Here is a 71,730-nt window from a genome sequence, read left to right as displayed (position 1 = left end):
TTTAAAGCAGAAAGTCACCAAAGTTGTAATCTGAGTTTCAACTCTTATAATGTTTTGTTGGAAGAACGTGGGTTGAAAATGTCGGAGAAAAGTGACTGCAGCTGTAAATTCATTTTCTAAAGGTGGAATTTGTCTTTGACGGTGTGCTCCACTACAGTTTCAGGTGATTACTTCAACGTGGAGACAGATTGTCGGCGTTTCGGCTGTTGGGTTAAAGCTCATCTGGAGCTTCACAAGCGGCACCCAGCGATCGATCAATAGAGGGATGGAGGGATAGATAGAGAGTCTGCATAGGTGATTTATTCCTGCGCTATGGGTCCCCTTTGTAAAATCATTATCCCTGAACCCTCGTCATCAACACAGATTACCCATAAGCCCCGTCCGCCCGTGTGTTTCCCATAGCAACCTGAGCTGTGTGACTGGATCGAGAGTTCAAACCCCAGTTTTCCATTTCATACCAATTTCTTCTTATAATTCATAATTCATGTTCATTTCCACATAGTTATTATACAGTCACATTAAGATGTGTGAGTTACAGGGAGAGAGAGAGAGTGTGTGTGTGTGTGTGTGTGTGTGTGTGAGAGAGTATGTGTGTGTGTGTGTGTGTGTGTGTGTGTGTGTGAGTGTGAGTGTGTGTGTGTGTGTGTGTGTGTGTGTGTGTGTGTGTGTGTGTGTGTGAGAGAGTATGTGTGTGTGTGTGTGTGTGTGTGTGTGTGTGTGTGTGTGTGTGTGTGTGTGTGTGAGAGTGTGTGTGTGTGTGTGTGTGTGTGTGTGTGAGAGAGAAACCAATGACACTACACACTAACACACTGACTAACTAGCACACACACACTATAGACCTCTACTACACACTAACACACTGACTAACTAGCACACACACACACTATAGACCTCCACTACACACTAACACACTGACTAACTAGCACACACACACACACACTATAGACCTCCACTACACACTAACACACTGACTAACTAGCACACACACACACTATAGACCTCCACTACACACTAACACACTGACTAACTAGTACACACACACTATAGACCTCCACTACACACTGACACACTGACTGACTAGCACACACACACACACTATAGACCTCCACTACACACTGACACACTGACTAACTAGCACACACACACACTATAGACCTCCACTACACACTGACACACTGACTGACTAGCACACACACACACACTATAGACCTCCACTACACACTGACACACTGACTAACTAGCACACACACACACTATAGACCTCCACTACACACTAACACACTGACTAACTAGCACACACACACACACTATAGACCTCCACTACACACTGACACACTGACTGACTAGCACACACACACACACTATAGACCTCCACTACACACTGACACACTGACTAACTAGCACACACACACACACTATAGACCTCCACTACACACTAACACACTGACTAACTAGCACACACACACACACTATAGACCTCCACTACACACTGACACACTGACCGACTAGCACACACACACACACACTATAGACCTCCACTACACACTGACACACTGACTAACTAGCACACACACACACTATAGACCTCCACTACACACTGACACACTGACTAACTAGCACACACACACACTATAGACCTCCACTACACACTGACACACTGACTAACTAACACACACACACTATAGACCTCCACTACACACTAACACACTGACTAACTAGCACACACACACACACTATAGACCTCCACTACACACTGACACACTGACCGACTAGCACACACACACACACACTATAGACCTCCACTACACACTGACACACTGACTAACTAGCACACACACACACTATAGACCTCCACTACACACTGACACACTGACTAACTAGCACACACACACACACTATAGACCTCCACTACACACTGACACACTGACTAACTAACACACACACACTATAGACCTCCACTACACACTAACACACTGACTAACTAACACACACACACTATAGACCTCCACTACACACTGACACACTGACTAACTAGCACACACACACACTATAGACCTCCACAACACACTGACACACTGACTAACTAGCACACACACACTATAGACCTCCACTACACACTGACACACTGACTAACTAGTTATTTAACCCCTTGGTGACCAGCTGGCTGATCTGGTTGGTACTGATGGACACTGAGACACTAGAAGTCTGTCTTCAGTGGGTTAAACTGTCACTCCAGCTCATTAACCACCATCTCTGGGTCCAAACATCGGCCCGTGTGTTCGGTCCAGAGGTGAAGCAGCCGTTTAACCTTTTTAATGCAGCTTTAATTCTCATTTGGCCGCCCGACGGGCTCCCAGGCTGCACCAGGCCGGATGAGATTTATACGACTGCAGGAGCTCTCTCTCGGCGCTCTCGAGTTTGACGACTTCAGTGGCTACGCTGAAAGTGACCGCCCTCGTAAAAGCGGATGTCTTGTTTTTCCCCATCAATCCCGGCTGATAACCGTGATTGATGGGGGAGGAGCTCGGGCGAATCAAGGCCGAAAAACATTTAGCCGAGCGCAGAGAGCAGGCGTGAGATTAATGGCGATAATAGTGAGCGAGGGAGGTTTACATCAGTAAATCATTAGCACATTAATCCTGAGGCGGCGTGTGAGTACGGTAAACACATTTTAGTGAGCAGCCAGCACTGCATTTACTAAAGTACTGAAGAACTGTGAAGTACTTGTACTTGAATATCAGAGAAATCCTGCACTTTTTATTCCACTAGTTTGCTCATTCGAACTTCACTAAGCTGTTACCAGTGTTGGGAAGGTCATAAGTAATCTATTCTAATGACTTCAATAAAGTAATATAACTTATTATATTTAAGTGCTGTATGATTTATATTGTTAAATGTTTTAAACTGGACAGTAAAGCTGAAAAAAACACAGGTGATTTAACACAACAGTGCTGCTAAACTTTTATTAAAGTTCTTCTCAACGTAACTTGAGTTAGTTTTGTCCGGCAAAATGATCTGAGAGTTAAAAACAATGAACCTTATGATGCATTGTTATGGATTAAACTACCCACCTGTATGATTTAGAGGATTAAAGCGTTCATTGGGCAGGACAAACATTGTAAATTGCTGTAAATCACTAGTTAAGTGTTTTGGAGCAAACGTCTGTACCGAGTTGTAAACTGCGGTTGTGGTGATTCTCATTTATGCGGCGCGGCTGCTTGACTGGCAGTCGGGTTAATCAGGTTGTCTGTAATCTCATTGAAGAGCTCCCCGGCAGATTCTTATTACCATAATGAGCTCTCTGGGTTTCTGTTTCAAGTCCTCGCTGCAGCAGCTGTCTGAGCGCCACATCAGAGGACGACGGAGGGCACTTCCTGTCGCTCAGGGGTCACCGGTTCGACCGAGACACGCCGGCGTCCACGTGTCTTTACGTTGCTCATTTTACTGACTCGCGTGTCTAATTGCATTTGTGCAAATAAACATGAAAACATTAAAAACTCAAGAGATGTTAACAGACAGATATTTGGGATAATCCACCATCAGATGATTGTTTTAGTATTCAGCTGCCTGTATTAAGATGTGTTTATGTTATGTTAACATGTTAGGCTAATGAGAGGTTTCATTTTTGACTTTTCAGGGTTAAAAAGCAATGAAAAATGCCTTTTTTTTACCCTTTTGCATCACATCGTGCACCATTTTAACAACGTATGCTAAATAAAATCCACCAGTTTGTGTTCAACAAAATATGACGTGTGCTCAGCTTGAACCATCAATCAATCAATCAATCTTTATTTATATAGCGCCAATTCACAACAGGTCTAGACCAAACTCTTTAACCCTTTAACCTTCTGCTCAACCATATGGTAGAGCACATTTTGACTCACTATATCTTATTGAAAACATGTTTTACTTACGACATCTCAACCGTTTGGTAGAGGCCAATATTTCAAAAAATGTGGGGTCTGTTCTTAAAAAAACATTGATTTTTGTGATTAGTGCCACAAGGAAATAAAATATATAAAGAATACATTTTTTCATTGCGTTTTCTTGGTGAGGACGTTAGAGAGAGACATCCAACGATTCAGGAATTCAAAATTAAGGATTCAAGAATCCCCACATGAGCAAGCATCAGATATTAAAAACAGTCAGTTATATCATGACCTCCACCCATCAAGCTTTTTAAACCTTTAACAGCACATGTCTAAGATTCATTAGCTAGCAAGCTAATGTTAGCAACAGCATAGCACGTCAGTGTGTCTTCAGTTGTTTGCAACCTCAAACCTTTGCTCTTTTTCCCCAAATTGTCGTGGCTATGGTCCTGCTGGCTCTGATTCATTCACTCACACACATTCACTCCAGATCATCACAGGAGCCGACTGCTTTGGGATGCAATGGGCTTCGTTTTCCTTCCCTCAAATTAAATTCCTCCCGTTTCTCATGTTTCACGCGGACATAAGTCATGATGCAAAAGTTGGATGAGCTCAAAATGCCGGTTTATCTGGCCTTTAAGTATCTGATGCAGACAGCGAGCAGTTATGACACCCAGAGGTGGAAGAAGTATTCAGATCCTTTACTTAAGAAACATGGAAGTTTCCTTTAAACTTCACCTCCTGAGGAAGATCACGTTTTACATTTGAAAGCTCCAGAGCGGAGCTTCTTCTTTCTTTATTTGGATCACCCGGCATAGGAGATAGTCTAAAAATAAGTGACGTTTTGAAGAGATTTGTGAGACTTTATTGAGCTTAAAGAAAGCTTCTCGTTCTATAACTTTATTCCTCAAAGTTGCTACAGCTCCTTTTACTTTGACAGCTAAAATCCCTCAATCATAAAGTTAAAGTGGTGGTTTGCTGCTCTTCTGGCAACAGTAAACCAAGCAGTAAACAACATATCTAAATTTGGGGAAAACGTGATTTTACGGGTGAAATATTAGGGTTCTTTAAGTGTCCTTTCTTTGCTTGGTGTCACTTATTTTATTCAGTTAGAAGTCGCAGCTCGTTGGAGTGAACTTCGCCGTTTCTTCGACACCAGTAATCCCCCCTGACGGCTCCAGTGAAGTCGACGTGCCAGCCACTCCCAGCGGAGTTTGAAGCATCTCTGTTATGACCTGACAGAAGCTTAGTGTTCACCATATGGTGCTGTGGTTGTCGGGAGCTGTTTTTGTGTGTGCGGGGGAGGTTTCGGTGGAAAGATTAGCTCTGTGTGGTCGCTGTCACGCTGGGCGCTCGCTGCAAGGCTGTCAAAACACTGAAGAAGACGTCTTTTCCTTTGGTCTCGTGCTCTGCGAGACGTAGCTGTGCAAGCGCTGAGACAAAATTAGAAATAGATGGTGATAGATACACCAGACTCTAGAAAAAATATTTCTAGAGTCATATTCATTAAGATGACTCAAACAGAGCAGAATTTAACCACTACTGGTGAAATATTTTGCCAATAATGGATGAAAAGTTTTCCTAAAATGTTCCTTTATTAGTCCCACAACAGGGTAAATTTACAAAACTCTGAATATGAATTCTTGTGCGACTAAACGTTACTTCTTGTTGCATTTTGAAAACCCACCTCCAGTTTCCACCACCTAAGAAGTGAGCTCACCAACTCTTTTAGCCAACACACTCTTCTCAAAGTTCAAACTGTCTGTGGTCAAGGTGCACTGTGGGTAATATGGACGCCAGGTTTCAACAACAAAGACGAATGCATGCAATAAAAAAAGATATATCCAATTCTGCTGCATTGATTTTCAGCTTTTTTTTTAAACTGTTTGTCATGACACACCGCTCAAAATTTAAATTTGAATAAAAATGAAGGCCAGAAGTCAGAATTTGAAAAATAAGGAAATAAGTGTTTGTTTATTTCATGTGCTTCAACAGCTGAATCACTCAGACGTAACGGGGCTGGATCGGCTCAGACACCTTCATCGCATCAGGAAGCCTGGTCTGGTACAAGGACAGATAAATCAGGCCTGAAGCCTGAAAGGCTGGAGCTTTTCTCCAAATGCAATGCTTCCTTCCTGGATGGCAGCATTTCCACCAGCGGTGTGATCTGTCTGCGATCTGAGTCACTAATTAACTGGCTAACTGACGGCTAAAAATGGCTCTGATGACCCAGCCAGCCTTTGACAGAGTGTGGCGTGCAGGAGGTGGACTAGTCTGATGTCAGGGCGACAACAATATGATATACGGCATGGCAGAAAAACCATGGCCACTATTGTCTCCCTCTGCTTTTAATGGATTGAAAACCAGGCAAGTCTGAGGGCACCAAAACCTCCTGGCTCACTGTGCTGTCAACAGGTTTATGCTAATAAAATTTAAATCACTACAGAGGCCTTTTATATTTGCATTTATATTTTGTTATATCCCTTGTTTTTGCACCAATTCTGTTACTGACACTTAATTTCTGCTGCTGTAATGTGTGACTCTCTCCTGTGTGGGATGAGTAAAGTCTCCCTTATCTTATCTTATCTTAAAAGGATAACTCCTGTTGGAACAAGCTATTCAAACCCACCAGACTCCATTAACAAAAGCCATAATTTTACCTTGCAGAACTTGGGAGTTCCTGATCTACTGCTGCTTTTAATTATTTAGTTTCCGTGGGTTATTGTGTGTCACGCAAATATTGTGTTGGATTCAAACTAACTCTTCAAAATATCAAGTCACACAAAAACACAAACAAACCAACTGATTGAGACGGCGGTAGACCAGTAACTCCTGTGTAAAATGACCGTTTTGGACAATGGAGTCTGGTGGCTTTGAGCCACGCGATATAATGGTTGTTTCTGGTGAAACAAAGAGGATCTTACAGGTCTATCTCTGTGTTTCTGACACTGTTTTAACAGACGTGCTTTGATAATTGCTCCAAAATTTTATATTAAAACCATTGTAGCTTGTCGACTGGCTAGTCAAAATAAATGTCCCTGTTGAAGTGCACTGATTTGGTGAGCGTATCCTTCATCAATGGGTACGTTTGTAAAAATAAGATTCAAAGCATTACAATGAGTCTAAGCAGCTTGACGGATGTTGCTGCTCGCAGTAATTCATCGCCGACCTTTATTCAGTCCACAGCTTGTGAACTTGTTTGTTGTCTCGTTGGTCGTCAGTCCAATTACTCCAAAGGGGAAGGAGGAAGTAAATATGTAGGCCATTAGGTAGAGGGGTGTGTGTGTGTGTGTGTGTGTGTGTGTGTGTTGGTGAGTGTGTAGGATAGAGCGCTCTGATCCAGGAGCCTCTAATCCGATCGGGGGGGTGAGAGTGGAGGCAGGAGAGGATTATGGGATTAGGCAGGGGAAGATGCGACATGAGATGGCCACTCTGCAGCTGTACAGCTCTGCATGCTGGCACTTTAGTGGGCTGCCATGGCAACGAGTTCAAATGTGCCGCAGTCGACTATGTTTCGATTAAATCTGTAACTTCCTTCAGTTAACGTATAATCTAATATCGTCTGCATAGTGGAGTACGCTCAGCCCGAGCCACTGACATATGCTGTGGCTGTATTTTCTTGCCTGTAAAATAAACTGAGGACTTTCCCATAAAAAAAATAATCATCAGTTAGTTAAGACGATGTTTAAAAAGTAATTCTGGATTTCTAAATATTGTAGCCAACAAGGCCAAACACGTAACAACGGCCCAAAACATTTCCTTTAGGAGTAACAATGCCAATTCAAAAACAATAAATAACAATAAATCTTTTTTACACGTCGCCCCTTTACTCCACTTTTCTTCCCGCTTCAAAAACAAACACTCTCTCGTTTGGTCAAAAGTCAAGCTGTTCCACTCAGTGCTGCCCCTAGAGGCCTGGAGCTCCTGTAGCATTTATTACTTTATTTTTATTTTTCTTGGTTTTTTGGATTTGTGTGTTTTTGACTTTACATAGTTTCTGCATCTGCAGCGTGTTTGCTGTTCATTTATTTGTCTTTGCTTTCTGCAGCATGTTTTTTTTTTTTCATATTTGTTGTGGATTTTTGTGTGTGTTTTCAAATTTACATAATTTCTGAAGCTGCAAAGATCTCTGAACACAGCTACATCAATAAAAAGACACATGAGCAGTCAGGCTGTAAATAAAGGTTCAGGTAAGCCAAATCATAGTATTATTACCAAAACATTAAACACATTAAACATCTCACTGTAGTAAGATGTATTTACCATAGTTGTGTGCAAAGTTTACCTGTGCAGTTCAGGGGTGTTTACCTCCAGTGGTGTAGCTGAATCAGAGTTGGTTGTAAATATGTTACTGGGTGAACAGAACTCACCAATTAACTAAATCCTTAAATGTCTTAATAAAGCTACAGGTAAAGTTATGTGAGTTTGCCATAACATTTTGTATCCTACAAATTATCAGAACTTTTTTGTAATCCTACCATGAACCTGTGTAAGGTGACTTTTAAGTCATTTTGGAGAAGAGCGTTGAATACGATGTTTGCAGGATCAGTTCTTTGCAAAAGCTACTTGTCTTGTCGAAGCACCTTTAAGCAGCCGTTTAGTTGCTTGTTAATAACTCAGCTGACTTCTGGCTTCCAGCTTTATCAGACACAAACAGATACATCAGACATCTTCAGTGATAAAACTATGTCTTTTAAGATGAGGACAAAACCTGAAACTGTGGAATTATCCACCCATTTCTGCCTCAGTTGGCAGGATTGAAGAATCAGATTTGAAAGGTGAATTAGAGACCATCATGTCATTTTGTATTGCGAGTGTGTTGGAGAGGACAGGAGGAGGCAGGAGGACAGAAAATCATCTCCCCTGAGCTCCAGGCGACCTTCACAAATCACCTGAGTGGCTGGATTGCAGCCGTAACTCAAAGGTAATACCCTGCACAATAACACTTAGAGCGGCCCTGACCCTCCAGGAAACACTTTCTGCCTTGGCTTTATCCAGGTTTATTAACGCTGCAGTGTGAGCAGCCACATGAGCCAGATGGGACACGCGTTTGATTGACAGATTGAGGATCTGTCCAGATTGTGCTGTGATCGTGAGCCAGGCACACGGACACAACAGCAGGAAGTAATCCAGTGGAGGGGGGACAGCAGCCAGGACGGGCACCATGATACCACCGGGCATAATGTCAACGGAGCTCCGGCCGCCACCGAGGCTGCAGCCAGGAACAGGAAGTCCAATAACATCGACGGAAAACACCAGCAGGGGTTAAACTTAAATTTAAAGCTTAATTTTGGTTGTTACGTTTGTAGTTTTGGAAAACATTCCCATCATGCAAACTTCCTAAAGACATTCATGGTCTCCGTAAGATGAATCCTAATCATTTCACTTTCCTGTAGCACCAGCTTGAGGCCTGTTTTATCATTTTTACACTCCCACAGTCTGTTTCTTTAATTCTTCACTGCAGAAATGTCCCTCCTGAGAGTGATTAGTCACCAAATTTGGTGATTTTAAATGTGAATGTTTGTGGTAAACTGAAGCTTTGTGTGTTCAGAAAATTCCTCTCTTTCTGAAGCTTGATGAACTTATTAAAACCCTGTTAGATCGACTGGAAAACGAATCATCACAAAGCTGAAAACAGGCTGTTTTTAGATCATCATAAACATATGATGATCAAATAGACCATGATGCATTGCTGTAAGATAAACAACCCAACAGCAGATAAAATGAGCTCAACATTAAACATCTACAGCAGAAAAATGCAACATCCACATTATAAAAATAACAGATATAACAAGAAAACACTGTCAGGGAGAATTTTACTGCTTCAATTCGATCAACCTTGAAGGACTTGAGGGACTAAAACCTGAATAAAACTGTTTATATGACTTCTTTCTGACCTTAATTTGGGTTTTAAAAGTTTTTTTTTTTTTTTTTAAAAACAGAATACTTCATATAATCCTAACCCTTTAATCTCACTTTACTTAGTTTTTCTCCTCATAATTTCCCTTTAAAAAAGTTCTATCAAACCAGAAACAGCCCATATGTCGCTCTCTCACCAGACTCCATTGAAAAAAACAGTAATTTTAGCTCACAGAATACAGTTGCCGTCTACTTGCTGCAATTTTGGTGTTTTAAAGACACAATAACAAACAATAGCAAACTAGCTCGATGTAACTGTTGTACCTACGAATCATTTTAATTCCAAAATATGTAAAAAAATAGATCCCCAGTTTACAAATACAGGAGTTGTCCTTTAATATAACAGAGTTGAAACTACATTAATGCATAAACCCTGTATTTTAGAGTCTTATGGCACTTTTTAAATGGAACCTAATGACTTCCTTTAATTGCCATTTTAATATCATATAACCAGTCAAGGGTATTTGATAGACTTTGGACACCATTAATATCCATCTAATAGAGCTGTAAATCAACAAGACAGCACAATTAAATCCCTTTATTGCTACTCCAGAATAAATCCCTTAAGAAATAGTGTTCAGATCTGTGGCTTTTTGATAAAAATCACATTTATGGCTCTTATTTGGGAGTGAATCAGTGAGTTTGATGATTGAAGTGTGTGATTATCAATCAGAGATGAGGTTGTTTTTAGCTTTATGACAAAATGCTGCCCTCTAATGGTGAATTCATGGGAGTTACAAGTAGAAACTGAAAGAGTGACAAGATTTCTGGGTTTTTTTTTACCTGCTTTCCTCTCATGGAGACTTGGGTAGAGGCCAACAACAGAGACTTGATTCCTGCCAAAATAATAATGAGCCGATCAGAGGTCAGAGGTCGGAGTAAGCTGACAGTAATGGAGAAGCTTCTTTGGCTTTAAAGAAAACAAACTGCACAATAAAAACAACCAGAAATCAAATAAAACGAAGCAGGAGACGCATCAGTACCCTCAGCACGAGTGCGTCTGTGTGTTCATTGGCTGCCAGGTGATGACTCAACGTGTTGGCTGAAACTTTTCCAGCCCGGCAGGAGGTGCTGACCCGTTGCCACGGCGACAGCCCGGCTCATGGGAGGCAGGGGGCCCACAGCCTGGCTCCGAGGACGTTTGGGGACGCCGTCTCCCGGGAGGCAAAACGCTAAAAGAGACACAACAGAGGAGAAGAAAGACGAGCCGAGTGTGAAGAATCTGTCAAGAAAAAACACTTGAGACAAATTAAATCACAACATTTCTGAAGTTTACAAGCTGCAAAAGAGAAGTTTCTTCTTTTATTTCAAAATTTAGACGTCAACAAGTGGCTCTCTTTCCAGAAAAGTGACCTCATGACATCAGTAAGAGACATTAAACATCCATCAAACTGAAAAACAAAAGTATTTACACATCTAAAGTCATGTAAAGAACAAACAACATAATGTTAAACACACAAAACGTACAACTTCATGACCACTGACAGAAAAAAGGGTGAAATGTTAGTGATACTATAGTACTTTTACTGACTAGTGTTAAATATTTATGAATTAATTAAGTTCTCGTACAGTAAAATGATTCATTTGTGTCAAATATGTCAAAATAAATGTTAACAAATCAGAATTATTGTGTATTTCATGATAAATAAAAGATCCATTCCTGTACAAAAACAAATATAACAAGTTGTTTCTGAAGTTTTAAGTCAAACTGTGTGTTGATGAATTGTATTAACAACCACAAATCTAATATAACAATCACAAGATGATCATTTTCACCAGCAAAGTCAAAAGTAGGACGAAATCTACTTACAAATCAAAATAATGAGACAATAAGTAAAAGTTTTGGGCTTCAACATCAAAATTATTCAACAAAACAAATAAATTAACAGCAAAAACACTTTTCTTCTACAAATCTATATGAATTTTCTTTGGTGAGGAAAAGAATAAAAAATGAAAAGCAAACAATAAAAATGATAAATAATGATGAATATTGTGCTGACTTAAACTTAACTAATCAATAATTCTACTTTATAATAGAGAGAAAACTGATTCAAGTCAAAATTAGGAGATAAAACTACAAAAAACAAACTAGTGCATCAAATTAAAGTACAAATATTTTGAATCGTCTCTTTCAAACAACAAAATGTCGACTTTTTATGTCAAAAATATTGATTAACAGCATTTTCTCACACGTGTGAGACATTAAATCACAATTATTTTATGTTTTAATGGCGTATTGACACATAAAAAGATCTCTCTCTCTCTCTCCTGCCACATATTGATCAGTAACCCAACAGTCAGATAAATGAAGACAGGAGACAAACGATGGGTTTGGCTGCTTCTCCGCACAGAGTTTCAGTGTTTGAAGGCGAACAATGAGGCCGTCTGTCGCCGGCCGCGTGAGGAGTGTATTTACCGTCGAACAAAGACACAGTTTATCGCCTAATAAACGGCTCTGTTCTGCAACTGGACACACAAAGAGTGGAGGCAGGTCGGAGGTCAGGCCGGGCGCTGGAGGAAGTCATCCGGGGAATTCGGCACATTGTGGAGATTATTGATGCAATATTCACCAGATATATACCTATATATATGAAAGCCTGCTTGTTCTTCACTAGATTATGAATAATATTTAGAAGATATCTTAAAAATACAGCACAATAATCTTATATTTATCATTTCTGCACCCACGTCACATTAATCTTGTAGCTTTATACAGATTATACTCTTCATTACACATATATCTCATCATAATTTTTGTTTTTAAATGCAACTTTAGGTGAGACATCACAGGTAAACACACCATTTTTCATGCACTAGTCAGTTTGAGAGCTATTTTTTCCAGAGAAAACATTAAAAAAAACTACAAATTCAGGTGTTTATTTTACTTCACTTTGTCTCTCTGCATCCAATTTCTCCTAAATTCGTATTTTTTAAAGGCTGTTTTCTGAAAATGAGTTTTTTTTTTCTCACTCTGAGACAGAAATCTTCACTTCAGCAGTCTCCCCCAGTTTTATTCCTCTCTTTAATCTGAGCGTTTGGTCGTATATCATTCAGGAACATTTTATTCTTTTTCTAAAAAGGCTGCTGACAGTGTTTTCTGCTTTATGGAGCAATAAAAAGATTGATATTAAAGTTTCCTCCCTGTTCATGTGTGTAGTTTCTCGCTGTCATCCAACAGTGGATCTGCTGTACGTTTCATATGTATAGAATTAGAAAATATACAGAAAATATGATGGAAATGTGCAATTTTAGTTTGTTTCATGCATTAATTTGAGGAATGTTCACCAGTTTTTCTGCAATGTTTTCAAAGTTTTCAGTGTCTCCAGTCAGAGTTTTTAAGCACAAATGTGTGGAATCCCTCATTTCTTAGCATGTGCAGACCACTAACATCCAAAACATGCAAACATTTTAACCAAATTTCCAGAAAATCATCAATAGAATATGCAAATTAATGCATTTTTCCATCCTGTTGTTATATAAATATCAGAATATGTGAATATGAGTCTGTTTAATGCATTTTTAGCATTTGGCTTTTACCAAAACACCAAAATCTCCATCTCAGTCAAACATAAAAACATTTGTCTGTGATATTTTGCAATTCTCCAAATTTTCAGCATCTCCACTGAGGTTTTTTATTAAAATGTGTGAAAATGTGAATAAAAACAGACTCAACTAATATCTTAGCACATGCAGAATGTAAAGTCTGTAATTTAAGCATTAGTTTACCAAAAAACAGCAAAGTTTCTATTCACATTTTAACCAAACATCAGCAAATTAATGCACATTTCCATATGTGAATGTTAAAATATGAGCTGGTTTTCATTAAACTGTTTGGTTGCAAATTGAAGATGGGCACAAAACAGGCAGATTAAAACAACTAAGTAAACATATTTCCTTTTTTACAGCAGCTATTAAAAAATAGATGTTCAAGGAGCGACAACTTTTCTTTCTTCTTTCTATCTATCAAAATATTTTCAAAGATTAAATTCAAAGATTTCAAAATGACAGTTACATCTAATTATAAAAAAATCCTATGCAGCTAAATCTACTTTACAGGAAATGTGCTAAAGAAATAGACTCCTGCATGTCCTGGAAATACAAACTGATGATATTTTTCCCCATAAAAGTTTGTTTACAGCATTTTGGAGTAAAAATCTGGCACTGGGACGTCTCAACTTCTGCCTATTTGGCTGCAGCAGATGTAGTGTTTTGTGAGCTCTCTCTTCAGGCTGCGGAGGGCACACGTCTGGCCAACTTCAGCGGTGAAAAGAGCGTCTTCATTAACATGCACGGCCATCCGCTTCCTCTGAAACGGGCCTTTGTCGCCCAGCAGATGCCCCGAACACGACCAAGAGGAGCAGATCCGGATCAAAAGGGGGAGCACAGATAGATACGATCCGTGATGAACAGACGGAGATACAGAGGGAGGCGTTCGGCAGCGTGTTTGTTCACCTAACTTCATCTTAATTAGTTCACAAGAGCTTGGCAATGTTGTGTAAATACATGTGAGCAGCTAAAGACGGCGTTTTTGATCCAAAATGTCAAGTTAGATTAAAAAAAAACTGAATCTACTAACTGATTATTGTGATTATAGGTTCTGTTGCATTGTGCTGTTGGGATTTGTGGTGTTAGTTGTTGTTATTATCTCAAATTTGCATTTTCTTTATGCTGAATTTTCAGAAAATTCAGTTAAATTTTGCACGACGTGGCAGAAACTTGGCTCGTGTTCCTGTGAGGAAACAGATGAACGTCAAACTATCCTCCTCGGTTGTGAGGGTCACTGTCAGGGGTCACGGAGAAAGAGATTTTCTATGAAGACGGCTGCAAGCTAACAGCTCGAACAAATGGCGCCAGTTCATAACAGTGTTACCTCAAGACGTTTTCCACAAAGAGCAGGTCCAGACCAAACTCTTTAATTCAGAGAGACCCAACGATTCAGGAATCTCCACATGAGCAGCATCAGATATTATATTAGGCAACAATGGCAGGAAAGACTCCCCTTTAACGGGAAGAAACCTCAAACGGCTTTGACAGAAGCTGCAGGATTTGGTTTTACACTAAATATTATAACAAACAACTGGGTGTCCCCTCTGATTTCAGAATCACTTTAATAATCCCCAGGGGGAAATTGCTTTTGTTACACACAGCTCCAAAAAGAATAAGAATAAACTTCAAACTCAAAAGTAAAAATGTATAAAAGTATGTTTTAAAAAGCTGAATCAGTATTTTGGATTTCTGCAGGTTCTTCTGGATGATCCACAAAGTTCACTTTGAAATATATAGTCAGAGTAAAGACTTTCTACTTCATGTGTAAGTAACAGTGTCGTCTGCATACATTTAATTTGCTTTTCAAATAAAGTTTTGCTGGATTATGCTCACAGATGTTTTTTTTAAGTGAGTGAAACATGATATTTATGTACCACAGTGTCCAGTCTGTTACTTGGGTTAAGGAGAGCTCGCAACAAAACTTTTAATTTGTTTTCTGTATTTAATTTCATGTGTTTCATTTGTTTTGTGCCAAAATAACCTGATAAATTCAGTATCAATATTTTTCCCCACCTGCCAGGTACGTTTTTCCTCACTGTGTATCTATCCCAGAACACTTCCTCATTATGTTGATAGAAAACATAATTGATTATATATATATATGTTAAATGTAACTGCTGTGCAAAGTGTAGGATTGTGACGCCAGAGTTCGTGTACAGGCTGCTGTCTGGTTAGGTTTAGGCAACAAAAGCACTTTGGTTAAGGATCCATTTCAGTTATTTTGTGCAAAAGAAATTTAAAACATATGAAATGAAACACAGAAAACAAAAGAAAGAACATTTTCTGTTACGTTAAACATAATTTCTAGCAGACAGAGCCGGCCGGTCACTGGCTAGTAAAAGTTTCAAAATGGCTTGTGAGTGTTAGCTGATCTAGAAGCCATAATTTAGGAGTATTTTATAAACATTATATGCATTAAAACAGTTTTAGTCTCATATTTGCTGTGACTGTTTGGAAAAATTCATGAAAAGAGGACATTTTAGATGATTAATGTCTAAAAGTTTAATCAGAGTTGTGGTAAATGTGCCGTTCCAACATTCATCACACTGACATTAAGAGTCAGACATGCCCATGGCTGCAGTGGAGTGAGGGGAGGTGGACGATGGGATTGGTCGGCGTTGTGAGTGACAGGCCGGCTGACCTCAGCGCTGCGCCCTCCTCCACCACCCACCACCCTGCTGCTGCATAAAGCCTGCGGTCCATCCTCAGCCTCCGCTCTCTGGACTCACAACAGCAGCTTCTGCCTGAACTCTGCTGCGGTAAGAGCACTTTCAAAAACTACCTCATCTGGACTTTTAGAGTCGAAATAACAAGCTAAACACAGAAAAAGTGGTTTAAAATGTGCAGTTCCAGCATCCAACTAATCCAAATGATCAATAAGGTGAACTAGTTTGTTCTTTTAGTTGAGTTTATAATCATATATTAAAGCTTTGAGAGGTAGAGTATTGAGTTTTAGGTAAATGTGAGTGATATAGATGGAAAAATAAAAAGATATTCTTTTAAATCTTTACTATTTTTTTGTAGAAATAAATGAAATTTAGATTAAACTGAGTGATAGAAGTATTTTCACAGCTATAAATAGTTTAATGTTTTGTCTAATCACCTTTAAATAAAGCACATTTATTATTTTTTATCTTTATGATCTGTAATAAAATGACTTAAGAATTTGAAACATCACATCCGGACTGATAATAAAAGTTTGTAAATCCTGAAATGTTTTTCTGATTTTCATTTCGTCTTTTTTATTTTTAAATAAACTTTTTTTAAAAAAGGGTGAAGAGACGGATGACAATGACCGACCTGGAGACCTCCATGGCTACCATCATCGCCGTGTTCCAGAAGTATTCAGAGCGAGAAGGAGACAAGCACAAACTGAAGAAGAGCGAGCTGAAGGACCTTCTTCACGACGAGCTGCCGGACCTGATGGTGGTGAGACCTGAAAACATGGTGGAAGTAACGCAGTTAGCACGACATCAGCTGATAACGGGGAGGAAAGAGTGAAAGACATTTAAAAAAACAGGACAAATGGAGGAAAATAACAAAAATAGAAACGTTCTTAAGTGCAAGTTTGAGGTAAATCTCACCTACTTTACTTTTATATTTCAAATATTATATATTAATGCTTTTAGAAACTAAAATAAACACATGTGACAAGTCGAGTGTGTTTATAAAACTATTTAATCACTAAAACTCTTAATTTATATTATTGTGCTACTTCGTTAATAGGTTGAAGCTAATTAATTTCACCCAGGTGTGTGTTGGAAAGACTGTATTTTGAGTTTCATATTTGTATTTGACTTAAACCAGGATCGTTTCCTAAACCTAACCAACCTGCAGCTGAGAACCGATCATTTAAACAAGACTAAAATATATTGTTGTTATTGTAGATACAGGATTTAAACCTGGGTTAAGTTCCTGTAACTGTTTAATTTATTGCTCCTAAGAAGCCGAACAGCAGCCGTTTGGCTAGAAATCAGCTTTGCGATGAATTTTTCAAGAAATATGGCGTTAAATATTGTATCAACTGTGTTTATAATATCTGTATTTATTATCCGGGGACAGTTTTCAACCAAAACCATCAACATATGTCAAATGTCAAGTGTCCAGTAGAGACAATTTAGGATGTCGGTCCGCGAACTTGCAACGAAGAGACAGAAGAAAAGAAAATTTTATAATATTTAAAATTTAAATTCAGAGGCAAATATTGTACTTTTTAAAGATCTACGACTATTTGACTCCTTTAAAGATGAAGATTTTCCACTCAAAACATGATAATCCTATAAAATATGATGCATTTTTGTAAAATTTAGACCCACGTCGACCAGATTAAGCATTAAAATGCAGCTTCCCATGATGAACTAATAGTAAAAAAAATCCAATAATGCCAGTACTTTTATTTGTTTGCTAAACTTTAAAGGATAAAATCTCAATACTTCTCCCACTGTTGCACAAAAGTCTGTAAATATTTAAACCCCATTAGTTCAAAGCTCTAATCTGGAGTCGCCCGCGTCCTGACGTGAACTCTCCGTCCTCCCCCTGCAGCATGTGAAAGACCAGGCCACGCTCGACAGCCTGATGGAGAGCCTGGACACCGACGGCGACGCCGAGTGCGACTTCCAGGAGTTCATGACATTCGTCTCCATGGTTACCGTCTGTTGCCACGAGTTCTTCGAGCACGAGGACGAGTAAAAAAAAAAAAAAAAAAAAAGGAGGAGGAGGAGGAGGAGGCCGCAGTAAAACTATAAAGAAGCAGAAGCCTGGCAACGCACAACCCGACGGGGTGGGAAAAAAAAAAAAACACAACTGCCAGCCAACAGCCAAAACATTCCCGGTGAGGTTTGGCTGGTGGCTGGCAAACAGTCCAGTGTGGTAGTTAGTTTAGCTGAAATAAACCAACCTGGTCTTTCCTATTTGATTCTAGGTGGCTTTTAAAGTCTTTATTGTGGTGTGGCTACTAAGTTTGATACAAAACTAGCCACCGACTCCAAAAAGTTGACCAGTAAACTTTAGTGGTTTCACATTTTACATGTCAAAAAGAAAGTTTAGAGGTTGTCCATATTTCTATATTTTTAGAAAATTTTAAAATTGTTTGCCAGATTTGGCTACCAAGTTCAGAAAATAGGCAATCTATGATTAAAAGGTTTTTCTTTTTAAAGTCTAAAGGGCAAGTAAAGTTGTAAAAATGGCTGGTAAGTAATCAACTGGAGGTACTTTTTAAAACTTGAACTTGTTTGATTGTGGCTATTATATGTCAGATTTGGCTAGTAATTTAGCCGCCAATCATTTATTTGAGATTTTACACACAGAAAAGATTAAGATGCTACTAAATTGAGGAAGTGGCTGATAGTTTAATCAACTCCAGTAGCCACCTACAGTAGAAGCGCCTGTGTTTGTCAAATCCTGACTTCTAAGCTCTAAAGTCTTTGGCTAGTAAAAGTTTCAAAATGGCTCGTAGAAGTTTAGCTGATTTAAAAGAGTTAATCATCTTTTCAGACTTGGTCGTCATTTAAAAAAAAAAAACTACAACAACAACAAAAAAATCATTTAATTGGCGAGTAAAAGTTTCAAAATGGCTTTTTTCTTAGTTTGGTGGAGCTGACTGGTAAATTCTGGATGTGGCTAGTAAGTTTGTTTATGGCTTTTGTTTTAGTTTGTTTCCTTTTTAAGAAGCTCTCTTTGTATTTTAGGTAGTCGGCAAACAAGTAATCCACAGTTATTGGAGCCGTAGCACATTACAAACGTCTAGCTGGCTGCTGAAATAATCATAAAATGTTAGCCGAGTTTACTTAAAACCAACAATCTGATTCAAGTTGCTAGAATATAAAAAACAAAATCTAGTTTTATTACGTGTGACTCTTCTCATCATGCAAAGAAAAAGGTACAAAAAAATGTTCATCAGAACAGTCGGGACGGAGGAGTTTGTCCGATGATGTGTGTTTTGAAATGTTGAGCTCTGGTTTGTTTGGATGTCGATGATCTGAATTAAATTATCAATGTGTGACTCTGAGTTTGGGGAATGTTATTGTCAGATATTTTAACAGCGACCATGAAACACCTTTTTGTTTAGTGTTGTTGTTGTCTGTGTGATTCTTTTTGGTCGTTTTAGTGACTCGAGAGACACCAGGTCTGGATTTCCTGCAGACTTTGCACCAGTGTTTTCAAACTGAGCGCTTAAACAGAGAGATTTGATAATAAAACGGCTCTCAGAGATTAAAATATAAAATATTACGCTCACCTTTTTTTGGTTTGTTGAGCGAGTCTGAAGCCAAATGAAGCTTTTCCTGGGATTTTTATCGCAGTGCCTCGATGGAAAACTGTCAGATTAATGAGCTCTCCCTTCGTATTTACAGCTCAAACATGACAAATCAGTGTAAACTATCTTTTTTTAATCCTTGTGTGCAACTAAATGAACCACACGACCCTCAGGTGTGAGCGAGGAGACCTTAATCAACCAGACGATTGGAGCCACCTGAAGGAAAAGAGTCTGCAGTATATTTCTGCTTCCTGCAGATTATATCAAACAAGACAAACATGGCATCATGCTCAGAGTATATATTCATTTATTTCACATATTAGCACAGTAAAAAAGACAACAAGCAGACTGTGCAGGAGGGATAAATAAGCCCGAGAGGCAAAACAAGCAAAAACAAAAGTCAGAATTAAACACAAGAAGGCAGCAAAACTCAAATCAGTTCAGTCGGGAACAGTTTGATTTTGGCCTTCGGACTGAGAGCTGAGCCACAGCCTGGCAGAAATCCATCGTGAAACATCCACATATTAAAATCTGGGAGTGTGGAGGCATTCTGGGAAATGTAGGAAAAGCACCGACACAGGCTGAACATGCCAGAGTGAGGATTTATATTAACTAACAGGCTGGAGGTGTTAAACACAGAGTGTGTGCACAAACACACACACACACACACACACACATGATCATGACTGTGCATGCATGTGTGTGTGTGTGTGTGTGTGCAGATGATGTAAGAGGCGTTGTCAGCTGCACAGTCTCAGACATCTGCAGGCTGTTTAGCATCAGAGAGGCGGAGTCAGCCTGGCGATTGGCCGGAGGGGGAACAGATCTCGACCCTGGGGACCGACACCACACCCATCTGAGTGTGTGTGAGTGTGTGTGTGTGTGTGTGTGTGCGTGTGTTGTGCAGCATATGCTCTGTTTTGTTTCTTCTTCTTCTTCTTCTTCTTCTTGTTCTAGCTGCTTGCAGATCCTCAGACCTGGTGAGTTCTCTGGTTGTTTAAAGTCTTGTTTAGTTTAATTTCTGTGATATTTTACTTGATGCTTTGTGTCTGAGTTTTGCAGAATCTGTTGTACTCCAGTTTTAACTCTGTTATATGTTGTAATCAGTCACTAATAAGTCGCGTATGTCCTCAAGTCTTAAATGGATAAAAGCTCGATGTGTGAGTGAAGAATAAACCAGATAATCTGCAGCAGGGCCTGGAGGCGTTTGGGCAGAGCAGAAGACAATCAGATTAAAATGACCTTAATGCTCTGCAGCTCAGAGATAGTTTTGTGAAGCGTGACTCTTGTTATACAGACAAACACCGACACTTATCTCAGAGTTCAGCATGTGGGAAACTCGAAGACTTGAAGGTGAACATAATCCCGGAGCTGCTTGTTCGTTTGAAGGTTCAGGCGGTGATTTGAAGGTGTAACACTGTGGTAGAACAGGTAGGAGACAGGTGTGTGCATAGATGTAAACTGTGATGGGACTTAAAGACATTATTTTAGGTTGATTTCTTATTTTCAAAGCAGTTTTTGGTTTGAGTTTATTAGTAAGAAAAAGCATCTTGCAGAAAAAGTTGAATTACAGGTTTAATAATTGGTCCTTTTTCTTTCCTGCTCAGGTTTGACCTCATCATGGACGCCCACGTGACTCCCGCCCCCGGTGTCCCGACGCCAAGCGTGACCCCGCCTCCCCTCACCGAGGCCGTGACCGAGACGGTGACGAAAGGTGCGTCACACAGGTGGAAAACTACATTTGAAGACAGTGAACATTAATTCAAGCTGCTCCAACTGAAGAAACTATACTGAAAACAACCCTGAAGCTTAAAAATAAGACGTTTTTATTATAACTCACACCTCCAGGTGAAGTCTAAGTGCTGATATTTGATAATGATGCATCTGAAAGATTCGATTTGGGGCCACTGTCTTTAGATTCAGCTCTTTTTTTACATTTTTCTGCTCTTTTCTGGGTAAAAAAAAGCAGCTGAAACAGAATTTAGTTGGATATTTAAATCTCTTTCTTCTTAATACTTCGCTTCATCTCAGAGGGAATCATTGCAATTCAAGATTTATTAAAGATTTAATCAGTGCGTCAACATTGCGGCATCTTGTTTGGGCTCAACAGACAGATTTACCCTTTAAACTCTTTAACAGTTGAGGCCAAAAGAGGTCAAATTAATCATTATTTTACTAAAACAAAGCAAAAATTAGAGAAAACTGGGAACAAAAACTGGATATCTGTGCACCAGAAGTTTATTTCTCTTCTGTCCTCTTCCATCAATCAGGTCACGACCCCTCAGATTTATCAGGTGACCCTTTTAAGGGCCCCGAACCTTAGTTTGGGAAGTGTTTATAGAACAGTGGGAAGAAGAACCTGTTCAGATGAAAAGTATGAGTGCTTGCTATGCACACAGCTCGTTAGCCCCTGTTTGGCCCTCTTTTGGCCGCGCCGTGGAAACGAGGGCCGGCGGGTATCAGTGTGCCGGCTCTTATCTCCACGGCGACAGACCCTGGAGGCGTCACACTCACTCCTTCCCGTGCTCCTCTCCTGGCTGATAAGACACTCCCCGCTGGAGGATTCAGACCTTTAACTCTAGTAGAAGTACTAATACAACAAAGAATGTGAGTGAATGTGTTTGGATGTGACGTCTAAACGAGGAGAGTTCAGTCCAGTGCTGCCCTGAAGGGTGAAACCGGCCTCCGGCGCCTCGGCTCTGCACACAGCGAGGCTCTAAAATAGACCGAGGGTGTTTGAATACCACGCATGGTTGGAAAAAAATCAGCTGCCATGTGTCCTCCAGCTAACTTCATAATGTGAGCAGCTCTGCATGGGCGTGGTGGCTCGATACTGAAGGACATCTGCAGGCTGAGACACTAACGTCTGTGGAAGCCTGTTTCTGCCACTGGGGTGGAAAAACAGAGCCTGTAAGGAGAAACTATCTGAAAATAACAAGAAACTATCTGAAAATAACAAGAAACTTTCTGAAAATAATGAGAAATTATGTCTCAATAATGATTTGGTATCTCAAAACAACAAGAAACTGTCGGAAATAATCAGAAACCTTTTCAAAATAATGAGAAACTTTAGCAAAATAACGACTTAGTATCACAAAAAATTAGGAAATATCTCAAAATACTGAGAAACTTTTTGAAAATAATGAGAAACTATTTTAAAATACTGATTTAATATCTCAAAATAATCAGAAATTATGTCTCAATAATGACTTGGTATCTCAAAACAACAAGAAACTGTCGGAAATAATCAGAAATTATCTGAAAATAATGAGAAACTTTAGCAAAATAACGACTTAGTATCACAAAAAACGAGAAAATATCTCAAAATACTGATTAATTATCTCAAAATAATCAGAAATAATCAGAAAATAATGAGAAATTATGTCTCAATAATGATTTGGTATCTCAAAATGATAAAAAACTATCAGAAATAATCAGAAACTTTAGCAAAATAACGACTTAGTATCACAAAATAATGAGGAAATATCTGAAAATACTGATTTATTAAACTAAATTATTATAGATTACTAATTGATCCCCTGGGGCTACTTCACAATTTACTGTTTAATGAATTTATTAATTACAACCGCAGCATTAAAGTGAATCCATCTGTGATTCTAGTCCAGTAATATTCTTCCATTCTGCACAATAAGCACCTTTAAATGGAAACAGGACTTAATAACAAATCAATACATGATAGTGAATGAATGAATGGCAGCTATATTCTATTTACAGTTTCTGAAAATTAAACTTTAAAATGTCTTTGCAGCCATCAACGTGGACGATGGAGCTTTTGCAGCTTTGATTGGAGGTGAGAACTGAACTTCCTGTTTGTATCCACTGACTAATAAATCAGTTTAAGTTGTTGTTACGATTCAGATTTGGCCATGATGACATTTTATCCCACGTTACCTGAATGCAGCATAAAGAGGAATTCAAATGTTTTGCTTCCAGACTGTGTGGTTGTGAATTTAAGGTGATTTCAGGCACATAAATGTACAATTATCAATAAAATGTAATCAATAATCTGAATGAAGACAGAGTAGGGACATTTATTAAGTTTAATACTTGATAAATTATCTAATTTACTCAGTTATTTGCATGTTTCCATTCAGTATTTGATTATAATTAAAGTGTCACACACCAGACTCCATAGAGAAAATGGACAATTTAGTGATTCCATGAGTTTTTCCAGGGATCATCGCAGTCGTGCTGCTGCTGCTAATCTGCGTGATCATGGTGCTGCTGTGGTGTCTGTCCAGACATAAAGGCTCGTACGTCACCAACGAGATGGACGAAGACGACGATATTGAAGACGGCGACGACGAGGACGAGGACGACGAGTCTGTCGGTTCTGACACGGCGCTGCAAAGCAGGGAGCCCCAGAAGATCAGAGAGGAGGAATAAATCCAAAAAGAAAACATGGAAACTTGTAAAATATGGACTGTGTGGATGAAACTGTTTTGTTTTTTGTTCTTTTTTTTATACTCACCCACCCTGGTCTCACCAAAAATGACATTTCACACGTTTCTCTGCACATTTTTTTTGCTTTTTGTGTCAAAAAGTTAAAGTTAAAACTACACAAATGTAGCATCAAAGGCCGACATGTGTGAGGAGGAAGGTGGGCTAGCTGCACAGGCTTTCACACAGGCGTCCCATGTGACACCAAACTTTTCCCAAACGTAACCACGAAACATTCGCCTGGGCGCCCAGAACAAAGCTGCAGCCACAACCTGGAGTGTTTCCCATCAAGCTTTACTTTGAAACCAGACGTTAACTTGAGTGAGAACATGAGAAAAGCTTAAAATGCAGGAAGATGTCGGTGAAAAGCTAAAGCTAAAGCTAATTATACGCCACCGCTGAGATCAGGTTGAGGAACTTTTTCCCCAAAAGCAACTTTGCACAGTTCTGCCACCAAACAGCAGGACGAAACATCAAATATAGTTACAGAAGAATTAAATTTGGAGGAACTAAAAATGTCTGCTTCTTCTAAAAGCTGCCTTTACTTTAAGGGAAAATGTCTAAGTGGAATTAGCATCAATTTTAAGGAGAAATCTTTAAATCTGTCACCTCAAATCTCTTATTTTCCCCGTTTCCTCGTTAAAAGTTAAACAGCGAGTGAATCAGCTGTGAGGAATAATGTGTCGTGTAAATACTAAACGGAGGTTATGTGGGAATTTTCCAACCTGCAGGGAAGTTTTTGTGAAAATAGAGAGTCTGGAAAATGCTTTTAGACGTCCAGGACACCAAAGAGATGTTTTCTACTGTTAGAAATAAAGTGTTTGTTTACATATTTTCTTATTAAAATCTCCTCCTCGGTAGTTTTACTTCCTGACAGTTTGTAAGAATAAAGTTCACACTTTTCTGGCTCAATGTTTTTGATTTGTTTTGAGTGATTTCAGAGCGTCAGTGTGCTGAAGCCAAACTACTGCTCCACATGGTGGTCAAACATGAATAACACACTTCAAACTACAGACAGATAAAACACTAATACACACTTTACAGCAGAAGATACTGGACTTGGAGACTAATCCTGTTACAGAGACTGGAACAGTTCATTGGCATAAAAGGAACCACATTAATCTGGTTTAAGTCCTATATAACAATAATCCTCTGTCCAAACTAAGGTTAGACATGGAGTTCCACAAGGTTCAGTGCTTGGACCAATACTTTTTATCTTATATATGCTTCCTCTGGGTAATATTATCAGGAAGCACTCCATTCACTTCCACTGTTATGCAGATGATACACAATTATATTTACCAATAAAGCCAGATGAATCCAATCAGTTGAGTAAACTTCAAATCTGCCTTCAGGACATAAAGTCCTGGATGAGCAGCAACTTTCTGCTGCTAAACTCAGATAAAACTGAAGTTATTCTGCTCTAAACACCTCAGAGACACCTGCTCTAACAACATAACTGCTCTGGATGGCATCACTCAGGCCTCCAGCTCCACTGGGAGGAGTCTGATTTGTCCTTTAACACATTAAACAGATTTCTAGAACTGCCTTTTTCCATCTATGTAATATTGCTAAAATCAGGCTCATCCTGCCTGTAGATGATGCAGAAAAATGACACAGCAGCCCCCAAAACCCTGCTGCTCTCAGGTCTGTCTGAGTGCTCCAGGTACCGGGATTCAAACCTAGCACCTCACTGCTGGTGCATTAACAGCCACGAACCATCTCCACCGTGCTACCGGGCGCTTTTATCTTTTCACTTTGGGTATTAGACTTGAAAAATCCACCAAGACAACCTCAGGTGTGCAACACAGCTGTCTAACCTCCTCCTGAGCTACTGAATCAGACGTTTTAACTCTTCACTTTGGGTGTTTGATCCATGAAGATCAAATTCACAAGTTGAGGTTTGAGACACGGCCCTCTAAACCTCCTGAGCTACTGGATCAGACGGGTGAACGTCTCTCCACGACTCATAAGAACTGAACCCACAACCTCTGGACTTCCAAGTACTCCTTTATCTGATTGAGCTGCTGGACCAGAGAGTCTTGACCGGTTTCTTGGAGGTTTTCAGTCCTCTCTGTGGGTCTGAGGCGTCTACTACTTTGAGCTACTGGGTCACACACAATGAAACCATCATCCTGAAAGCTTTTTAGTCCATTTTCTTTGTTTTGGACTCCTAGAATTCATTGAGTTGACCAGATGGAACCGTTCTTGGGGCGCTGGCCCCTTAAAATAAATAACACTAGATGTCTTTAGTCTTCTAAACTTGTGGCCTAACTTTGGGTGCACTGGATCAAATACTTCCAGAGGTGTCAAACACTTCTTCAGTCCTTCCTCTGGGTGTTGTTCATACCTGATGATCAGCAACAAACATCCACATCAACAGAACAGAAGATAAAGAACAGCAGGTAAAGTATTTAAAGAACGTGCAGACATCCAATGGGGTTTTCTAGCTTTTATTAAACGTTTGCTCTGTGAATAAATATCTGAACTGCCTGCGACGCTCAGCAGCAGAAATATACATGAAGAAGAAACAGAACGACACCAAACACGTTACATTCAGAATACTTTGAGTCGCAGATACACATCAGTTCATGTCTACGACGGCTGAGCGAGCGGAGCTGCAGGTCGGGATCGCCTCGGTCCAGATCAGATCAGATCAAATCCGTATTGCTGATTTCATCTTACAATCATTACACTTCTATTGCTGATTGATTCTTTAGATATTGCGATTTTTAAGTGGAGTTTTGTGCTTCTTTCAAATCAGTTTTCAACGTAAAGTCTTTTAAATGACATTTTTAAATCAAACTGAACGACCCCGATCCCGCCACAAACACGCAGAACCTCTGGAGAAACTAAACAGCTGCTCAACTTTTCAAGTATAACAAAAGACAATCCTCCATCATTAAGCTCCTTCAGGTTTGATTGGACCTTCCTGAGTCCTTTGCACGAGCGAGTGTTTCAAACGAACCGTCTCGGCTCGTGTGATGCATCACAGTCGACACATTTTCTGCACTAAAACCTCCATTTTCAGAAAATGCGCTTAAATCTTTAGTTTGAAAATAAACAGGAGTGTTACAAAGTGGAAAGGACAGGAACTGCTGCAGCCACAGAAGAAAAAAAACACTTTTTTAAAAGATTATTTCATTTTAACCATAAATTCAAGAGTCAACTACAACTCCCAGAGAGCATTGCTCTCAGAAACAACCAATCAGAGAGCTTCTGGGTCTTTAAATGAGTTGACCATGTTAGATTTAAGACTTCTTAGATATTTTCTACACTAATACCACATAGAAAGTGATTTAATATCAATGTTTAGTGTCTTTGGAGATTTAGAGATCAGCTACTTTGTTTTCAAAGTAAAAAGTACATATATATATATGCAAATAACGGCTTGTATTTCAGGATGTTTACAGTAATGGCAGTGTCACATCTGATATTTAGAGACTTTGCTTGCATTATGTCCTTATATTGATAATAAAAAAAGAAATAAATATCAAATAATATAGTTTAAGACTGAAAAATAAGAAATAAAAAGTCCAGTTTTACAGCAAAACAAAAACACCTTTGACTCAGATTCACATATTTAGCTGTTTAGCTCATTTAACCAAACAGGTTAAATGATAATCTAAAGGTCATTTTTAAAATGAAATATAGATTTTCCAGAGTTTTAGTGCAATCGACCTCTCACACAAAGCAGCTGATCGACTACAGAACTACGACTATACACCTGTACGTATTTACACCAAGTTAGGACACACACACGCGCACACACACTAGGACACACACACGCACGCACGCGCGCACACACACACACACACACACACACACTAGGACACACGCACACACTAGGATGGACACACACACTATGTGAATGCACAGTTTATCATAAATAGATAAATAAATATCTCACACACACACACACACACACACACCAAGTGTTTGGGGAAGATACATTCCACCATGAGACGATGATGATGATGATGATGATGATGATGAGTGAGGAAGGTATTTAACTGTCTGCTAGACTCTGAATTACACCTCCTACTTCCTCCGTCGGCTTTTCAGAATAAAAACAGAGACTTGCCAGCCGCAGCTGAATTTACCCAGCATTCAACTGAACTGGTGGCTGGTTACTTCCTACAAAGCTGATGATAAAATACAGGAGGAGAAATTAAATAAAAATATTTTCTCCACTCAAAGTACGTACAGGAATATAATATAATATAATACAAAACATCTAGTAACACGAAGAGGAGCTTTTACACTGGAGGGACAGTGGCTGTGGTGTTTAAGGGGGCTGTTAATGTTCTTTCTAAAGGGATTTCTCCTTTGTACAGTTTATTTTCTGGGTTGTTTTGATGTTTTTAACTGTTTTCTATGTGTGGTGTTTTTTTCTTTTCCAAACACACAACCATCCAGCTTCCTCTCTGCGGCGTTTCCCCATCAGAGCATCCCGTCCAGGTTCTTCTCTGCGTTCTGCTTGTCGGGCGCCGCCTCCTGAGCGCTGTACTGGGTGTGGTAGTCGCGGAGGATGGTCACGACGTCGTGGTGGCCGAAGTGGACCGCTTCGTCCATCGGGGTGTTCCCCCACCTGCAGCACAGGGGGACAGCATTCAACATTAAGCATTTAACTGGCTTCTTTCTGACGCCACACATTACTGGTAAATATCTGGACACAAAACAACACTGCTGGAGGCAGCGTGGCCACTCAGAGTGAGACTCTGGGGAAAATCCTGCATTATATTATTCAAAGAGACCCCAAAATCATGTGTTTGGCAGTTGGATGAAAACTGATCGCCCGCTACTTGGACATTGGTTGGAAATTATGGATGAAATCTATACCATGGAAAGACTAACTTACCACTTGAGGCTGAAAATGTCTACCTTTCATCAAACATGGAGGAAACAGAGAGCGTTTAAGGAGCCTGAAGCTGAATAAACGGACTAAATGGACCTGTTTGTTAACCACTTGCAAAATAAGGAGTAAGAACTGTGTTTCTTTTGTTCTGATTTTTTTTTATATTTCTATCCTTGAAAAAGGAGAAAAAACAGTTGTAAAAAATGAATAAATAAATAAATAATGTCTTGAACTGTGCTGTGCTGAAAAATAAAGTCTAAAAAAAAAAAAAAATTTAAATCTTTTAGTCTATAAAATGTTAAAGTAATGTCTCGGAACCACATCGCCACAAACATATTTAGTTTGTAATGATATAAAACATTGAAAGGAAAGAAATATTCACACTTGAGAAGCTGAGAACTTACTTATTAATCAATTTAATTAGATATTCAAGACGATTTTTAAAATATCTTTTGCAAAACATTATATATATGTAATTGTAGATGTAGTTGATACTTTAATTCAGAGAGTTGTAGTGATTTTTAACACTGCTGTTACCTGTCTCTGGGAACAGGGTTGACTTTACAGGCCTCCAGCAGGAAGCGAACCACCTCAGCGTGTCCTGAAACACACACACACACACACACACACACATCAGCTCCACAAACACACTGATCAGATGACTCATCAGTGCGCTGACGATGACTTCCTCATCGTTTTGTTTTACCCTCAGCAGCTGCCACGTGCAGGGCCGTCCTGGAGTCGTAGTCCCTCTGCTCCATGTCCATGGAGGACAACGCAAACCTGCACGAAAAAAAGCAGACAGACATCAATTTAATAATGAGAAATAATTAAATCAGAAGCAAAGAAAAGAAGACGCAGAGTAAAGAGCTGCGTTACCTCCTCAGGGCGGAGACGTCTCCGGTGTAAGCAGCAAACAGCAGATTGATCACCGACTTCACCTGAAACACGACGAGCACATTAAAGCTGAACAGAGCCAGAATCAAGGAGGGAAGCTGATGGAGGAGGGAGAACGTCTGTGGGACTCACCCTCTGGTCTCCTCCCTCCCGGCGAGGATCCAGCTTCTTGGCGAAGTGTCTCAGGTTATCGTAGTTGTGGAAGTTACAGAGAGAAACGAGGTCCTGAGAGAAGAGAGTTAGTATCACAGTGCTTCAGCTCCAAGTCCAAGTCATTTAGTTATATTTAGTTTTAAGATAATATTCTAAAGACATGCACCATCTAAACTAAATAGAGGAAACAGCATTAGTCAGTAAAAACCAATAGTTTTTGAGAATCTTTGGGCTCCTGTCAGCTGATCAGACTAAACTAGACCCCCAGAGACGCCGTCCAGAAATAAAAAGATAAGATAAGTTACCGTGCAGAACTGGATGCCTCTGACGCTGTTGCCCAGCTTGTCGAGAGGAGGAGACCAGCACATGATGCCCATCACGTTTGGAACGACCAGCAGAATCCCGCCAGCGACGCCGGATTTAGCCGGCAGGCCGACCTGAAACGGCAGGACGGCGGCGTGTTGACAAAACAACCCAACAGAGCTTCATTTTAAAGATGGCGCTGTGGGGCGGATACTGACGTGGAAAGCAAACTGTCCGGAGAAGTCGTACATGCCGCAGGAATGCATCAGACTCAGAGTGTTTCGCACGGCCTCGGGGCTCAGCACGCGCTCTCCTGTGATCGGACAGAAGCCGCCGTTGGCCAGAGTGGCGGCCATGACGCTGGCGCTCTCACAGGTCACCTCGATGGAGCACAGCTGACGGGGAAGAAGACGATCGGTTTGATGTTATCGTCATATTAATACGTCAGCATTAGCAGCAAAGTAACACCTGAGTCTGTGGTCTACTGAGCTCCTTTTACCTGGAAGTAGAAGTCGAGGATGGACGTCATGTCTGTGCCCTCCGGAAAACACTGAAACAACAACAGAGTCGAGCTGTTAACGACAACATGAAAAAGGAGAATAGAGCTAATGGAAACTTATCAACATTGCAGAAATTATTAAGTTGCAATGAAATAAAAGGAGAGTAAAGCAGGAGAATCAGTGAAAACACAAAAGGCCTCACCTTCTTCTCCTTCAGGTAGTAGCCGATGGCAAAGTTTCTGTCTCCGGACTCTCTCTCCGACTGGAAACTGGGACACGCAGAGAGGGAGGGAGGTTTGCTCTTCAACACTATGACTCAGCTCATGTTATATAAAACTCAAACTCAACGACAGTGACCTCTGACTCAACTCTGCCACACAGAGCTGCCCCCGACTTCAATAGAACGCCACTATAACTAGACTGTTTTGGAATAAATCAATAAAGACGCTCAGCGGCGTGTTGTGGGACTCACGTGGCGTTGCTGAAGCCCACGTACTCGTTTCCCGCCAGTTTGTTCATGAAGTTCATGACCTGCAGAGCAGCGAGACGGACCAACCTCAGACATGTTCACAGAATCATCAACAGCACGAAATTTAAAAGCACAGAAGGTGATTTTCACTCTTCAACCTGCAATGACTGATTCTATTTTGGCCACTTGGGGGCAGCAGAAACAACGTTTACATGCAAATGTTCCAGTTTCTTCCAGAAAAAGGTGAGTTTCCTACTAAAAATAATAATAAAGACATCTGGAGATGCTACATTTGGAATAAGGTCTGTTTTCATAATCTGGAAAACGTTTTCTCAACAGGAATCTCCAAAATAATCCCAAGTAATGTGAATATTTGCTGGTTTATTACTCCTCTGTGGCAATAAATTGAAGATCTTTGAGGTTTTGGACATCTGGGGTATTCTTCACAGATAAAAACTAACTATTATAAATGATAATACTCACATAATCAAATTTCTCAGCGTTGCTTGCCCCTTGCTGAAACACAAACAGAACAATTATAGTATTAAAATTCGTATTTTATGATTTTTAAATTGTAAAAACACATGAAACACTAAACGTTACCCATGTCATGACATTAGCACTATTAAGTATGATCCATATCTCTATGATATTATCAGTGTAAGTTCACATCACTACTGTTTTTAAAATCAAAAGCTGAGCTCATCGTCAGTTATGTGACCAATCAAACCAATCGATGAATTGAGATTAGAGGTGGGAGACTAGCTGGAGATGGAGGAGGTGAAATTAAAACGGTTAATCCACTCAGTGTTTCTGGTTTTGTAACAGAAGAGAAAAATAAAAGCTATCATGGAAAGTACCAAAGAAAATAATAGGATATTTCCAGCTAAACTCTGATCAGGGGTGAACTAACTAGAGAGTGACGCTAGAGGTGTTTATCTTCTAAAAAGGTGCACTCACACTGCGAGCCGCATCTTCAACAAGACGTTACAGACACAAGTACTAACAGCACACTGGAAATACTCCATCACGTGTGCTCTGACTTCATTATTACTTCAAGTGAGTAAAATGTTCCCCCGTCAGTGTTTTACTTCTATATGTGGGTTCATTTTACTGCTGCGTTAATGGGACTTATTCCACTTTGCTGCCTTAGTGTTCAAAACAACCTAATATTTATGATATTATAACAGATAACATAACTATACTGACTGACATGTAGCTGCTGCAGTGTGAGTACACACACGTGGGGTTTTATTAGCTGCAGTAGGCGAGAGGCAGAGTAACTGAGATGGATGTGTCTGGGCTCAGTCTGAGGCTATAAAACCAAAATTAAAAACATGTAGATAAAAAAACAAAGAGGTCCCTCTCTAGAGAAGAATGGAGTATGATATAAAACCAGTGTTTGAGTTGAGCCACAGCTCCACTGTTTATAATCCAGGCGTATAAACAGGTTTGGAGAATGCAGGTGAAAAGTATAGAAGCGACACTTAAACATTCATAAACAGCCATGTGGAGGCTAAAAGCTTGTCACAAATCCAGACAGAAGAGGGGGAAAAATAATTAAAAAGGAAAAATTACCAACGTCATTGACCTGTTGCAGTGGTCATAATTTCCCAAAGATCCTAATGCTGTAAAATATGCAACAACACATAAAACCACACAACGAGCCTTGAAAAGGTACATTGCAAATGAGTGTATTTGAAGTCTAGATTCAGGGAGGAGGGAGAGCAGGAGGGACGCATGCACTGATCTGAACCTGGTTTTATCATTCGGATCAATGGACAGATTCAATCAACAGTGATTGGTTGGGATTCAAAGGGAGAGTGGGACTGGTTGACAAGTTTTCATATCATATGGGAATGTTTGACAGAGTTTTCTAGTTCCTGATAAATCCCTAAAATGTTAATACATGTGTGATTTGAGTGGGAACATTCCTATATGATGTGAACACAACAGAAGACACTGGATGATTCCTCTGCTCATCCAGCTGGTGTCATGTGCAATTAAAAATGTGCAAAAAGTGTTCACATTGTTATTTTGAGTGTGTGACAGCATTATGGAAAGGATCCCTAAAGAGAGAGAACTGGAAGATCCTTTTGGTTTAACCACAAACAGCCGTTATATCGCTCTCCGCACACACACCAGACTACATTCATAAAAACAGGGATTTTAGAGAACAGGACACAGGAGCTGCTGGTGTAACCGCTGCCTCAGTCGGTTGGTTTGTTTGTGTTTCTGTGTGACTTTGGGGCTTTAAAGAGTTCGTACGGATCCAAGCTTACGTTGCTGGATCGCCAAAGTCACAGGAACTAGACCAGCACCTCCCATCTTCAGCGAGCTGAAATCGCTGTTTTTGTGAATGTAGTCTGGTGTATTTGCAGAGAGCGATAGAACGGCTGTTTGTGGTTAAACCAAAAGGATCACCTTGCAGCCTGTTTCATCACTGCAGGCTGAGGCGATCGAACAGCCACTTCTAACCAAAAATATGTAAAAATAGGGCCCAGGTTTCTCCATTGTCAGTGTTATCCATTAATACTGCTATTCTGACAAAGTGTCTTAGTGATTGTTGGGAGGATTTTTGTTCAGAGGGCTTAAAGGATTTGAGGATGTTGCATGTTTCTGGTGGGTTACGTAAAGAATGTGGATCAGATTTTTTGCTTAAAAGCACATCTTCGTTTTTATTTTCTGAAGAGAGACGAGTAGTGTTTGCTCTCAAAATAACACAGATCTGACACAACATCCCCGTAGCCAGATTAGCAGCACTGCGGAGAGTCATAACACTTCCTGTGGATCATCTCTGGCTGGATGAATGTGACGGTGTAATTAAACAGCTCGTCATTCTACTGGGAAAACCCTCGTGATCGCCGCTGGCCGCTCGAGGACAGAGGGCTCGGAGCCGCCGAGGGCTCGGATGTTTTAATTTGAGTCTTAAATCAGCAGATGGTGCTCTTGTGCAGCTCGTCTGTCTGAAGGTCAGAGGAGGAGATTTAATGAAACACTCAGGTGGCCGAGCGGTTTCCCTGATTAAAGCTGGTGATGTGGCTGTGACCTGACTGGTCTCCATCTCCTCCCACTCTGTGTAAACTCTGTGTGTGTGTGTGTGTGTGTGCAGGACATCTGAGCGATGCCGCTTTCAACCAAATCCCCTTTCAGCGTGATTATCTATAACCTTAATCTCCCCCATATACAGTAATCTGGCGGAAAACACGTTCTCCAGACGATTATAATTCTATTTCATACACTTTATCTTTGCATTCAGCTGTGTCAGACTTTAGCTGCAGATGGAAATACAGACTTCAGCTGGAAAATGACATCTCTGAAAGTGTAAAACAGTCGGTCGTGCATGCCTTCGCCCCATTTTCCCTTTTTGTATTTGAGCCCATTGGTTTCCAAAATGATGTGTGAATGCAGCTTACCTTAATGAGGGAGGTGCAGACGATGGCGCCAGCATTAACCATGGGGTTGTGTGGTTTATCTGTCGGGGGAGAAAATAAAAGTTGGCTATGTTACGGTTATGTGACGGAGCAGAGAGAAGACAGATGTGAAAAGACAGACAGTAATACAGCAACAGAAGAAGGATACTCAGGAACATTTAAATGCTGGAGGTCACAACCCTGCTGATCAATCCAGCGAGTGAACATCAACACAACGACATAGACACACAATATTCTAACAAGCATTCAGACGAAGTAAAAACACACAGCGAGCAGTGATGCACCGCTTCCCCTCTGTGTTTTAATCTTATTATGCAACAACCCCGGACAATGTTTCAGAAAATAAACCTAAAAATAAACAGCTGGAATATTTCCGCTGCCTTTGGTCTGTTAGGTAACAAAGAGCGGAAACCTGGAAACGCTCTCACACCAGGGTCCATTCAAAAAAACACCATTTTTACAGAACCTGATGTCTGCTGATAGCCGACAAGCTACAGTTGAACATTTGAATCTAGTGGGCAGTAATAAAGGCTTTTATTCATATTTCATCATATTTCCCTGTCATCATTCATAATATTCTATTACAAAACATCTCGTGCCAGCAGCTTGTTGTGTCTCCAGGTTATTAAGTCTCTCTGCTGTGGTGCTGCAACCTCCCATTAACATTTTATGACGGCTCCATAGCAACCAGGCCGTGAGATGGATCCTGTGACAGCGAGCGCGTGGAGAGAAAGTTCAGCCACGGCTGGATGAGTCACGGAGCAGAGAACAGAGGAGCAGGCCAGTGTGTGTGTGTGTGTGTGTGTGTGTGTGTGTTTCCTCACCCTCCTCGTTCAGGAAGAGCTTGTTGAAGCGGAGGCCGCTGGGCTCTTTGCCGATGAAGCGGTGCACGTACTCTGTGCCGTGGTCGTGGACGGCGATGGCGTATTTCAGCGGCTTCACACAAGACTGCAGACAGAAAGGAACCTTGGTGTCGCCGACGGTGTGCCTGAGGAAGAGATTATAGAGAGTTAGACGTTTATTTACACATGTGGAACTATTGTGATCATGGAGAAACGTCTCCGTGGTACCTCTGCCCGTCCACGGTGCACAGGGCGACGGCCCACAGGTCAGGGCTGAAGCGGGCCAGCTGGGGAATGTAGTCTGCCACCTACGAGACACAAACACGATAAAAACACCATGTTTATGCGGCATAATGACCCTTTATTGAGAGCTTTCTTAGTCTTTGTAAACTGTGCAGCAGCCCTCACTCACCTGCCCTCCAGGCATGTTTTTGGCGGTGCCATAGAGGTCGTCGATGTGGGCGGCAAAGGACTGGAAGTCTGGGATGACAAACTTCTTCCTGAAGGCCTGCGTGAGCAGAACGATGTTGCTCTGGACACATCTGAGACAAGAGACAAGAGACAAGACAGCCGCTTAGGTCTGCAGTGAGCCTCCAGTCTGGACTCAGAGGAGCCGTCTTCACTGGTGAAGTTAACCCTCAGCGTAACCCTCGTAAGCACACCGTCGTCAGACTCTTCACGGTCGTGTATCTTGCTGGCTGAACTGTTCCACCTCCTCACACACCAGCTGCTAAGTTATCATGTGATCAGTAGTTTTGTCTTTTGGGAATCTGTTTGGTTTTCTGGTTCGGTGCCTTTATTTCCAGGCTAAACTCTCCTGTGTTTCTGTCTCTATCCTCAGGTTCCTACAGCCCATCTCCTCCTGAACACCACTGATTTTTCTCCCTAAATGTTGTCCAGGCTGATCCGCAGCTCCACAGATAGTAAACACAGCGTAATAAGGCGGTGAGGTAGGAGCAGGCAGATTTGTGGCTCAGCCATCTCACTGCATCAAACCCCGTCTAATCCCTGTAGCATGGGATGCCTGCAGAGAAAACACACTCCACCTCCTGCTCACGTGCTTCCCTCTGTGAGGCCGAGCTCTATAAATAAGCCCGTGGAGCGGATGTGATGGATCCCAGCCAGGGGAGGCGGCGCTGGGGTCTGTTCGCTGAGGTTTCAGCTCCCTGGTGAGCTGTCATATGCCCCAGCTCGCCACGCCGCCGCTCCCCAAGCTGTCACCTAGATCTGTGTCAGCGTCGTTTCCAGATGTGTGTTCACAGCAGCTTGTGTGGCTGAAGATCTGATTAGTGATTAGTACTGGAGCCACTTGTTTACGTTCTTTTCATCACAGTGACGTTTTTAATTTAACTCTGACTTTATGTTTCCTAGTTTACAGTACAGCCAGAGCAAACTGCATTGTGGGTAATGAAGGCCCTGTCCTCTAAAAGCTAAAATATCTCTAATTTCATCCCCACTAAAACTCAAACGCCACTGATCCACCTTAAAATAAACCTTCAGCACATGTTTGGATGATTCAGTTAAGAATTAAAGGACAGTTTCTGCTAATAATAACAAAGACGTCACGTCCTAAATGAAGCTTTGTGTCCTATTTCTCCCTCAGCGAATCCTGCTTGATAAGAAATCTCAACAACACGCCGATGACGTTGGAACTGAGGAGTGATGAATAATTAATGACAAGCGGCGACCCTTTTTCTGACCAGCATTAATAATTCTTCTGATACTCATGAAAGATTGACTGCAGATTTTAAAACACAATCTTCTCTCTGATCCAATCAAACCAAACATTTCTTATATTTTTGGAACATATAAAATCCTAAAATCTCCTACTTTTTGAAGAGGTGTCGGTCCAGCGCTCCGTCAGAGGTCGTCTTCAGGGTCACCTTCAGCATCTCCATACATTCCTTCAGCCGAGGGTCTCCAGTGCGAAGCCCCGTGGCCTTAAGAGCCTGTGCACAAGGAGGGAGGGGGGGGGGGGGCGTCAGGATTAAAGCGGCCTGACAGTAAATCGATGAAGCTACGAGCCGTGAACGGAGAAGACGAGGAGTCACCCTGCTTGTAATTTAACCTTAAAGAGCAACGCTGATTCACTGCCCGTCTGTTCAACCTGCTCGGTTTCCTGCTGTCTACAGTTTTTTTCAACATTTTGGGAGAGCTGAAGTATAATAGGGGGGAGACTTGAGAGAGAAATGAGTAAATGAAAAGGTTTACTACTGGAATTTACTAGCATTAATATCTTGAGAAAAGTGGTAATACATTTCTCTGTAGAAGACGACAAACTTTCCTGTTTTCCTTAATATAACTCCCATCATCCTCTTCTGCACTGTGGAGGGTTCAGGCAGTGAGCAGAGTCACAGTGAGCTGAACTTTAATAACAGAAACAACTTAAAATAACGTAGAGACCAGCAGATCAGTGATAAATATGCTTTTTAGAAATTTGTGAAGCTCAGAACGATCTGCTCCCACACTGTCTTCCAGAAATCCAGTTTAATTTGGCCTGAAACTCGTCACGGGTCACTTCAGACGTGATGTTTCCCGCTCTGTGGACTCACTGTGGTGAATTTGTGCGCTGGGATCTTCTCCTGGCCCTCTGCGATGGTGTAGAAGAGCAGGTCCTCCAGGCTGGGCAGGATGCCTGCCTTCCTTCTCCTGCAGCACAGAGACAGCAAAACACACACAGAGACAGAAAAGTGAGACAAAACGAGTCGACAGCGAGGCCCGCTGTGGTGGAAACATGGAGGGGAAACTGCAGCAGAGGGAGGAGAGAAAAGCTTTCTGACTGCAAGGAGAAGCAGTGAGTAATAACTGGAATACGGCTGGAAAACATTACCTTACACCGACCTTAGAGCACCGTTCTCACCAGCGTTAAGGCCACTGTAACGTAAAGAGTTCCACTCTGCCAGAACACCGGCCGGGAATGTGTTTGACAAGCCGATTAACATGCAAACTAACCAGACGACTCAAACGTTTGGATTCCAGAGCGAATTATGCTGTTTTAGTTTGGGTAGATCATGGGGGGCCGCGGGGCAGGACGACAGCAGCAGCGCACGAAGACGAGATAAACGCCAAACACTTCAGTCTGAGAGAGAAGTGGAGAAGTGACGCTGCCTCACGGGCGTCTTCGTCACTCGCTGAGGTGTCGGTGGAATTCATCCCGATAGCAGCGCACTGTGTGTCAGACTGGAGCTCGGCTGCTGCAGCTGTGGCGTGGACGCCGAGAAACGACCACCAGCTACTAGATAACTAGAGCCCACAGGACAGGACGGTCTGCAGCGTGGCGGCGAAAACACCCCGAAACGACAAGAACATAAAGTCACCAGAGGGCTAAGTAAACTCTGACAACACACAAGACGTCAAGTTTGCAATTTGCCTTGTTCAGGATCTTAATTTAGTGAATTTAAACACGTTTTATGTCTTTTTAACATGTAACAAAATAAGCCAAACCTGCTGAAAGGCCTCAATGTTCAAGGAAAATAACCTTTGCGTGTTTAAACCATGAAATATCTGCTGCTATATCATGTATTCGGTGCACAGAGTGTTTGTCATCCCGCTCTTTGCACTGCTGCCGTCCTGTAATCTGCAGCTGCAATAACTTTAGTTCCCCCGTGAAGCTCTCTGGATTAAATAAAGCTAATCTTAGCAGCGTCTGATGAGTGTCATCGTGTAGTTTTACGGCCTGGCGGGTGTTCTGAGCAGCGCCTCCACGCCGGGTCGTCTCTGGGAGGAAGGTTAGTAGCGTGTCAGGAGGCAGACCGGGGGCGACCGGCTCACAGCAGCCTCTCTGCTATGATTCATATCAACACCAAATTGGATTTAAGCAAAGCTCTGAGTGCCCAGGCGTACTCTGTCCTGCAATGCATCATGGGGGCACTGGCCTGTGCGCTAGGAGAGGAGGTCTGAAGGTAAGAGGACGAGTCGGCAGGTGTCTCCCTGCAGCAGCGTGTGCGCCTCCTGAGACACGAGAGCAGAGATCTACCAGTTCTTACTGTCAGACTGGGAGGGGAAAAGGTTTCCTCTGGGTTTATTCAGCAGCAGCGAGCTTTCAGGACATTTCTAATTGTCTCCAAATCCCATGAAAAGACCAAAACCAACAACACGTCAGCCCGTCTATCAGGACTGTCTGACTTCCTGTCTGTGGCTCTCAGCTCTAAGCCCATTGGTTCCCACCGAAGATATAAATCACCTCACAAATATTTAGTTTGATCTTCAAAAAGGCTTCAGTCATTTTAAAGTGCTCACTGTGGTTTTAGTCACACAAACAGGAGGAAACGGTGCACATGCTGGGGACTATTTTCAGCGGCGGATGAATCGGATGAGTGTTTGTGGCAGCAGGACGCTGTGTGTGTGTGTGTGTGTGTGTGTGTGTGTGTGTGTGTGTGTGTGACCGAGTCAGAATAAACTACAGAGTGTGTGTTCATGATGATGGAGAAACAGGTGAGCCAGAGCAGCAGCGAGGCTCATTGTTGAGGTTTTTAATAGTTTTTGATCAAAAGTGGAGCTCTGCGGCTCAGAGGATGGAGATAAATCAGGCTTGGACATCATCAGAGGTTAGATTTGGTCTTTTCATGGGATTTATTGGCAACAAGAAGAATGTAGCAGCTTAATAAACATCAAAATGAAAGAGTTTAAACCCACTAAAGCACCTGCTGCAGAGCAACACTGAGGAAACAGTGGGCGCTCAGTCACAAACTTATATCTCCAGCTAAGGAGGTTTCCAGGACACTGATATGGATCCTTCAGCATCAAACCACCACAGGTTTTACTGTTTAGTCTCACTGATATTGTGATTTGTCTGCATTTAATTTTCACTGACAAACATCAAACACTTCATTCATCATAGAACGATATGCTGCGACACGTTTCACCTTCATCAGATACAGCAACAAGGCCAGATTGCTAATTTCAATAATATCTCGATCAATAGTCCAGCCCTTGTTATGACCTCTGACACTAGTCAGTGTTTGTGGTGTGTTTTGAGGATGAGATGCTCTACGTTAATAATGCTGTCTCCTGAATTCAAATTCTGACGTTTCTCCGAGTAGAAAATCTGACTTCCTGAGTGAAAAGTAAGAGTCATGAACTCCAGATAATCATGTTGTTATAGAAACGGCAACTGAGCGCGATCTGACCTCATAAAAGGGAGAAAGAGTGTGTGTGTGTGTGTGTGTGTGTGTGTGTTTGGGGGAGGGAGGTAGGAAGGGACGGAGGTGAGGTAGAGGGGAGGGGATTCAAGCGCAGCCGCTGGGAGGAAGTGAGGTAATTTCAAGGTAAAAGCGTTTAATCGGCTTTCCGCAGAAAACCTCTAATTCTACTGGAAAACAGATTTAAAAAGAAGAAGAAGAAGAAGAAGAAGAAGAAGAGAAAAAAACCCACTAAAACTAAAATAAAAAATAGAAACATACTTACAAATGCAAAGCAAGCAGATCAACAACAGGGAGAGAGTGTGCAGAGGGAATAATACTGAATTAGTAACAGTGGAAACATCAACACATTAAATGTACACAAACATACAGATCAGTTTAAACGCTGCTGTCAACACATTAGCAAGAAAAACAGACTGATGATTAGGAAGCATCACACCTGATGGAAATAAAGACAATAAATCACATTATTGATGAATTAAAGAATGAAAACATGAACTTTTCACAGTGAATCAGCTGTAATGGAGGATTGTTTACCTGCAACAACAACAAACAGTGGTGGAGTCTAAAAATAACCCTCCGCCTGGGTGATAATCATCCAGTGACATTAAAACAAAGGAGTGACTGATGGGGTCTCACAGGAGCACTGCTGTTTAGTTATTGAGGCCTGAGAGACGCTTCACCTCTGGGAGCATCATCATTAGAGGAGGCCTCTGGAACATCTGGACACCGCCGGATCAGCTCGTTAATCTACCTCTGCTGCACTCATTAGCATGCTCGCTCCCCTCTGTGTGTTTTTAAGGGTCGGTGGTGATGTAGCACACACCGTTTGTCTGGAAACACCCTGCTTATGAACAACATATATGGAGAATTTCACCGCAGGCTTGCAGAGCTGCAGGGGCTCAGTTAATAACTAAACAAAAGCTGTTTTCCTTCTGCACGTGAGGACGCTTCTCTGATGTGATGGTTTTTGTCTCACTGCTATTTAAAAATATTTGGGTTTTGGATTATAGTTTGGACAAAATAAGACATCTGAGGACGTCACCTGGGAAGTTTTAGTGTGCTTGTTTGATCTACTGACAGGCTCAGAGTGTTATTCTAAGTGTGTGACAGCATCATGGAAAGGATCCCTACAGAGAGAGACCTGGAAGATCCTTTTGGTTTAACCACAAACAGCACACACACCAGACTACATTCACTAAAACAGGGATTTTACCTCATAAAGACACAAGAGTTGTTGGAATAGTTCCTGTGACTTTGGCATTTTAACACATTAGTTCAGACTGAAACCAACTCTTCAAAACACCAAAGTGACAAATGAACAGAGAGAAGCAAACCGATGGAGGCAGCAGAAGACCAGCAGCTCCTGTGTTCTGTGAGGTAAAATTACTGTTTTTCTGAATGGAGTCTGGTGTGTTGGAAGAGAGAGATAAAACAACAGTTTGTGGTTAAACCAAAAGGATCTTACAGATTATACTTTTGTGTTTCCCTGCTGGTCAAACATACAGATGGTGAGTGGTCAGTGTATACATTTTAATAACGCAAAATTCAGTGCCAGAGACGCTCATACTGCCAAGCCGAGGTCTGTGTCTGGACAGAGCCATCTGTAGTATCTGACCAGATCGATGGCGCCGTTCTCACGGCCTCACGTGTCCTGACAAACCGGCGTGGAGGGCGGAGGCAGACATTAGAGCGGCAGCGCTGAGAGGCGGCGCTGCATAAATCAATCTGAGCGAGTGACTCATCTGATCCTGGAGGCCCCGACAACTGCCGGGCAGCACGCCAGCATCCAGGCTTTGGTGCACAAACCGTGGAAATATGACGTGGGCGGGATAAGCTCCCCTGCATTACAAATATTTTTAACCCCTTATTAGCTGGAGCACAGCCTCAGGACCCTCACAACCAGACTGGAGTGGAGGCTGAGCGCTGTCGGGGCCCCTGGGACTGCAACCAACCAGTGGTAGATATCAAATTATCAGCCTGACTTACTGACTTCTAACCCTGATGGTCCTTTATCACAGGTTCACCTGCAGAAAGTTTTAATCACAATAAGTGAAAAATGTCCATAATAATGTCGCACACCCTCTCCTCTTTATTATTCATGTCCGTATTCAGTACATCTACTTTTACGTCCATTCTCAGTCGCTGTTTCTTTACGTCATCCTGATGAAGCTCCATGTAAATGCAGCCTGCTGATACTAATCTTTACTGTAAATATCCCCCAGAATGAGCCGAGGACTCACTGAAACTGAAACCAGCCTCCAGAGGAAACAAGATGTTGCTGACGACCAGTCAGCTGAGCCAAGTGACTGCCTAAACATGGCCGACAGCTCCAGCAAATCGTCCGTGAATGGAAACAAATGGGACATCGTCGGCCTGCGGGGGCAATGAGGCGTTTTATTACTAAGGAAACTGTGGAGGGAGGATACGGGCTGCTGTGATGGCTGGTGGCACAGCTGCTTTGAATGTTAACAGGAAAACGACTCTCTAAAATTAGTGGCAACAAGTCACCAGACCACCAGAGTCTAATATATATAGTAAATAAGATAAATGTGATAAATCTGAGCAGCACGGACACATTCATTCAGTCCAGACTGAAAGTTAAAGCCATTTTTCAGGCAGAAATGTTGAATATTCTTCAGTTCCAGCTTCTCAAACGTGAGGATTTGCTGCTTTTCTTCCTCTTAATGACAGTAAAGTGGATATTTTGGGGTTCTGTGCTGCTGGTTGGATAAAATTAGCAACCTGAAGATGCCATCTTGGGCACGTTTCACTAACTTTGACATTTTTATGAACATAAGTAAATGTGTGTGATGGTACAGGATCGAGTTAGCGGTTTGTTTTTTAACTGTTTAAGTCAAAAACCAGAAAAATACCAAACTGGTTTGTTACAGCGTCACTTGTACTGAAAGTTTTGTACTTTCTGCTGTTTTTCATACAAATAAAATAAATGTATACTTATTACTTTCTGTAATTGTGTATATGCTTCAACTTTTGTATTGTACTCTGGCAAAACAATTTCCTTAAAGTAGATCTTATCTTAAACACTTTTTATTAGGGCTGGGTGATAAAACGCTCTCATTACAGGATCTCACAACGCTGACGTGAACAAATCTAACAGCAGAAATAAACGACGGCTTGTAAGTCTGCAGTTTTTGCCGATTTCCTGCAGCAAAGCTCAGTTTGAACCAGAATGAACGTGAGAGTGGACTTTCTCCAGAAGAGAGGAAAGAACACAAGAGACGATGAAAGTGAACTTGAAACAAAAACAATACCACAGCCTCAGATATATGGAGGTGGTTTAACATAAAGCCTGCTTGTAAGGTTACATTTATCCCAAATCAAACCATGTTTGCACAGTTAAATGTTTTTACTGTTAATAAACTATATTCTTAAGTTTAACCAGTGAGCTCTGGCGTCTTTGATACTGCAGGAGGAATGACTTTGGGCTCCTGTAACGTCCTCATCATCATTTTAGTAGCAGCTGAAGCACAAACCTACATCTGAACTGGAAGATTTCCAACAGCAAACACCCCTGGAGGTAAAATAATGATAATTTAATAGATAACCGGTGCTGTGACACATCCCCTGAAATGTTTTTATCTCTTACTTTATATTTCAGACTCTGATTAGTGGGTTACCTGTGTGTGTCTTCATAACAAACCCTCACGTCCTTCTGGGAAATGCAGAGCATAACATGATGCAGCACTTTGTGGTTAAAGGCAGCACCCTGTAGCAGAGTGGGTCTTCAGTGGGTTAAAGTAGGGTGGGGGAGGCCTCATCGACCTGTGCAGGTGATGTTATGGTGTTTCTGGACGTTAAAGGCTTTTAACCTGCATCACTGTCATCCTCACTCCTCTATCTGCTGCCACTAATGTCCCCTGATGAACAGTGATGATATAATAATCTGCAAATGGACCTTTAAATGTCAGTAATTTATTCTATTCATCTGCACGGTCATCCTGAAATACTATTTGTTCTAACTGATTGGATATTTGATCATTATCTGAATCACTTATTATATCAAAATACAATGTCACATGATGTTTGGGGCTGCAGGCAAATAAAATCTGACCTTAATTATCAACCAGCACTAAAAAATAATAACTATAATTTGCCTTCACAGCTTCAGTGACTGACCTTCATTAGACATTGAGTTGAGGTTCGGTTTGTCTGCACTGTGCATGAAGTTAAACCGACATTTATGTGAGTTGCTGTAGTTATAATGTCATTTTCAAAGGCAGGAGGAGCTGGTGGCGCGTTAATGCCTCATTGGGTTTAACATGCTGCAGCTGCTGGTCACGATATGTGGCTGGCTGCACACAACACGCTTCAGTCTTACATCACAATCCAAACCCTTTAAATTAAAGCTTAGCAGGTCTCTTTCTCCAACAGGAAGTCAATAAAAACATTTCATATCAAGATTTCTAAAGCTAGTCAGAACTAGCAAAAGTGTCCGATAATGGATGTCGCTACCCATTAGCCTGCTGGCTGCGTATGAGCTAGCTAGTTAACAGCTAGCCCCTTTGCGTGATGCAAACCCTCAATGTCGAACTCCGTTGTGGAGATTTACGAATTAAAACAGGCCTTGCGTGTAAATGTAAAACAGACACACACAGAAGGTGTTTTTAAACTAAAGTAATATTAGTAACCAGTCTTTAATTCGGCATTCATTCTGTGAGTAAATATGCTTATTTTAATAAAAAAAAGAAACTTTAATGAGCGGTTCCCAGGTGACATCACAGTCATCGATCGCCGATTCGCTACATTAAATCGTCATTTTTTTCCATTAAGTTCGGCCTATCTTGGAGCTAACAGCTAACAGCTAACATCCTCCCACAGACCGGCGGTAACGTTACTCACTTCTCCGCTGAGGAGTCCTTGCCGGCTTCATTGTGGCCGGCTTCATTGTGGCTGTCCCCCTTGGAGCAAAAGCCTCTCACGCCGTGCCTCCTGGCGGGGTGCTGCGGGGCTCTCCACCCGGCTAATGCCCTCCCTCTGCCCGGTGACCTCCCATCCAAACAGGCGGTGCTGCTGAAGCAGGCGGCGGTGGCAGGTGCCGCTTTCGCACCAGCTCTACCTGTCAACGGACGCTTCAGCTGGGTTTGAAATAACTCCTTGAGCGCTACCGTTGACCGAAAATGTAACATTTCAATCCCGTCGAGAAGAGGATCCGGATGGTGTAACTACAGAAAGGTCGGGTGAAGAAATCTGGAGGACTAAAAAGCTCAGTTTCCCAGTGAGAGTGTCGGCTTTCTCGGTCGAGTAACGGTTTTCCCGGTGACTCAACAACAGAAAAGCGGTCCTCACTGTGAGACAACCTACCTTTCACCATCCATATCATCAAGCGTTCTGATTGGCTTACAATAACACACGCTTGCTCCTGATTGGCTAAGAGCGCTGTCAATCATCCCAACTGTGTCGCCTACTGTTTTGATGTGTTTTGGATCATTTATCTCCATCTTTATCCACAATTTCATATTTTTATATAATTTTAATAGCATATTTAAATATATTATGACTTTTATAATAATATTTAAAATCATTATAACAGTTTGCACAAGACGCACAAGAACCAAAGCAGTCAGATATTAGAATTAAGAGAGAAAAAATGATAGAAAAGTATATGACAGACAGAAATAACCATGATTTTTAAAATATTTATGGGCTTTTACAGTGAAAAGTTAAATATTAGGCTATTACTATAAACTTTTTACTCATGCATGCTTTATTATAAGTTCCTAAATAACTATTATATCTGTATATAATCATTTCTCTTTATATCATGTTTTTTTCTACTGTGTATTTCAGAATATATATCCTGGACGATATTAGGCATCCTGAGGTCATTATTTCTTTTTGATTATAATCAATATTCTATTATTGGGAATGTGTTCTGCTTTATTTTCACCTTTTGTGTCAAATCTGGTTTAAAAACATTGATTTTGTCATTAGAGGAACTTCAGCCCTTCATCACTTCACGGCTGCGTCCTCATCATCAGTTTATCTGGTGAATTGAAGGCGATGCTGCAGATGATGAAGCAGATTCATGCACAGCAGCGAGGAGTAAAGAAGAGGCACAATGTGATGTCTTGTCTTGGTGTGACACCGTTTGAATTATTTCGGTACTGCACACATTCAGACTGCGGTTTCCTCAGCAGATGGCGTCTCTGTCCTCGGCTAAACATTTACAGCACCATCTCCTGGTAGGAAATGATCCTAGATTAGTTAGAAAGGATCCAAAAAATACCATAAAAGCACAGTTAGCATGGTGAGACAGAGATGGACGTGTATTTTTATGACATGTGTGCAGCTGTGTTTGTCTCTCTGGGTGAACTAATGTGCAGAAAACTTCAATAAATCTGAATTTTATTTGTAAAGTTGTGTCAAAGTCATGTATAATTCCTTTCATGTTGGCCAATAAAACAGATTAAATCAGTAAAAAGCTTTCCTGCTTGAGTCAGAACACTTATTAATGTTTGTTTGGACTTCTTTGGCAGCCCAGATGGGTGGAGTTTGACTCCCAGTGTAAAATAATGACCTACAAAGGAGATTACTCACTGGAACGTTTACTTATCTGTGGCTCCCAACTTTTAGGCTATCTGCCTTTATCTGAATGTGGGTAAACTCCATCCCCGCACACATTCATGCTGACTAATAACGGCTCACTTGGAACGTAAGACATTCATGAATTTGAACCCAAACTTACATTTCCATTTTAGCAGCTCTAGAACTAAAGGGGAATTCCAACAAAACTTTCCTGTAGGTTGTTATTTTACTGGAATCCACATTTTCATAAAAAAAAAAATTCCCTTTTTTTGAACTTAATGAATGAGTCCTGAGCTTCAAATGCAGCCAAACTCAGAATATCAGCCTGGTTGCTGCTGCACTATGTGGCCAAAAGTGTGTAGACGAAGCATGTGGTCCATAAAGAACACACAACGTGTTGTCTAACTGGTAGGTACTAAAAGTGTTGGAACTGGTCCAGTAGATCACAGTAGGTCCACTAAAAGAGCTTGTTTGATCCACTGACAGGCTCAGAGTGTTATTCTAAGTGTGTGACAGCATCATGTAAAGGATCCCTACAGAGAGAGACCTGGAAGATCCTTTTGGTTTAACCACAAACAGCACACACACCAGACTACATTCACTAAAACAGGGATTTTAGAGAACAGGACACAGGAGCTGCTGGTCTGCTGCTTCCTCAATAGGTTAGTTTCTTTCTGTTGATTTGTCACTTTAGTGTTTTGAAGAGTTGGTTTCAATATGAACCAATGTGTTAGAATTTCAAAGTCACAGAAACTTGCCCAACTTCAGTGTTGTGTTCTGTGAGGTAAAATTAGCTTTTTTTTCAAAGGAGTCTGGTGTGTGTGCAGATATAACGGCTGTTTGTGGTTAAACCAAAAGGATCTTCCAGGTCTCTCTCTGTAAGAATCCTTTCCATAATGCTGTCACACACTTAGAATATGTACTATGTGTATAATATATACAGTGACTTTCATTTAGAGGCACAACAGTCTTTGCTGCTATGATGTGATGAGTTTTATCTTTGGTTCACACTACAGTTGCCTATTTATAGTTTATTTATTGCAATTTTTTGCACTAGATTCATTTTTATTTTGGTTTTATCTTTTCCCAGTTTTGTGTTCAATCATAATGTGTTAAACATGTTTAGTTTTAATGACAAAATCAAATCATTTTAATCTGGCTTTAAAGCTGTAGGTGACCCTGATGGCCAGTACATTCAATAATACAGAAGAAAACAGACTTTCACTGTCTATTTCTTCAATCTCACCGTGCTTTTTATTTTTAAGAGACCTTTATGTGCACATTTATAAAAAAGAAACCATCAGCACTAATGAAATAAACATGAAAACTGCCACTCAGACTAGCAGCAGCCCTCAAAGTTTAATTCTGTGCAGAAAAAAAAAGAAAAATCCCCTCTGTGAGCGGCTGCATTTTCGCCGCATGCAGCAGAAAACAAAGGAAGGAAGGAAAAGAGACAAACGAGGCGATCCCTAACGAAGCTGCAGGGAGGAGAGGCGATAATTCACCAACACCCACACCTTCTCAAAAGCAGTCAGCTTCCTGCTCCTCTCAAAATGAGGGTGATGGGTGCGCTCGGCAGATCCCTCCCACGCTGCTTAGCGGCTGGCTTCCGCCCACCGCCCGTGGAGCCGCCCACCTCCAGCCGTTGCCACGGCAACACATCATCATCAGTGACTTGCACTGGAGGAGGAGGAGGAGGAGGAGGTGGAGGACAGGGGAAGGGGAAGAGGAGGGGAGGGCTGCCACTGTTAGCGTGTTCATGAGCAGAGAGCGATTCTCTGGAGAAAATGTGTGTGTGAGAAGAGGGGGGAGGGAGGGAGGGAGGGAGGGAGGGGATGATGGGAGGTATGTGAAAAGGACCTGCGTCAGAGTGAGTCATCAGCCAGTTTCACAATGTGTTGATGTGACGCTGATGCAAATGGCCTGAGCAGGGATTCATCTCAGTAGGCTACAAAAAAAAGCACAGAAGAAGAAAACAAACAGGAGGACCCAGAAGCTCCCTGTGGGTGCTTCTGGGTCGTCATCCCCTCACCGCCCGGGGCTCCTTTCACCCGTCTGTGCCTGGATTACCAGGAACTCCTCTCTTCATCCACGCTGGGAGGAAGCCGGGGCTTCCCTGCCTTGCTCAAAGGCACATTCAGAGTTATTGCTGGAGGGTGATTCACCAGCTCCTCCCTGCAGCGGAAAACTACATAGAATCTACCAAACATTATCATCACTATGTTATAGTGTTACAAACCTGACTTATACCTCCACATATAGTGTGATGATTTAGAGTTTAACCAATTTGGACAAAGAATTAGCAGCTTTCAGGCTGCCAACCCAAAACTGGACCCAAATACTTAAAGAGCCGTTTCATATTTGCGTTAACGTCCAGCCATCATAATTAATCAATTACAATTATAGCTCACAAGCCGTTAACACTTAGCTAGCCAAGTCGAGCTAATTGCGGCTAAATGTCAGCCGGGTTCTGACACCTGACGGCCAAATGTGAGGCCATGATTGGCTGCTGGATTTGGGATTTAGATTAAGATTAGTTTAGCTGCCTTCATGCTAGCCAGAGTAAACATTTTAACTATTCATCTGTTTTCAAAATAAATCAAATAATTTAGCTTTATACAGCTCCAATAGATTCCTATGTTTAACATTAAATGATAAATAAATCCCTCTTATGCAATAACTAATATCAATAACTGATCAGAGATCATCACGGCCAATATTATGGGCTGTTACAGTAAATTCCCAAGTACCTACGACAAGAAATGAAACCCCAGGTTTAAATCACAGAACGCACTTCACAATAGAGTTCAAAAAAATAAAGTTTAATGTTTATGTGCTGTATAACAAATAAAATATATTAGTGTTTAAAAAACAGGTGCATAACTAGGTGAAGCCTAACCTATCACTTTACAATAAACAGTGAGGAGAACAGTGATCAGTGAGACGGCAGGTCAGACATGCTCTAATCTCTGAAACATCGTACAACAGTCACGCTAACTAGGCCAGTGTTTGAGCCAAGCAGGCGGGACACAAAAAGACTTTTCGCCCACGCGCCACGACGGCTGCATCTCCCAGAATTCACTAGCTAGTTTAGCTTTAGCAAGCTAGATTATTATTATTTATTTTTATTTTTTTACAACAGAATCCTTGCTAGTTTCTCGCTTCTAACAAAAGACAACCTCACGGAATATCGTGAACCCAACACAACGTCTTTAAATACAAATAACAGTGCCCTGCGCACTAAAAGTGAGACGACACAAACGTTTCCCAAGTCGTAGGTGATTTCCCACCGTGAAGTTCATGACGGACGTACAGTTACTGAGCACATGACAAAATGATGAATCCATATAGTATGCAAATAGACTTATTACTTACATAAATATTGCATTGGTCTGTCATTACGCTGAGTGAGACTAAACTATCTGCAAGGGGGAAGAGGAGAGTTAGACCAAATTGTCCGGACGTTATTATCATCTTGGACCAAACAGACGTATTTACACAGTGTGGCGAACACATAAAAACACAGTGAACACTTATTTGTTATGTATTTACCTCTAAACAGCAAAAACACATCTCTGAAATATGCACTGATGGCCATCACAGGTGGATTAAACACTGTTAAGAGCTAAGGCTAATCAACATTATCATCATGTAAAGCATGTTTTTATACACCAGACACTTTCACACTGTTGTATTTTTTCCTCAGTGACACTTAAGTTTTCTTTTTTTTTTTTGTTTTCTTTTCGCTCTACATACATAAACACTGTATTGACACCAAAAATCTACAGCAAAGTTACACTTGACAAAGGAAAACCCTGGTTGAGAGATTAGGCTAGCACTATTTGTTATTACGGTAGTATTTACAGACTCCAGGCCGCTGCTCTGCCAAGAACAGCAATAAACAGGACTTTGCTTTTTGCTGCTGTTGTTGAAAAACCACAAACCTGCAATCTTTAATATTTGATTTCGTCTTTAGTTGAAAGTTTACACGCTGAGTGGAGTTTAGGGCCCGCGGGGCCCGCTGAAAGGTTATTGGGTCATTTTCCTGAAATACTCCCTGTTTGCAGATGCATGGTTTAGGTTCAACAGCAGTGTTTCGCTAAATTACAAAGTGAAATGAACCACTTAGCTCGGCGTCCGGCATGCCAGCCCAGCCAAGACGAACGACAGACGTCCCCCGCTGTTATTCCGCAACAGCTCCTATACATCCTCTTCTTATATTACCTCCCATAAATATACACAAGACAAGAGCGAGGAAGGAAGGATTGATCCCACCTGTCCCGTTTTCCCACTTTAAGTGAACGACAAAAAAACTAACCTGCTACAGGGGCTGAGTCCTAACTCAATCTCCCTACAGTACTTTTACACGTTATCTTTTTTAGTTACAGTACAAATACAGACACCTAAGTCATATCTGGGAGAGTGACGGAGGCTCAGAAGACCTGGATGCTGCTGAATCTTTGGCTTTAAGTTTTAAGATCGTCTCATTAGAGCCAATTCTAGTTTCAAGTCATGAAAATGGGCTGTGGATTTTTGGATAGCAGCTGTTGCAGACAATTACGTTTCCAGACAGAAATCTCAAAATTAGGTAGCACCTCGTATGTTTACCATTATTATCTGTCGAATTAATAAATATCTAAATAAATATTGACATATGCTTGTTTGTATATCATCACAAGTCTCAATAATTAACTATTATTAAGAGGGTAACTGTTTAACTGTTTGTAATGGAAATGTTTGTCAAAAAATCAACTTGATTTTGACTTCATGACGTTAAGAGATGATCAAAATTTGTCCACTTCATGTTGCCAATGGCACAAATGTCTGTACCAATAATATTTCACTCTAAACCAAACATGTCAACCTGATGTGGCGCTACAGGAAAAAGCAGAGGGTCACCAAAGTAAGGCTGCGTCAGTACCAAACTGCACCAAACTGCACCAAACATCTATTTAGCTAAGATCTTTCACACATTTCATTATAAACTCTGAGGATCACCATCTTTAGGATTCATCCTCTGATGTTCGTACCAAAGTTTCATGCCAATCCAGCCGATATTTATCAAGATGTTTTAGTCTGTTTTGAAGTAAGACTTAACATTTTTGAATACTGGATCTGCAGCTTCAGGTTTAGGGGACAAATCGGTGAAGGCCTTAGAACATTGGCTCTATGGTGGTCGTATAAAGCCTTACCATGACGTTGAACATTTCTGCTTCTGTCTCATCCCTGAATCTACGTTTGAGTCAAGACTCAGCCCCGGCATCACAGCCTGCAACCTGGCTGTCCAAAGAAAGCAACAAAAACACCACCTAGTCAGAGGTAAAGAGTATACAAACGTCTGCAACAGATCACTCTTAAATTACATGTACATCTAATGTGTACAATTAATCAACAGACAAAGACCTGCAGAGCACTGAGGGGCTTCTCGACGTGCTCTCTAGGTGCTTTGGCAAATACCTTTTAAACAAAAAACCAAAAAGACAAAATCAAAGAAAAATAAATGCTATTCATGAGGCAACATTGGTTGTTAAGGCTCTACTGTGGCTGTGCTTGCTTAGTATCTATTGATGGGTAATAACTGCATACTGTCAAGTGTGAGTAGAATGAATTGAGGGTGGGTATGAAGGGGGCTGGGGGGTCGTGGTGGGGAGGGGGGGGCAGCGGGAGGCACTATGTGGAGTCTTCCGGCTCTGACTTGATGGTCTTCTTGTCTGTGTTGCTGGACGCTCGCTGCGACGTCCCGTTTTCTAAAGATAAAGATAAAGATAAAAGGCGACATCATCAGCAAAGAAGTTTATAAACGCAGAATACACCTTGTAGAAACTCACAAAATATTAACTGCAGTAAATTCTTAGATTTTATTCGTCTTAATTGTTTCCCAGCAAGGCACTTAACTTTCTCTCTCTTGTAAAATACGTCCAGCTAGATGTCTAATATCACAAACCTGTTGCTGGTGTTTTGGTCTCGTCTGTGTTGTTGTTGTTGTTGTTGTTGTTGTTGTTGTTGTTGTTGTGGTTGTGATGGCGCTTCAGTTCATTGGCTAGCTGCTTACCCAACGGGAGGTCGCCCTCCTGCATGTTCTGACTAACCACCCTCAAGTTAATTGGTCGCTCATCTGCAGGACAGAAATAGACAGAAAATCAAACCGAATTATTCACATTTTGCTGTGAACTTCATAACTCGCCGCTGGTTCGGCTCTTCTCATTGTTATCGTGGGATAAATACATATTTAATCAAACTGCGCTGATGGTAAATCAGAATTAGACTGGGGTGAATCCCTGTTGGATGGAAGCAAACATCAGCCCAGATGTTGGCTTTGTTTTACGTGTTCAGTTCTCCCAGTGGCAACAAAGCCTGTGTTTGTGTGAGTTAAGCTGCTGATCCCTTGTGTTTCCCTTTTATTCCCTTTGAGAACGAGAACGTCAGAAAGAAAAAGACAGAGAGAGAGAGAGAGAAAGAGAGAGGGGGGGAGGTTTTACTGTATTTTCTGCTATACCACACGGCTCTCTGCTTAATATCAACATACAGAGGATCTTTATTTACAGATTAGTGCACACACATGCGCATAAGTATCACAGATTGGAGGACTTGATGTTTATATGGAGACATGAGAAACCTTGTTATTTATTGTGGCTTTTCACCGATAATGTCAAAAAAGGAGCAACAGTGTATTTAGATCATTATATTTTTGTAATCACAAACCAAAGTTTCTCAAAACTAGTTTTCATTTATCAATCAATGCTCTCGATTCAGCGTTTTGTCTGTCAAATGTCAGAAAATAGAGGAAAAATGACCGTTATAACATCCCACAGCTCAAGTTGATGTCTTTAAATTGCTTGATTTATCTTAGTATCAGTCTAAACCCCAAACAGATTATGTTTACTATCATATATAACAAAATAAACATATAAAAGCTCACATTTTTGAAGCTGGAATCAGTGTATGTCAAAATAGTTGTCAATTAATTTACTAAGTTCTCTTTTTTGGTGATTTTATTTTAGTCGAGAGCATAAAAATAAGGAGACAAAGGGGCCAAATGCAAGAAAATGGTTGCTGATAGAGACATTTCTACGGGAAAAGACAGAATAAAACCTAAAACTGTGGTCTAGGAGAGATGTTGAGACAGGCAGAGGACAAAAAGGAGAAGAAAAAAAAAAAGAAATGACAAATGACAGAGAGGAAGAAGAAAAAGAAAAGGAGGAAGGAAAGCAGAGAAGAAGAGGGGGAGGAGAGAGAGAGGTAGACAGAAAGAAAGAGAGAGAGAGAGAGACGCCCCCCTCCAGGCAACTGGCTGGAGGTAAACAGGCGTGGGCGTGATAATTACAGGTGCATTGTGGGATTTGTGGGAACAGCGATATAATGAGCTGTCGAGAGTGGGTGAGGGAGGAAAGGGATGAAAATGAGATGAGGCCTGGAGGAGAAGTAAGATCCTGAATAATGATGCATCTCTTTTTTTTTTTCTTCCTCTGTGTTTGAGAAGTCAGAGCTGAGGAAAAAACTGAGATTAAAAAAAGTGACAGCTGCCACGACTGGGTGTGGAATCAGCACCTATAGGTGTTGTTTCTATCCACACAGCCACGTACGCATCCTGTGGCATTTATTTATGACAGCAAATAAATAAATCCTCCCTTCAAATCCGCCTGCCGCGCTCCAAAAAAGATCAAGTCTTATTAGACTCCGATTCAGTCTGTTCAGCCAACAATGGGCAACAGTTTCGCTGAGGACGGCGCCCACAGCTGGATGTTTTCTCCTGATTGGACATTAGAGGCAGCAGCGAGCCAATTTGGCCAACAAGCTCACCAGCATTGGGCCAAAAAAAGGCTCAAATGAAACCTGGACAAGCCAAATAACCATGAGATTTATGCTGCATTGGAAGCATTTCTTAGGATGTCTGTGTTGCAGAGTTACATCACTTGTGAAAACAGATTGAGAAGCAACCAATATGGCATTTTTTTAACATATTCTACAAAAATGTGCTTCAGTTTTTCAAGTAAAAAGGCCTCAAGGAGGAGTTTGTTAAACGTTTCTCAGGTGAACTGCACATTTGATCCTAAAAGGAGCCGGATGGACGTCATCCCACCACGCTGCGTATCACAAGTGTTAAAAATACAAACTGTCGGGACGGATTTTCTATTAATTGGAAAGAAAAGGCGTCCTTTGATACCCATCCATGCCCATAATGCATTGCATGAAGGTGGACAGAATGCATCATCACACACATATGTGCTATAGTACACCACTAACTAGGCTACTGTGTTAAATAGATTTGGTTTAAATGAAAATATCCCTTTAAATTGCTTGTTTAGTCAAATAATATTGAAATTCTCGGAGTCTGTTTGGTGTATTTGCTTGTGAAGTGTGAACTGTTGAACTTGGAGAAGCTGCGGTGCAAAAACAAAGAAGCAGACTGTATTTTTAACGTCCCCTCGCCACCGTCTCTACCTTGGTTGTCTCTGCTGGCGTCGGCGGCGGCTCCGTTGGTGTTCTGGGCGTCGTTGAGGTACTTTAAGGCGGCGGGGGGGATCCTCCAGTCCAGAGCCTGCAGTCGCTCCTGGACGGCGGCGTCCTGCAGGATCTCCATCTGCCGGGCCAGCAGACGCTCCAGCTGCATCTGGTGGACACAAACAATTCATAGTGAAGAGGACTGTGGTTTTGTGAGAGGAAGAGGACGACGGCTGCTGATTAAGAGATGGATGAAGAACGTCCACCAACATATTCAAGTCTCACTTCGTTCATTTTGAATTTACTGGAGTGAAAATCCAAACGTGTAAATAGAAAATCGAGGAAACTAGTGAACAGGAAGTAAAACAACACTTTCTAGAAATAAAAACCCTGGCTGAATTTTTGAGGACATTTAAAGGTGCAGTCTGTAGGATTTAGTGGCATCTAGTGATGAGTTTGCAGACTAAAAGCGCTCGCTTCGCTTCCTCTCGTGCTAAATAAAAAGTCGGATCCTCTGTTTGGGTTCTCAGATTCCCCAAAACACAAAATGGTCTTCCTCTTCTTTCTTCTTGTTCATCGGTGGATTTGTGCCACAATTTTCAAGCTGCCACTGCCAAAGGCGACTGTAGAAAGATGGACAGATGATGATGTCTGCTTTATTTACATATATGAATATCAATAAAACTGATTTAACTTGACTGTGTTAAGATTTGTTGTTCTTGTTCTGCTGTATGTTTATTAGTTCAATGAGAGAAACTAAATTCCTCGCCTGTCTTCACATGTTTGGCCGATAAAGTCGAAGCCGTGACAGCAGACAAATACCAACACCAACTTACTAAAACGGGGATGATTCACACACATCTGGTCAGACATACGGTCAGTTCTCCTCCTGATGGCGTCAAAGAACGGACAGAAAAGTAATTTTGGAGAACGTCATGATGTCGCAGCGAGTTTTGAGTGTGTGAATTCTTGAATTACGGCCAAATTGAAGATATTTAAGAAAATTCAGTTCTCTCTAAAAAAAAAATGAATATGTTAAGGACAGACTTCTGAGACATCCATCACTCTTCCTCTTTCTTTTTTTAAATCTTGTATTTTTTCTTTTTAGCTAATTCATTCTAACGCTGGTCGGTATATGTGGTATGTTTGTGTACATGCGTGTGGACGCTTGCATGAGCTGTGTGACATTAAAAAGCAGCCTCTCAACGTGTTTCTGGCGTGTTCTGCTCATGAGGACGAACGGGAAACCTGAAAACACGATGAGAAAATGAAAGCACGGAAAACACACACACCGTCAGGAATATCATATTCCATTTCTGCTCCCTAAATCCTCCAGAGTGCACCTTTAAAAGCAAACAGTAATTATTCGATATGTAAAATCTGTCTGAATCATCGCCCTCAGACAAAGACAGTAATGAAGCAGTAAACAGACAGTCCTGCACTCCTGAAGCTAAATAAAAGCCGTCACCACGAAGCTGGAAGAACACACGGTGCTTTGCTGCACCCGACAGTACGTCAACGTAACGGCTGCTTCCTGGTGGACACATTCCCTGCAGGTACAAAAGAAAGCGTGCACGATCGCTTACATGCAGCCCGGAGCGGCATAATTCCAGTTTAAAGGCCGTCATTGAGCATTAACATGGAGGACGAATGAACTGTTGACAGTTGACACCTCAGTTTCATAGAAATGTGCAGGAATTAAACAGCAGTGATATCTGCTTATTGTCAGTCTGCACGTCACTGTCACTTCACATTACGACGGGACGGGCTTCACGTCCTCACACAGTCTGATATGAGCAGCGGTTGGTGCGGCCCGCGGTGAGAACGCAGCCATGAAATCTCTTCTTCTTCTCAATGCCATTTCTGCAAAATCACATCAGGATGACAAGTGTAGCTGCGGCCGCACAAACACTCGCACCGATAAAGCGGCGAATGTAAATGAGAGCAGACACATGTTCACACTTGAAGCTTGTGTTTTCCACAAACACGCGTGCTTCACGTGGACGACGTTTCCTGAGTGATGACTGATCATGAAGCTCTCCTCCTACACTCCAGCTCTAATTAGGAACAAGCAGAGGCACTGGAAACCAATAAAGAACATTACTGGGATCAAACTGGATCCTGCTGCCACAAACATCTGTATCTGTCGGCGGGAATCTGTTTAAACACCACAGCTGAGCCGCAGTTGTTTGAGACACAAGAGAGACGCCGCGTTTCCATATTTCCTCGTTTTAATACACATTAAAGTGTCGGCATCAGTCTTGAATATCGCAGCTTGACAGAGGCTGTGAGGTGCATTTGAAAGCTCTGGAAAAAGCTTGTAAGTGGCTCTTGAGCACATGTTTTGCATATATTTTCAGTTATCTTAAAAAAAACGCACTAAATTTCAATGGAGTTTGGTGGAAATAACACGAGATGCTCCACAAACGTCTGGAGCATCTCTCCACTGTGGCGCTTTAAAGGACAACAGGACAATATTCTGTCGTGTCGTGGGTTCGATCCTCCACGTCGGCCTACCTGCAGGTTTCGTCCGACGGTTTCTTCTCCTTTCGACTTGGCGCAGGCCAGCTGCTCCCTCAGCATCTCCTGCCTCATGTGGATGGCCTGCAGCGCCTCCTGGATGTCGAAAAAGTTCTCCTAAAGGTGTCGAAAAGACAAAGAGACACAGCAGAGTGTCAGATTATAGATCAGACTTTAGGGACACTGTTTCTGGACATTTAGGGGCGTTAAATGACCTGAGGAGGAATTTATAATTACAATTAAACACAAATTACACTTGAAATTTACCAGCCATCCTCTCACATATGTTTTGGTTCTGTCCAAAACTAGATAATTTCTGGCAATTAATATTTAAAACCTTTTCAGATGCTTTGGGAGCGCCTATAACACCTTCTAGCTCCACAAGATATCAGCATCAGTCACCAGGCACAAAATATGATCGTCTCTTTTAGCTGGACGACTCATCCTGCTCAGATGGAAGGAAAAACTCCCTCCAACCTTTAAAATATGGATCAAAGACCTTACGTATCATGTGACGCTGGAGGAAATTCGCTGCACTACAAAAAGGGTGTGCTTTTTTAACTCATTTAGAAAAAATGGACGCTACTGATATTATAGTTTAGAGAAACTGACCCCAGATCAGTGTCCATATATTTATTATTTGTAGTTTTAATATTCTTTCCTTGTTTTACTTCCCCTCTTTTTTTTCCCCTTTGCAAGTGTTTCAAGTTTATTCATATGTATATATAACTAACTTTGTGGAATCTATTCTGACTGAAAATACACTGTATTTTGTGTATTTTCAAAATAAAAAGACAGAACAAAAACAAAAATTCCACTTGAAATTTCCCAGTTTTCCCTGATAAGTCAGTATTCTGGAATAGTGAGATGAAGATAAAGAGGTTTTATTATTATTATTTGATAAATTATTGTAGTAGTTATAATTATGTTGTGTTATAAATGGTCTTATTTTAATCTATTATTACTTTAATGTTATGCTCAATAACACAATAGAAATAATCTTAAATATCTTTACTGTGTATCTGTTCCAAAAGTTCTGTATTTAAAGTTATATATAATCACTGCTATTATTTTATTCAGCGTTAATATCTCCTTTGATAATAACTGACAAAGCAAACTGGAATTTTTGGGAGTTTTTCAGCTTCTTGCAGAACAAACGTCCTGAAAGTGAATTTGGCAGGAATTCCCCTCTTCAAGGATTTCACGAACAGGTGTCGGCTCATCTGCAGCTCTCCGGCGAGAGTTCGCAGCCACCACATGTTTTCGATCATCGGTTCACAAACTGAGAGAGGAGCCGTTCAGAGCTCGAAGAAAAGCCCCAGCCAAGAGCGTCGCTTTGTGCTCAGCGCTGCTGCTGCTGCTGCGTCCTGAGCTCCATCTGTCCTCCCATTTTAAACGCTCAAACTTCAGCTCCAGGTCACACGACGCTCTTTGAAACAAACGGACGACTGCAGGAGAACAAGAGTAGAGAGAATCTCTCCCGTTTGTTGTGTTAAGAGCTCGTCGTCTGGGAGCGCTATCACACAGGAAGTGATGCATTTTGGTTTCTTTGGAGAAAAGAAGAGGAAGAAGAAGAACTGGGCAGGCTGGTTTATCAGTTAGAGCTGTGCTGATGTGCACGTTAGAGCGTTACTTTGAACTCTTTATGTTACAGTCAGTTCTTCCAGGACAGTGTTGTTGCTGCCTGCATGTTTAGTGTTTGTTTGTTTTGTCTTTTGTCGGTTTTATCCTCATGTCATTCGTCCGTATTTGAACTTTCTCCTGTTGCCATCTTGACCAGAACTCTTTGTGGTTGCATAAATAAAACAATAAAGCAAGTAGATAGAGCTGGTTGCTCATGTGTGAAACTTTCAGATTACTTGGAGAAGGAGAGTCATTTTAAATGTTCTTTAGTATTTGGTTGTGTTTTCTTCCCCTCTGTGTGTACGTGTTACCGGATGATGTGTGTTTCATAGTGCTGGTTTCAGCCACTATGACTAAAACTACAGGAACTAGTAGCAACTACTACTTTCACAAAAAAATGATTGTTTGGCAGCTTGATTTAAGAGAAAATCAGGTAAAGATCCCGTCTGGAGATGCTCTCAGACATATAAAAACCAGTTTGGAGTTAATTAAAATGACTTCCTCTCCCTCGCTGAAACACTAGTTGGCACATAACACTTGTATTAGTTACACACTCGACCACAGATCAGCACAGATCCGCCACCGTACCTCTGTTTTAATCCTTTTTGGGGACGGCTCGTCTCGGTCGCCGCAGCGAGACCTGCAGAGACACATCAAGAAACCTTTTACCTCCATTTTCTATTCAAAAGTGACTCTAAAGGGTTCATTCTCACTGAAGATATTAGAGAGATAATTAGAGTTAACAGCAGCTCATCTTCATTCATGAGGAGCTCGTGTGCATTTAGTCTTTGATTTAAATCTCACACAAGCAGGCAGACTCAGTTTCAGCTCTTACTTGCTGGTGCGGTAGGTGTATTTGTAGGTGACCTCTCTGGAAATCTGGCGGGCGAGTCCGAACAGCTCGTCTCGGCGTGTCAGCAGCACCATGTCCCTCATGCAGAGCTGAGCCGCCGCCTCGTTCACCGTCAGCTGGACATCAAACACACACAGTGAGTCACTTTAGTTTGGGACAAACACAGAAATGTACACCTGAAGGATCCCTGAGGACAAATTCATTCATCAAGCGGCGAAGGGAACCTCGTGCAGCGTCAGGTGTTTGCCGTCCCTCCTCTTGGAGTCAAAGCGTCCGTAGATGGCGCTGTATTTACGAATCTCCTCTTCCCTGCGCGGGTCGTCGTCGCTCATTTCAAAGATGTGTCCGATCATCTTAGCCAGTTTCTTGTTGTTCTTCAGCTGCTCTTTGACCTCGGCTAAGTCTGTCTTAGGAAGTCCTGGTGCCATCCTGTCCACGCACTCGAGGACCGACTGGACGGCGGCAGCGTCCAAAGCCTCCAGCGCGTCTCTCGGCGAGGACGGGGAGCCGAGGTCCGACGGCGACAGGCTGTGCTCGCTGTCGTTGCTGTGGCCCGACCAGAACCGAGCCTCGCTGCTGCCCTGCAGGGGCGACCCGGCGGACACTTTGTCCCGCGCCACCTCCAGCTTCCCCGGGTCGGAGCAGGCGGCGGCGACGGCTTTGGGCATCTTGACGCTGGCGGTGTTGGCTCGGTCCTGCGCGCTGAGCAGCGTGGGCGAGCCCTCGGGCAGCTTGTAGACGGGGATGCTGCAGACGGGCAGCGACGTGAGCGGCTGGTTGAAGATGGCCGGGTTGGTGACCCAGTCCCGCAGCGCCTTCTGCAGGCGGCGCACGTGCAGCGGCTTGCTGGCCATGCCGACGAGGGCCATGATCTCCAGGAACTCCTCCTCCCCGGCCTCGCACAGCTGCTGCACGTCGTCGCCGCCCTGCTGGATGAAGGCCTCGTAGTAGTAGAGCAGGTTCGCCCGCTGCAGGATCCGGTAGAGCTGCAGCTCACCCAGGGTTCTCGGCAACACCGCCGCCATACCTGAGGGAGGACGCACAGCAGGTGAATGAAACCTGGCGTTTACAGAAAATGTGACTCTGCAGAGTTCATTCAAAGGACTCACTTTCCAAATCAAGTTCATCTTTAAATATGAAAGTTGAATATTCTTGGAAATGTTTGGTTTCTGAGTTCAATGAGAGGATCGATACAACTCTCACGTCTGTGTGGTGAATATGAAGCTCGAGCCAGCAGCTAGTTAGCTTAGCTTAGCACAAAGACTGGAAACAGGGGGAAACAGCTAGCCTGGCTGTGTCCAAAGGTAATAAAATCCACCTCTAGTTCCCTCCATTTCCACTCTTTATGCTAAGCTAAGCTAAGCTAACGGATGGCTGGCTTTAGTTCCACATATAACAAACAGACGTGAGACTCTTGGCCACCAATTACAATCATTTCCAAAATGTCAAACTGTTCTTTTAAAGCCACTTAAGAATTTCAGATGCCGAAATGTCAGATCAGTAATCTGCTGCCTGCAGGGCCTGAAATCCTCCTGCTGGGCACCGAGAGGAGAGAAAAACTACATGTGGAGTCCACACAGGACGGACGACGACTCTGAGATGATCATGTTTGACTTTTCTGGGTGTGAAAAATCTGAGCATCTGAGCTTTTTCTGCCTGGATGGTTAATTAGCAGTAAAAAAAACAAGAAATGCAATTGAGAGATTCGACCTTGGAGCGGGTCTGACATAAGAAACACAAATTCCATCGACTGAGATGCAGTTTAAAGCCAGAAATTTGACCTTGAGTTGATATTTTTTTGGCCAAACATCCAAATTCTCTCCTCTTTTTATTGGCTGTTTCACGTTGCTCCTGATTCTGCAGTAAAAAATCACCTCTACAAACTGTCATGGAGACACGTTTCTATGAAAACGTACAAGACTTATATTTGGACTGTGCACATTATCCTTGGCAGGTGTGTGAGTGCAGTTTATCAGGCCTCAGCAGGTGTGTGAAAAGGTTAAATTCTCCACCAAGAATGCCACAAGAGCCATTTTACATTTTTAGCATGAATGGTTCTCATGGGATTTTCAAGATTTCTGCTTTAACCCTGTTTAGTAATCTACGTCTGTTCATGTGTGAAGTAAAGACCCCACACCAGACCACAAAGCTGCCTTTTGGAGGGCTAATTTTGTATTTCTTATACTCATGGGGCATTGATCTTTCTTGCAGTAGTATAATGGTATATTCTGCATGGATGCACACGGTAATAAAACGCTGAAAACGTGGTATTTTTAATCTACTGTCACTATTTCAGTGAGTCGTTAAGACATCACATTTGCAGAGCCCTTTGAATAAACTTTTCCTGGATGTTTGGCTGTTTGCTCCCTCAGATTAGTATTTATCTCCCGTCCCTCACAAAGCAAAGAATCTGTGCCACATACGGGTCACGTGCCACCCTAAATTGGGGGAAAAAACAAAAGTGGAGGTCTGAAAGAGGCTTGTTTTTGGCTCTTCCTATGCGCATGTGAGGCCCTGCGGAGGCCCAGCTAACAGAGGAGTGGCAGTCAGCAGGCCCGGGTTGCTGGGAGGACCACATGCCTCTCTCCACCCCTGCAGGATGTGTAGGTGGTGGGCTCGCCTCGCCCAGAATAGGCCCAGAGAGCCTCGGCTCTCTCTCGGCCAGGCGAGCTTCCACCGAGTCAGGAAAATGAGGAGACGGCGGCTGATATGATTACGCTCATGTGGACCATCGAGTTTTACTTCTACTAGAGCCACACAGACAACCTCTACTTCCACAACTGCTGCTGCTGCAAACAGAGCTTTTGTTCATGCAAAGTTAGTTGAAACCGATTCATCAATGGCAGAATCACTTCATAAAGTTCTCAGTTCTCAGTGTACAGACTGATGCAGAGTTTACTTTAGTTTGCAGCTTCTCTAACTTCTTCTTCTTTCAAGCAGGCACCAGGTTAAAGTTTCTTTCCATAATATCCACCAACGCTCTTTCCAACCGTTTCAGCTTTAATCTCTGCTGTCTGTTCGCCTCGCTCACTTCGAGCTGCCGACCTTTAACCTGCAAACATCTGGGGCCTTGTGAGAAATATAGAAAAGCGATACCACAACAGGACATAAATGAAAAAGAGGAAACACGGCGACTTACTTTAATCATTCTCTTATTATTTCTCCTACAAATTTACTAAAATCAACCAAATCTGCGCTTCAAAAACAGAAAATTAAGACGATAATGGGACGTTTCTGTTTCTGAGAACATTAGAAACTGTCTTTTCTCACACTGCAAGAATAAATGTGGAGCTCAAGGTAATTACAGCACGTCGCCTTGTTCTGACTAAAAAGTATTTTTGGAGATGATTTGAAATGTTAGCACTCATAAGTAGCATCGGATCTAAATTAGAAAGATGAAACTCGAACTCGTCATCGACGTCGTAGGAGACCAGAGGGTGAAAGAAAGTAGTGACGAGGAAGTTCATCATGACAACCAGCTCCAAAGTTCACTGGTTAAAGCAAAAGTTAAACTAGGACTGAAAAAGAAAAGGAGTTGATGAGTTCTGATCAAATGCAGACTCCTAAATCTCCTAAATATCTCCTGTGAGCTGCTGTTATTATTGATCTTCAGCCTGTTGTGCATCATTACAATGTCGCTAAATCATCTTTCCTCCATAATCGTTGTTCATTTGATTGACTGACTTAAAGCACTTGGATTATTTTCTACTTTATCATGATATAAAGTGTCCATTAAACTAATCAGACTAACAGAGGTAGCTGTGCACACCTCCACACACAGAACCGGCCAATCACAGCGCAAACAGGGTGTGATTGTCATGCATTAAATAGTATATCATAGTGTTATCAGACACGTCACACCTGTAAGATCACTTATTACACTGTTCGCTGCCACTGCAGGTAAAACTATGGTTCGATTTTTGGGTATTTTTCACTTTCAAGCAAAAACGCTGAATGAAAGTGAGAATTTGATGCTTTTCTTTGGTTCCTGCTCATATGAAGCAAGCACGGTGGACATATCACCTAATAAAGGAGAACAGAAAGCACATTTTCCTGTATTTTTCCTGCCAAAGCACAGAGAGTAGCTGTTAGCAGCAGCCACAAGCACAACGACGCTAACAGAGGTTGTCGCTTTTGTCACAGAAGGTGTTTTCTGCTCATTTTTCACAATAAAGCGCCAAAGTGTGAACTGAATTACTATATTTAGCTGCAGTGTGACTGCTGTGTGCGCAGCAGGTAAAGTGTCCGTCAGACGAACATCCGTCTGGAGGATAAAATAATCCTGGTGGCTTCAGCTTCAGCTTCAGCTTCTCTCTCTACAAATAGAAACCGGATTCGTTTACTTCACGGAGAAAATAGGTCCAATAATGCTCACTGGGAGTGTGTGAGGCCAAACGCCGTCTGCACAAACACTCTGATATCTAACAGCCATCTTACTCCAGTGTTACCACAGCAGACACAGTGTGTGTGAGTGTGTGAGTGTGTGTGTGAATGGCAGCCTCTAATTGAAGTCCTGCTCCACAAAAGCGAGTTTAGCAAGTTCACCGTTTCACCTGGAGGAGCAAGGAGTGGGCTCTCACACACACACACACACACACACACACATTGGCTACAGATGTGTGGTTTTCCAGGTGAAGTGCCACGCAGCAGCCCGCCCCACAGGGGCGTGAGGAATACTTTAATTTCACTGTGATTCAGGAGGAATTTCCCAGTTTGCCTGTGTAGAATAATCATCACTCTGACTGTGAGGTCATTTCTCTGTGTGAGTGTGTGTGTGTGTGTGTGTGTGTGTGTGTGTGGTGTCCTGAGTCCTTGAACGCATCACATTTATCCCTGTTACTGAGTGAAAATGATTTAAAACAACATAAACGAGCCAAACAGCACAGTAGACAACAACACACATGCTGTAATAGTGTCTTAAAACGAATAATCCAACTAAATATTCCTATGAAAACTTGCCTGTGGAGCTCAATAGTGTGACAAAGACACTTAAACTCTAAACATCTGCTCATAGTTTACATTTAGGAAGCCCAGTAGTGGCCATGATGGTGCTTTAAGGTATTTTCATCTGTGTAATATTCACATTCAGGCTGAGTGTGGAGCTCTGGGGTGAGTTCATGATCTCATTATTATCACTATATTATTCCTTTAAGCTGTTTCCATCTCTGGTAGTGTCCCTCCAGTTTAGCTAACCTGCACTTTCACACACATCCTATGATATTTACAGGCATTTCCTATAAGAGCCGAAGGGTTTGTGCTGCTACCAGCTTGCAGTCTTGTGCAAAATGTGACATATGTGATAAAATAGCAGCAGGTGAGCTGCAGGATCAAATCGGTGTCCTACCTGGTGAGTTTCTGTCCCCCTTTGGTCCGCCCTGGTCCAGTTCTACTTCTTCTTCTTCCTCCTCTCTTCTTCACTGGTTATCAGCACAAAGCCTGGCTGTCAATTTGTGCAAAAAAAAAAAAGAAAACAAAAGAAAAAGAAGAAGAAGAAGAAGAAGAAGAAGAAGAACGCCCGCAAATAAAAGGAGGGATCCCCTGGCACAGCAGGGTGCGTAAAATTAAAAATCAAAAATCAAAATTGAAGAATTATTTCCCTCCAGGGACAAAAAGAAGCCACGGAGCGGCTGCTTGTGTTAGAGACACTCCTCTCCTCTTCCTCTCTCTCTGGAAACTTTTCTTTCTCCTGCCGTTGAGAGAGAAAAGGCGCAGATTATCAGTAAAAAAAAGCCGCTGACCTTCGTGCGTCTTTTGGTGCGTCTTTTTCCTCCAAGTGTGTGTTTGCGTGTGTGTGCGGGTCTGATGAGTGTGTGTGAGTGTGTGTGTGAGTGTGTGTGAGTGTTTGAGTCCTCTCCCAGCGTCTCTCCACTCCCCTGCACCGCTCCACCGCCGTCAAACCCGCCACGGTCACGCACACGCTCTGACTTCTGGCTGGCCTATCAAAATAAAAGCATCCAGAGAAATGACGGTTTGAGTGTGCATGTGAATAAATCCTTAGAATAAAAAGTGATATACTGAAATTTAATGAAGAAGAGCGGGTGTTTAGTTTCCTTCAGATTCAAACTAAACTACTTTTCTTTGACTTTTAAGAATTTAACAACTTTTAAAATGACTTTAATCAAAATCAAAAAAGTGCACAACTGTATTTAAAATGTGAAAAGTGCCATGTAAGCAGCATTTTATGTTGTAGCTGGACAATATAAAGGTAATTTAAACTATTTTTCATGCTGTTGGGTAGTTTAATCTGCAGTAATTGATCTGTAGTACATTCTATTTTTTAAAAAACGAGCACATATATCAATATATTTGTACATATTGGGGATGTTTATAGTGTATTTATGTAATTTCACATGTGTACTTCAGTCACCGTGGCTGTCAGATGACTGCAGAGGAGTGAAAAGCACCAGAACTTCCTCCGTAACGTTGTGAGGTAGAAGTAGAAAGTACGGTACTCAAAACTGAAACTGAGCTAATCTTTAATTTTTATATTATATATTTTATGTATTTCTATAAATAATAATAATAATATTGGTTTCTCATTGACGCCTTTACGTGCAAAGTATGTTTACATTTAAATATTAGTTAATAATAGTCGAGGTTATTATTATCTATTATTGTGTTACGATTCCTGGATCTATTTATTCCTCTTCCTCTGTTGTTCAGGTTATTTTTGTCCTTACTGTGTATTTATTGTCTTCAGTGCTGCTGCAACGCCACAATTATACGTATATACACTTTATTATCACCTGTGCAATAATCCATATAATGTTTCCATCCCATCTCACCCTGTCGTTGTTTCTTTGTAATTCTTGTATTCAGTGTATATAATGTTTCTATGTGTATTTAAGGTTTTCTTCTGTATATATTATGTTTATTTAATTTTCTGTTTCTTTAACTGTGTGCTGTCTGTCCCCCTGAGCTGCAGTAAGTAAAGTTTTATCTTTTTATTTAATCTTTTTTTCATATTTCTATATCTGTATTTATTTTAATCACTATAATTATTATTATTTATTATCTATCTATGTATTTTCATGATGTTATCTACTGATTCTTGACTCCATGTATACTCTGACTGTTATGCACCATCCACCACATTATTATATATTATTATATATATTATACATTATTGATCATTTATTTTGTCAGCACTTCCGGTCTTGTGGCATCCTCAGCATAGCAGCTTCACACGGGCAGCAGAGTAAAGTGGGATATTCCGCTCTCTCTCTCTCTCTCTCTCTCTCTCTCTCTCTCTCTCTCTCTCTCGCCCACGCTGCTCCCTGCGTGACGCAAATCCGCGCGTGGGTGGACACACGGGGCGTGGGAGGCTTTCTGCACGGAATACCAAACACAGGCAGGTTCAACACCCACAGAGACTCACTGAGACACAGCAGCTTGCGCACTTCATGTTCTCTAACTCAATTATTATTACTGCGCGCCTGATTTCACTGTTTGATCCTCAGCTGTAAATACTGTCACAACCAATAATAGTCAATAGATAGCGGGATCGATCACTGGTGCTCTGTGTCTGTTTCTTTAAAATAATACCGACATTATCACCTTTCACAGCTCTACATTGTGTTTATATCTTTAAAAGTATGTGTGCATCCATATATATTGGTATTTATATATATAATATATTTAAAAATAATTGTGTTTATATAAAATACTGATCCTAGTATGACTACTACTAGTATTACTAATACTATTACTGCTACTGCACTACTATTACCTGTCTAAATATTACTGTTACTACTAGTACTGACCCTTATACTACTATTAATACTACTAATACTAATATGACATATATATATAAAGTATACTGTCATACTAACACACGTCCAGGTCCCGGTTTAAGCCACAATAAATATATAGAATACAATGTAAAAAATAGAGGTACTATATAAAATTGAAGTACTAAGAGAAGAAGAGCAGTATAAAATTAAATAAAATAGAATAACATCTAGAACAAGCAGCTGAATTTAGCATATAGCTAAATAGTTTACATGTAAATGTTCTTGTGTGAGCATATAAAAAAAGTTGTTGTATATTTCCATCTATACATTGTGTTTATATATTGTCTTTAAAAGTATGTGTGCATTCATATATATACTTTACAAATATACTGTACACCTGTAAAAGGTATAAAGTATATAGTATGTGTATGTACACATGTAGAAGTACATATTCTATATGTACATTGTGTTCACTTGTATATTTTCTTTATGTATACAGCGACTGTATGCTTGTAATAGATTCTGATGCATATTTCCATATATATATTGTGTTTATATGTATATACTGTCTTTAAAAGTATGTGCGCATGTATTTATACTTCGCAAATATACTGTACACCTGTAAAATATATAAAGTATATAGTATGTGGATGTATATGCTCATAAGTAGAAGTACATATTCTATATGTACATGTAAAAAGTGTGCTTGTATTTACATATATACGCCCGTATATATGTATGCTCGTAAAATATTTTTGTTGTATACTTTTTATGACTACATTGTGTTTATATGTATATAAATTGTCTTTAAAAGCATATGTATATATGTTGTTATATAAATGTTATATACCTGTAAAATGTCAATTATCGCATCTTTGGTAGATTTATGTGTTATATGAAATTTTTACCTTACCTCTATATATGGTTTATATGTGTATATAGCATGTATATGTTTTCTTTCTAGGTATATATTCTATACATGTGTTGAATTCACTTGTGTGTGTGTGTGCATGGTATGGATTTATATATGTAGGCCTATACACTGTGTTCATATGTATATATTACACAAAATGTGTACTATCTATAAATTTGTGTTCATATGTGTATATTTACTCTAGAAGTAAACATTTTCTATATATAGAATATATGCGCCTATATACTGTATATCTATAAAATGTCAGTATTAGTACATCTGTTAATTGTGTTTATGCTTATAAATTATGTTTATATGTATAAATTGCACATATAAATATCTCTGTATGCCTAAAATATAACTTTTTATATATATATATATATAGGAAATATACTTTTCCTATATATACAGAACATATTGTCCTGGATGCTAATGCCTTTAGCATATTAGCCACCTTAGCTTTAGCATATTTACTGTCTATAAATGTAGTTTATTTATATTTTCTATATATTTCTATATGTTCAATGTGTCCACATGTATATTTTCTTCATGTAAATGTGTGTGTGCATTTATATTACATATAATACTGCACACCTGTTAAAACATCAGTATAACCATGTATATCAATTGTTTGTATACATCCACAATATTAAGTATATACTGTATAAGTACAATCTGTCCATAAGTACACTTTATACATGTGAGAATATTTAATATAATTTTGTGATATGTCAAATTATCAAATTAAAATGTTTGGATTTATATCTGGCTATTTGAAATGTGTATTTTTGTTTATATAACGTGTTTTTTAATGTATATTTTGTCTAAATTAAATCACATAAGTTAGTTATTGACCTTTGTGAGACAGGATCTGCGTCTCACGTCATTCCTCTGTGATCTGATCCATAAAAAAGATCACTTGATCGGATTTTTTTTTTACTACATTTTACATGATGTGTCATGCGGAGAAGGTCAAACCAAACAAAACAACATGTAAACATGTAAAATACTCAAACAAATTTCCTGCAAATGGCATTTTCAAACACATGCAAACATTTAGACCATATGTCTTAAAGTCATCCGTGTCCAATTAGCATGTTACAGTCATCGCTGACTGATATCTATACAAGTGTTCACGTGTGAGTGCGAGAGGTTGAACGCCACCGAAGTGCGTCAATGAAACATGCAAATAGTCAATTCACATTTCACAATTTTACAATCAGCAATGGTGTGACATGACATGCAAATGGTTTCCAACACGGGGAAGTGGGTAGCAGGAAGCCCTCTAAACTGTGTGTGTGTGTGTGTGTGTGTGTGAGAGTGTGTGTGTGGGTGTGTGTGTGTGTGAGAGAGAGAGAGTGTGTGTGTGTGTTACTGGTTTGTTTTTGGCTGATCTGCTGCTAAAACCAGCACAAGTGTTTCCAGAGTGTGAGTTTCACAGCAGACAGACAGAAAGCTGATCACTGTCTGGAAATAACTACAGTCACGTGTTTATAACATGTACATTACCACACGTTAATGACCGCGTGTTTATAACATGTGCATTACTACACGTTAATGACCGCGTGTTTATAACATGTGCATTATTACACGTTAATGACCACGTGTTTATAACATGTGCATTACTACACGTTAATGGTCATGTGTTTATAACATGTACATTACTAATGACCGCGTGTTTATAACATGTGCATTACTACATGTTAATGACCGCGTGTTTATAACATGTGCATTACTACACGTTAATGACCGCGTGTTTATAACATGTGCATTACTACACGTTAATGACCACGTGTTTATAACATGTGCATTATTACATGTTAATGGTCATGTGTTTATAACATGTACATTACTAATGACCGCGTGTTTATAACATGTGCATTATTACATGTTAATGGTCATGTGTTTATAACATGTACATTACTAATGACCGCGTGTTTATAACATGTACATTACTAATGACCGCGTGTTTATAACATGTGCATTACTACATGTTAATGACCGCGTGTTTATAACATGTGCATTAATACACGTTAATGACAGCGTGTTTATAACATGTGCATTACTACACGTTAATGACCACGTGTTTATAACATGTGCATTATTACATGTTAATGGTCACGTGTTTATAACATGTTCATTACTAATGACCGCGTGTTTATAACATGTGCATTACTACACGTTAATGACCGTGTGTTTATAACATGTGCATTACTACACGTTAATGACCGCGTGACTACAGAGTACTATAAGAATACTACAGTTCTACAAAATACTACAGCACAATAGAATACTACTGCAATACTACATGTTTATAGTCATGTACTACTAATAGCACTAGTGTTACTACAACTACTGCTGGTACTGTTATTGATGCTATTACTACTACTAGTACTCCTGCACCTGGTACTGCTAATAGTACTAATATCACCACTGCTACTTCTAAATCCAA

General features: G+C 41.1%; 4 protein-coding genes across 5 annotated transcripts; 2 read left to right on the top strand and 2 right to left on the bottom strand.

Annotated features, from left to right (window-relative positions):
• The first annotated feature begins 16,060 nt into the window (after positions 1-16,060).
• On the top strand, positions 16,061-18,402 carry s100b (S100 calcium binding protein, beta (neural)). The gene is made up of 3 exons (XM_070855752.1): positions 16,061-16,093; positions 16,607-16,763; positions 17,877-18,402. The coding sequence occupies exons 2-3, from the start codon at positions 16,620-16,622 to the stop codon at positions 18,021-18,023; spliced, it is 291 nt and encodes a 96-aa protein (XP_070711853.1). The 5' UTR covers positions 16,061-16,093; positions 16,607-16,619; the 3' UTR covers positions 18,024-18,402.
• Positions 18,403-20,442: 2,040 nt separating this feature from the next.
• LOC139223751 (small cell adhesion glycoprotein homolog) lies at positions 20,443-24,960 on the top strand. 2 transcript variants are annotated; one of them, XM_070855739.1, is made up of 4 exons: positions 20,443-20,567; positions 21,195-21,301; positions 23,357-23,398; positions 23,783-24,960. In XM_070855739.1, exons 2-4 carry the CDS (start codon positions 21,208-21,210, stop codon positions 23,992-23,994), a joined length of 348 nt encoding a protein of 115 aa, XP_070711840.1. In that variant the 5' UTR covers positions 20,443-20,567; positions 21,195-21,207; the 3' UTR covers positions 23,995-24,960. The 2 variants fall into 2 exon arrangements, with proteins under 2 accessions (XP_070711840.1, XP_070711841.1); XM_070855740.1 differs by lacking the exon at positions 20,443-20,567 and adding an exon at positions 20,920-21,018.
• A 1,525-nt stretch (positions 24,961-26,485) lies between these two features.
• Positions 26,486-45,836, bottom strand: LOC139223507 (glutaminase kidney isoform, mitochondrial-like). Its single transcript, XM_070855433.1, has 18 exons — positions 45,509-45,836; positions 38,057-38,153; positions 37,335-37,453; positions 35,917-36,046; positions 35,733-35,812; positions 35,487-35,650; positions 34,645-34,703; positions 31,712-31,744; positions 31,232-31,290; positions 30,962-31,028; positions 30,759-30,809; positions 30,478-30,654; positions 30,262-30,393; positions 29,936-30,028; positions 29,786-29,847; positions 29,613-29,689; positions 29,444-29,507; positions 26,486-28,639 (listed from the first exon to the last, which is right to left on the bottom strand). The coding sequence occupies exons 1-18, from the start codon at positions 45,793-45,795 to the stop codon at positions 28,492-28,494; spliced, it is 1,899 nt and encodes a 632-aa protein (XP_070711534.1). The 5' UTR covers positions 45,796-45,836; the 3' UTR covers positions 26,486-28,491.
• A 6,570-nt stretch (positions 45,837-52,406) lies between these two features.
• Positions 52,407-66,042, bottom strand: LOC139223768 (NGFI-A-binding protein 1-like). Its single transcript, XM_070855760.1, has 8 exons — positions 65,977-66,042; positions 60,857-61,659; positions 60,615-60,748; positions 60,368-60,419; positions 58,154-58,273; positions 55,637-55,805; positions 53,139-53,309; positions 52,407-52,941 (listed from the first exon to the last, which is right to left on the bottom strand). Exons 2-8 carry the CDS (start codon positions 61,655-61,657, stop codon positions 52,865-52,867), a joined length of 1,524 nt encoding a protein of 507 aa, XP_070711861.1. The 5' UTR covers positions 61,658-61,659; positions 65,977-66,042; the 3' UTR covers positions 52,407-52,864.
• Between the last annotated feature and the right edge of the window lie 5,688 nt (positions 66,043-71,730).

The sequence above is a fragment of the Pempheris klunzingeri genome, chromosome 24, assembly GCF_042242105.1.
Source record: "Pempheris klunzingeri isolate RE-2024b chromosome 24, fPemKlu1.hap1, whole genome shotgun sequence".
NCBI classification, from domain to species: Eukaryota; Metazoa; Chordata; class Actinopteri; order Acropomatiformes; family Pempheridae; genus Pempheris; species Pempheris klunzingeri.
The sequence above is the reverse complement of the archived record's forward strand: the minus strand, read 5'-3'. Positions and strand labels throughout refer to the sequence as shown.

Excerpts from the sequence above, each read along its gene's own strand:
- LOC139223507 (XM_070855433.1), bottom strand. The coding sequence starts at position 45,795 with ATGTTACATTTTCGGTCAACGGTAGCGCTCAAGGAGTTATTTCAAACC. Across the intron at positions 31,291-31,711 it reads ACGCTGAGAAATTTGATTAT|GTCATGAACTTCATGAACAA; the intron begins GTGAGTATTATC and ends GCTGCTCTGCAG. Across the intron at positions 28,640-29,443 it reads AACCCTGTTCCCAGAGACAG|GTGGGGGAACACCCCGATGG; the intron begins GTAACAGCAGTG and ends CCTGTGCTGCAG.
- LOC139223768 (XM_070855760.1), bottom strand. The coding sequence starts at position 61,657 with ATGGCGGCGGTGTTGCCGAGAACCCTGGGTGAGCTGCAGCTCTACCGG. Across the intron at positions 58,274-60,367 it reads CAAAAAGGATTAAAACAGAG|GAGAACTTTTTCGACATCCA; the intron begins GTACGGTGGCGG and ends CGACACCTTTAG. Across the intron at positions 52,942-53,138 it reads GACCAAAACACCAGCAACAG|AAAACGGGACGTCGCAGCGA; the intron begins GTTTGTGATATT and ends CTTTATCTTTAG.
- s100b (XM_070855752.1), top strand. The coding sequence starts at position 16,620 with ATGACAATGACCGACCTGGAGACCTCCATGGCTACCATCATCGCCGTG. Across the intron at positions 16,764-17,876 it reads AGCTGCCGGACCTGATGGTG|CATGTGAAAGACCAGGCCAC; the intron begins GTGAGACCTGAA and ends CTCCCCCTGCAG.
- LOC139223751 (XM_070855739.1), top strand. The coding sequence starts at position 21,208 with ATGGACGCCCACGTGACTCCCGCCCCCGGTGTCCCGACGCCAAGCGTG. Across the intron at positions 21,302-23,356 it reads GACCGAGACGGTGACGAAAG|CCATCAACGTGGACGATGGA; the intron begins GTGCGTCACACA and ends ATGTCTTTGCAG. Across the intron at positions 23,399-23,782 it reads TTTTGCAGCTTTGATTGGAG|GGATCATCGCAGTCGTGCTG; the intron begins GTGAGAACTGAA and ends GAGTTTTTCCAG.